The 72,089-nt window shown below is 40.7% G+C and overlaps 7 protein-coding genes across 7 annotated transcripts; 6 read left to right on the forward strand and 1 right to left on the reverse strand.

Moving 5' to 3' along the window:
- Positions 1–3,954: 3,954 nt before the first annotated feature.
- On the forward strand, positions 3,955–4,965 carry LOC307134896 (trace amine-associated receptor 1-like; the record flags this gene model as incomplete). Its single annotated transcript, XM_079830977.1, has 2 exons — positions 3,955–4,282; positions 4,355–4,965. 2 exons carry the CDS (start codon positions 3,955–3,957, stop codon positions 4,963–4,965), a joined length of 939 nt encoding a protein of 312 aa, XP_079687103.1.
- A 3,903-nt stretch (positions 4,966–8,868) lies between these two features.
- Positions 8,869–9,843, reverse strand: taar11 (trace amine-associated receptor 11; the record flags this gene model as incomplete). Its single annotated transcript, XM_079832219.1, has 1 exon — positions 8,869–9,843. One exon carries the CDS (start codon positions 9,841–9,843, stop codon positions 8,869–8,871), a length of 975 nt encoding a protein of 324 aa, XP_079688345.1.
- A 6,185-nt stretch (positions 9,844–16,028) lies between these two features.
- On the forward strand, positions 16,029–17,027 carry taar1b (trace amine associated receptor 1b; the record flags this gene model as incomplete). Its single annotated transcript, XM_079832220.1, has 1 exon — positions 16,029–17,027. One exon carries the CDS (start codon positions 16,029–16,031, stop codon positions 17,025–17,027), a length of 999 nt encoding a protein of 332 aa, XP_079688346.1.
- Positions 17,028–25,011: 7,984 nt separating this feature from the next.
- LOC307134892 (trace amine-associated receptor 4-like) lies at positions 25,012–26,040 on the forward strand (the record flags this gene model as incomplete). Its single annotated transcript, XM_079830973.1, has 1 exon — positions 25,012–26,040. One exon carries the CDS (start codon positions 25,012–25,014, stop codon positions 26,038–26,040), a length of 1,029 nt encoding a protein of 342 aa, XP_079687099.1.
- A 6,707-nt stretch (positions 26,041–32,747) lies between these two features.
- On the forward strand, positions 32,748–33,782 carry LOC307134890 (trace amine-associated receptor 4-like; the record flags this gene model as incomplete). The annotated part of the gene is made up of 1 exon (XM_079830971.1): positions 32,748–33,782. The coding sequence occupies one exon, from the start codon at positions 32,748–32,750 to the stop codon at positions 33,780–33,782; it is 1,035 nt and encodes a 344-aa protein (XP_079687097.1).
- A 6,237-nt stretch (positions 33,783–40,019) lies between these two features.
- LOC307134891 (trace amine-associated receptor 4-like) lies at positions 40,020–41,054 on the forward strand (the record flags this gene model as incomplete). The annotated part of the gene is made up of 1 exon (XM_079830972.1): positions 40,020–41,054. One exon carries the CDS (start codon positions 40,020–40,022, stop codon positions 41,052–41,054), a length of 1,035 nt encoding a protein of 344 aa, XP_079687098.1.
- Positions 41,055–53,362: 12,308 nt separating this feature from the next.
- Positions 53,363–54,397, forward strand: LOC307134953 (trace amine-associated receptor 4-like; the record flags this gene model as incomplete). Its single annotated transcript, XM_079831046.1, has 1 exon — positions 53,363–54,397. The coding sequence occupies one exon, from the start codon at positions 53,363–53,365 to the stop codon at positions 54,395–54,397; it is 1,035 nt and encodes a 344-aa protein (XP_079687172.1).
- Between the last annotated feature and the right edge of the window lie 17,692 nt (positions 54,398–72,089).

The following is a 72,089-nucleotide window of genomic DNA, read 5'->3' on the forward strand; positions in this document are numbered from 1 at the left end:
AATGGAGGAGATTCGACTCAGCATCACACACAGCAAGAAACTTTTGAACTGTAACGTCCTAATCTTCAAGGAAACCTGGCTAAACAGCGGAATAGCGGACACCGCTATTGAGCTAGAGGGATGCCACACGCTTCGGGCGGATAGAACATTAGATGGCTCCGGTAAGACCAGAGGTGGTGGATTGTGCATTTACATTAACAAAGCCTGGTGCACAAACTCTGCTATTGTTGGGAGTCATTGTTCAGCTAACCTCGAGTTTCTCATGGTTAAATGTAGACCGTTTTATCTACCGCGGGAGTTCACTTCCACCATTATAACTGCAGCCTATATTCCCCCGGATGCTGATGCCAAGCTTGCTATGAAAGAACTTCATGCAGCTATCAGTAAACAACAGACCCGGAAGCTGCTTTTATTGTTGCAGGTGACTTTAATCATTCAAACTTAAAGTCAGTGCTACCCAAGTTTCACCAGCATGTTTCCTGCCACACCAGAGGAAATAAAACCTTAGACCATGTTTACACAAACATGGCTGGCGCTTACGTTGCGACACCCCTCCCCCACCTGGGACAGTCAGATCACCTTTCTTTGTTCCTCACCCCCAAATATGCACCCCTCATCAACCGTGTGAAGCCATCAGTGAAGACCATCAAGGTGTGGCCTGCGGGGGTTGATTCCTCACTCCAGGAAAGGTTTCTACACACAGACTTGAGTGTGTTTGCTTCCCAAGTTACCAGTGGCGCTCACACGGACATTGACTCCTACACCTCCTCTGTATTGGATCATATCAATACCACCATTGACAGTGTTACAACCCAGAAACAGATCACCACATAATCGATCGACATAATCAAACGACATAATTTTCTCGTAATAACGAGATATGTTGTTAAAACTACATAATTTTCTCTTTAAATCCAACATATTTTTCTCGTTAAAACAACATATATTTTCTCCTAATAAGGACATGTATTGTATAGTGATGTGTACAAAATATGCCTGTATCCACATTAGAGAATTTATTTAGCCCATTGCCTTTGTCACACTTGTTTGAAAAGCAGAAGCAAGCTCAGCATAAAATAGGCTCATCCGCTGCCTGTATCAGTGGCAGTGCCCATAGCACGAAATTGTTGTAATATATTGATGTAGCAGTTCATAACAGTAACAGGTGCCATGGATCGCTCATGATTAGCCTCAGTGGCGTAACTTTAACCTAGTAATAACGGACCCCGGTGCAGCCACAAATATCATAACTATCTAAAGGCCTACTGTAATTAAGACAAATATTCAAGAAATGTATTAAAAACAGAAATACGCTATAGTTTCAGCCTTACTCAAAGGCAGAGGAAACAGGCCAGTTACACACGTCAATCCATTCCCGACAATCTTGGTTTGCTTCTTATTTATTAAATTAGATGAAATCTTGATCAAAATTAAAATACAATTTATAGAAAACGAAATTCACTTTAAAGAAATACTTTCTACAAAACAAAACTCAATAAAAATCATGTCTGACCCCATTCCATGTCTCCGGACATAGGCTATTGCGCGTCTTATAGCCTATCTTACTCATGCCGACGAAAGCGCCCACGCATTTTTTCCTTTATGACAGCTGAAACAATTTACATGTTTTTTTTTTACAACTTCGTTATTTTGGCTTGGAATTTCGTTTGTTGGAAATATGAACTGAATTTAGAAATGCTTTTGAAATTAAAAACTTTGCGTTTAATAAACAAAATATTTTTTTGAAATGAAGACCAGGTTTGGGGTGGAATGCAATATAATCTGTTCCCTGAATCCACGGCATTTGTTGTTATTGTGAGTTTACACAAATAAAAGTAGACAGTTTATAGTTTATAATTATGTCTTGAACTTATCTGTAGCCTGTGGCTAAAAATGACTGAGTATTGTGATATTATTCCATTGTCATAAAGGAAAAAATGCCGTCGCTTTCGTCAGACAGAGGGTTAGCCTATTATATAATTTTTTTAATTACATATGTTGATTATGGAAAGTGAGCAGCTTGAGTAAGATGCACAATATGTCTGGAGACATGGAGTGGGGTCAGACATGGATTTTATTGAGTTTTGTTTTGTAGAAAGTTTTTCTTTAAAGTGAATTTTGTTTTCTATAAATTATATTTTAATTTTGATCAAGGTTTCATTTAATTGCCTGTATATTTAATAAATAAGAAGCAAACCAAGAACGGCAGGAATGGATTGACATGCATAACGAACCCACTGGCCATGTTTGTGCGGCCTTTGTGTAAGGCTGAAACTATAGTGTCTTTGTTTTTAAAACATTTCTTGAATATATGTGTTAATTAGAGTAGGCCCAGTACCACTGCTGGCCATCTTGATGCCCTACGCACGATCAGATTATGGTGCCCGCGGTGGCGTTGTTCGTGAATTTGATAGGGCAGAGCGGGTGGGGGGGATTTATAGAGAGCGTTTTCTTGTGGTGCCCCCCTGAGCACTTGGTGCCCTATGCGCTGCGTGTGATGCGCATAATGGGAGCGGCGGCACTGAGTAGGCCTATAGATAGTTAAGATATTTGTGGCTGCACCGGGGTCCATCATTACTAGGTTAAAGTTACGCCACTGAGGCTAATCATTAGTGATCCATGGCACCTGCTACCTATGGCTGTTAAGAACTGTAGGCTATAAATCAATAAATTACAACAATTTTGTGCTATGGGCACTGCCACTGATACAGGCAGCGGATGAGCCTATTTTACGCTGAGCTTGCTTCTGCTTTTCAAACAAGTGTGACAAAGGCATGGGCTAAATAAATTCTCTAATGTGGATACAGACATATATACACACACACACACACACATCACTATACAACACGTGTCCTTATAAGGAGAAAATATATGTTGTTTTAACAAGAAAAATATGTTGTTTTGAGAAAATGATTGTCCCCACCCCCATCTGGGCGTGGCCTAAATACGCTCTGTCTCTATTGGGCTTGTTTTGAGTAGCAATTGAGCGGGTTTTGTTGTGAAAACTTGGCAACCCTGTCTGCACGCACGCTGGAAGAAGTAGAAGAAGAAGATGAGTGTAAACTATCTTTGCCGGTGTTGTAAAAGAGAATTTAAGGATACACAGAGTAGCTACTTACCAACACGATCATCATTTATGAGAGAAATAGTAAAGGTGAATGCATATATGAACAAGTTCTCCGTTTAGGATTAGAACAAATTCAATCCAAGCGCTCTTTGGTGACGTGGATGCTTACATTTCTGATTATCATCTGTCCATCATCGTATAAAGCCCGCCCTGACAATTTGATTGGTCCAAACAGCTCCTGTTCGGGCATAGTTGCTCCACAACGGATCAAGTCCAGACCGAACTTCCCAACCTCAAATGTTGTGGGCGGGGCTAAGTTCAGCTGGCATCCAGGCTACCTCATTTGATGAAACCTCATCAAATTCAGTGCACTAACCATTAGCCTTTAAATCATTGGTTTTTAAATCGGTCTATACTTAATTTGTCTCTACAGTCATATGTTATTCCAAATTCAGCCATTGTTGAGAAGGCAGGCCTGTTGCACTTTCTGCTGATTTGTTGTAGACATTTAGGAAGACTGTTACCTTGGAAACTCAAATGTTGTGTGATTCGACAAGAGGGAGGTTGTTCTGAAACTCTTGTGCTGCATAAATGTGCGCTCTCTATAGCTTTGGTTCATAGTAGAATGTAAGGTAAGAACATGGATGAGAGTCTGTGAAACAGAAATTTCCATGTAGATGAACAGGATTAGAGTATTATTAAAAGAAAAAAGACTTCAGTGTAGATTTATTCTCCTATTTGGTTAATTTAAGTATTGGATTTAAAATCCATTGTGCTTTTAGCATGTATTTCATTCATAAAGATGCATAAAAGTAGCTGCATTTTTAAAGGCTTGTATTGACTTCACTCCCTTGTTTCAAACAGGTAACCTCCTGTGAATTGTGTAAATGGATGTGCAAATCAACATCAGCCAAAATGGAATCCTGGGAAAGCCTTTTCTTTGTTATGAGTTCAGTAACACATCTTGTAAGAAGTTTGTCTATCCTTTGGAAACTCGAATATTACTCTACATCCTTTTTAGCGTCTCTTCGATTGTCACGATCATAGGAAACCTGTTGGTGATCATAACTGTCATTCATTTCAAGCAGCTTCACACACCAACTAACTACCTCATCCTGTCGCTGGCCGTGGCCGATCTGCTTGTAGGAGGAGTTGTGATGCCTCCCAGCATGCTGCGCTCCATCGAGACGTGCTGGTATCTGGGAGATTTGTTCTGTAAAATACACAGCAGTCTTGATGTGACTTTGTGCACTACGTCAATTTTAAACCTCTGTATCATTTCTTTAGACAGATATTATGCCATATGTCACCCCTTTCAATATCACAGTAAAATGACGTCACTTACCACACTAGTTATGATTATTATCTGCTGGACTGTTTCAGCTGCTCTGGGGTTTGGCATGGTCTTCATGGAGCTGAATATTCTAGGCATTGAAGATGTTTACTATGAGAACTTTGACTGTGATGGATCATGTATGTTGCTTCACAGCAGAGAGGCAGCTACTGCAATGTCATTGACCTGTTTTTACGTTCCCGCTTTTGTCATGCTCTGCATATATCTGAAAATCTTACATGTGGCTAAAAGGCAGGTGCAGGCCATTCAGAGAGTGAATTCTGAATCAAAAAAAGAAGGAAAAGCCACTAAGACTTTAGCCATCGTCATGGGGGTGTTTCTGACTTTCTGGATTCCTTTTTTTCTTTGTAATCTTATTGATCCCTTCATTGGGTATTCTGTACCTCCACTGCTGTTTGATTTGTTCCTGTGGGTCGGCTACTACAATTCCACATGTAATCCTATAGTGTACGCCTTCTTTTACAGCTGGTTCAGACATGCATTCAGAATCATTCTGTCTGTAAGAATATTTCATAGCAATTCTTCAAGAACAATGTTATTGTAAATGTGATATCACAGAGATCCAAGCCAAATATGTTCATTGGAACTTAAGGAAACAACATGACATTCTGCATTTGTTCATCATGTGTTTTAGCTGTCATATTGCTGTATTTTGCTTCTTGATGGGCCTGGAATTTTGCCTCAGCAATGCAGAAATAAAGGCCATCTGCCATGTTTCCCGATCATCCCCTGATTCATAACTCACCAACACTGCAAAAACTTATATGAGTTTATAATTAGTGTTGTTTGACTTGTTATCGAATAAAAATAGCTCTTTGAAGAAAGTACACTTTGAAGATTTTTTGACTTTTTTTTTTTTTTTAAGATTTGAATCTTGAATAAAAGAGTATTTCACATGGAAATGAAACAATGCCACTGAAACAAGACAAAGCATACTTATTTTGATGATTCATTCTCTATAAACAAGTCTTAATATGTTATACATTGTTTTTTCTCAAATGCCTTTTGTTAAAATAAATTTTAGATACTTTACTTGAAACCTAGCACAAAAATGTTTAAGAATTTGATTTATTGCCGAGCAGAGACCCACCTGTGGAAAAACTGCAAAAACTGCATGATCAGTGCTTGATCCAATCTATCCCAGTCACACAAACTGAAGTGAACCCACATGGAAAGTTATATGAGGATATATGTGCATATATGAAACCTATATGCAGTTTATATGCACATATATGCTGGATATATACGGCATAAATGCACATATATGATATATATATGCTGCATATATGCGAATATATGCCGCATATATGCGTATATATGCCACATATAGGCAAAATTGAGGTGCATATATGTGCATATACAGGCCATAGGTCTCCTGTATTGCTTCTTTATATCCACATATAAGCCCTATACATTCAAGATATGTCTCCTATATAGCTCATGGCAGGATCTGGTCATTTTGTAGCTCATATCTCACTTTGGCAACTGTCATACATGATGCCTAGCTCATATTATCTATTATCAATGCAATAAGAACTAACTAAAAAAAAATTATGCAAGAACTTATGTATGTGCGAACACGTGAAATTGGTATCACATGTAATTGGCATGTTATGGAATTTAACTATGGCAATTAGGTGAGAGGAGATGGAAAGCTATGATGTCTAAATGTTTTCCTGAAACATTTACAAGGTCAATTCTTTCTTGTATGAAGATAGTGGAAAAGAAGGAAATATATAACAAAATGGCTTGTCGTTTTTTTTTTTTTTTTGCCAATCAAGCCTTTTTTCCAATTTCAAGTCACTTCCAGATTCACATTACAGCTCATACACATCCACACATTCACCGTTACATCCACCAAATGCAATGCTAAATGCAATGTTTTCTGTATTGCAGTTTCTAGATGAATATGGCTGAAAGGTCATTACAGTCTAAATGTAGCACAAAAAAAGTACATAGGTGAACATATAGGTGCATATATAAATGGTAAATGGACTGCATTTATATAGCGCTTTTAACAGACCTACAGCCATCCAAAGCGCTTTACATTTTGCCTCACATTCACCCATTCACACACTCATTCATACACCGACGGCGGTGTCAGCCATGCAAGGCGCCATCCAGCTCGTCGGGAGCAGCTGGGGTTAGGTGTCTTGCTCATGGACACCTCGACACTTGGTCAGGTGGAACCAGGGATCGAACCACCAACCTTCCGGTTTGTAGACAACCTACATGAACCACTGCCGCCCCATATAGGTATATGTGTACATATAATATATGAAAATGGCCAATTTTATATATGTCACATATATTAAAAAACCTATATCAAACCAATATTAAAACATATATGTTCATATAGATTATTTGTGGGAATATACATAAGCAACCTCATGCTATAAAAAATGTGTTCGTCTTGAGTCATTTTCAGCCAGTGTGTGTGCATACAGAGTGAATATACCCTAAACTTAACCTACTACACTTACAAGCTCAGTCTTAAAGGCCCTATCATGTCCTATTCACCTTTCTTTAGAGTGTAATGTTGCTGTTTGAAAATGAAAAAGGGTCTGAAAAGTTACATAGCACTAATTCCATTCCAAAGGACTTTGTATATCAGACATTGTTTCTGAACTCCCTGAAATGCCTCGATTGTTGTCTTGATCTTTCTTCCGAGAATGAACACGTCACAATATTCCTCATTTAAATAACTCCCGCCCAAGGCATATGCAATAAAGGGGAGAGGCCTGGTTCAGCTGAGTAAGTAGTGTGTTGAAACCATAGACTGTAAAAAAATATGGACTCCGTGATGTCACCCATAGGATTCTGAAGAGCAGTTTTGAAGCGTAAAGTATGGTCGAGCTGGCCATTGCCATCTTGGCAGCGCGTCACTCCCGGATAGAAAATGGGCAAAGAGGCGAGACGTGGCTGGAGCTGAGGTGACGTGATGGCTAACAGACAGCAGACAAATGACAATCCACCTGTCACTCAAAGTGGCCACACCCTTATTAATACAGAACTTTAAGGCTTTATATAATGTAAACAAATGAGTTATAAAAAAATTCACCCCCCTCACAGTTATCATGAAGGGCAAAATTAACTATATAGACCAAAACCACAAATTGTACCAGGCTGTAAACATGTTTTTTTTTCATATTAACATGGGGCTCAATGAGATTCTGCTCCCTTCTGGAGCCTGTCTCTAGTGGCCAGTCGATGAAATGCAGTTTAAGTCACTTCCGTATTGGCTTCAAGAGAAACCGGGGGAGGTTTATGGCAAGAGGCGTGACATTTCCGAAACACAGTGGAAGCGGTTGAATAATCACAGCACACTGGTCCAATCAGAGCATATTGCGCTTTTTGGAAGGAGGAGCTTCATAGAGACAGGAACTAAACAGGGGTGCATTTCCGTTACGACGACTTAACTCACTGCTAATTAATTGATTTGAGGTCGCAATTAATGTATTAAACTTTATTATAGTTTATTTAAATAAACAATAGTAAGCCGCTCATTTTTTAATTGCGTTGGCATACTGTATTTGGTGTACTTTACTCCCTTATACATGCAGTTCATTCAGTCAGCAGCTTTCTGTTGAAAATTTTTTCTGACTTACTGCTGTAATGAACTGAGGACTATTTTTGTGGTTTTGCTGTTGTTTTGCTTTATTTTATGTTTGATTTTTCGCGGGTTCCCCCTATGTTATACTCTGCGGGGTTCCCTTATACATTAATGCACATGCAAATTCTTCATAGATTCATAGATTCAAATGTATATAAAGATATAGAATGTAATTAATATTAGCTTGCTTATTGTGTCCAAGAGCATGATCTATGTGAGTAACACATCATACTAACAAGAAACTATGCTTCTAACAACAGCTTGAGTGGTTAGAACACATCTGTAGTTCCAACCACATTGTGACGCTGTTTGCCAAAGTTGGGGAGAATGAGGCACGACCTAACACTTTTTGACTTTTTGACTAAAATGATTGTCTACAGAGGTAATTTAAATACTAAACATTTTATTTTTATTGAGATTTAGTGATAACATTCACTGCTGTCAATGAAAATGTAGAGAAAGTGCCAAATACCACAGATGGGTTTATAGCCAACATATGATAAGGAACAATAGGACAGGATTGGGAGGCTATACGAGTCAAAAGGCCACAGTTGATCTTTAGGGAAGGAAAATACCACAATTGTTTTATTTTATGTATTGCAAGATTTAAAAACAAACACAGATTTGATGCTAAAGAAGCATTAAATTCCTTAGATTCAAGAAAAAAAAATTATATAGAAAGGCAGTAGGACATTTGCATCATTAAAGAGAAATGCAATTATCAAAACTAGAAATCGAAACATGGTTTTATGACATGACATGTTTTCTGCTTATTTCATAACATTTAGAATGAAAAAATTAAATAATGTGCTTCTAAATTTCATAATAGCCCCTTTAGCACAATTTATATAGTTTTTTGTATAAAAGTTTGGATTTTTCTCTGAACCAGCTGTAAAAGAAAGCATAAATCAAAGGGTTAAATACTGCGTTCAAATAAGCCACCCAGATCAGGACCTCATATAATAGTGTTGGTATTGTGTGGTTAACAACAGGATCTATGATGTTACACATGAAATAAGGTGTCCAGCAAGACATAAAAACTCCAATGACAATAGCAAGCGTCTTAGTGGCTTTCAGATCCTTTTTACTAACTGATGAGCTTGAAGGGTAGTTATTAATAACACGAACATGTTTCTGTGCTATAACAAAAATCCTGCTGTAAATGCTGACAATTATAAACATGGGGAGGAAGTAAAAGACAAGGGAATATGTCACTCCGATTTCTCTTCCATGCATTGCTAAACACCCACCCTTGCAGGCAACATGCAGCTCCTCTGTTCTTTTTACTTCGATTTTTAGCTCTGAGAATATGATGCCAAAGCCAAAAAAGGCAGAGAAACACCAGCTGACCAGGATCATGGCCACGCTCACACGTGTGGTAATCCTGCTGTGATATTGCAGTGGTTGACAAACTGCATAATAGCGGTCAATTGAAATGAACGTGAGGTGCAAAACAGATGCGTTACACAGCGTAAAATCAGTGCCGGAGTGAAACTTGCAAAAGAAGTCTCCTAAGTACCAGCACGTCTCCAAAGAGCGCACCATACTGGGGGGCATGACAAAGCTGCCCAGGAGCAGGTCGGCTACGGCCATTGAGACGATCAGATAGTTGGTGGGTGTGTGAAGCTCCTGGAAACATGAGATGGTGCAGATGACCCACAGGTTGCCGAACACAATCACAATAATTGTTATAGCAAAGAGGAGGTATAAAGGAACACGAATGACAGGAGAATAGACAATCTTTACACATGAGTCGTTCAGGGATTCGAAACAGAGGCCGAAAGACTCTGCTGTCCACAGTTGAGTCATTGTATAGGCACTTCAATACCTAGAATGAGAAAGCAACTTGATTAGGTCTCTTTTTTGTTGTAAACAGAATTTGTTAAAATCTTATGTTAACATCTTATTTTTTACATTCGATAAGAATTTGATAAGTGTCATGTGTGTGTGTGTGTGTGTGTGTGTGTGTGTGTGTGTTTGTAATCTTACCACAGAAAGACTTCCTGCGTTCTGAGCAGATGATGGAACACCTGTATTTTCTTCCTTTTTGAATACTTTCACACAGAGAGAGAGTGTTTCTCTGAACCAATAAAAACGCTTAATCTTGTCATGTGATTACAAGGAATTCCTTATTGGCTTTTGGGTCTCAAGATGTTGCAAGAGTAAACTGTGTGTGTTTCTAGTGGTCAGTTTGGCTGGTTGTTCAGTTAGCCTCTGCTAGTAGATTATGTAACTGCACCATCTGGAGGAAAAAACATTTTTCTATTGATGGCTATTCAATATTAGCTGTGAATTAGTTTTTATTATTATTTTCGAATATGGAAATATGTCATTATATTAAAGTATGTTTTGCTAATAAAAAAAATAAAAAAAGTATTTTAGGGGCCATTTACACTACACCATTGTTTATGCGTTTTTGCAAAACTAAAGTTTTTGAAAACAATTGCCTTATCATCTTCATATAAGTTCACAAAGTAATTTCGGGAGGAGTGAACCTATCTAATCTTTCAATTAGTGATGTACACAAACGCAAGTTTGGGAGGCGTGAACACATCTAATCTTTCAATTAACCGCCAAAGTATAAGCAGCCTCCTACCCCCTTCAGGCATCAGCTGTTTTGCACCCCTCCACCTCCCCAACTCCACCTACATAATTGAAGCCATCTCATTTACCATTCTCCTCTTCCTAGCACTAGTAGTCCCTGGGGGTAAATCTAAGCTCGAATTGAAGCTGCTTCAACATGAACGTAGGACAGCAAGCCAAATACCCCACTCCTCCGCGGACAGAAAGCCAAATACGCTCAAACCTTATCAGCTAAAGAGTATATGGGTAAACGAACTTGTGAAGCAACAAAAACAGATTTTTTGAAAACGGTGATGGCATGTGTATGCGTATTACATGTTTAGTCTATAGGCACTTCACGAGTTCACACTTACATATGATTTATGGAGAGAAGTTTAACTGCGTATTTGGCGTGCTGTCCGGGGGAGGGCTTCGAGCTCGGAATTTGGCCCGAACCCAGAGTACCCCCGTATATGAAAGTGGTTGATAAAAATAAAAGTGTGGAGAAGGGGTGGTGGAGGGATGCTAGAAACTGTCAATGAATGGAGGTAAGACTGCTGCGTGTATATATATACCTCTTACTGTTGATTAGCTGAGTGCTCTCCACCTGTGTCAATTATCTGACGTGCTCCTCCCGAACTATGTTTATAAAACATTATGTAGTGTTTCTTTGCAAAGGGACATCGCCAACTACTGGCCTGACAGCAAAATACAGCATTTTCAGACCTTTTCGTGGATTTCTGTGAATGAGGATGGTTTTGATAATGTTGTTGTCAGTATGCGAAAAACACAAAGAAATGTGTTTAGTGCATTGTTGTTGTGTGTCATGTATAGTTTTGGTTTTGTTTCATATTCATGTTTGATGTCCTTATTTTGTATTAGTCACAGTCATATGCTGTGTTCATGCCATGTCGTAATTACCATAATTTCGAGACGACAACACGTTACGTTAATAATAATAATTTGTTGCAATTATATAGCGTTTTTCTGGGTACTCAAAGCGCTTTACATGGGGGGGGGGGGGTCTCCTCAATCACCACCAATGTGAAGCATCCACCTAGATGATGTTACGGCAGCCATATTGTGCCAGAACGCCCACCACACATCAGCTGATTGGTGGAGAGACAGAGTTATGAAGCCAATCAGTATACACGGGAGTGCAGAATTATTAGGCACGTTGATTTTCTGATCATATTTTTTTTTCAGGCACATTTGACCAATTCCAAACCACAGTAATCCTAATAACTACTATTGATTTAGTATTTAATAATGTATAAGTGATATATAATTGTTCATGAAGGCTGGAAATGAAAATCACCTTATATTCAGGTGTGCAGAATTATTAGGCATGTTTTCTTTTAGAGATAAATTGAGCCAAAAAAGAGATTTAACTCAGACTGAAAAGTCAAAAAGTATTAAATGCCCATGAGAAGGATGCAATACTAATGCAATACTAGACATTGCAGTTAAGGCATGACCATTGGACAGTGAAATGCTCGTTGGGTCAGCAGGATCTGACAAAAACAGGTGGTGAAGAAAAGACACCTATTAACTGCAAAAGAATTAAGAATTAAGGTGAAGAATTAAGGGTGAAACCATCAGGAACCCTTTAGTCTCCAGCGCCACCATTTTCCAAAGCTGCAACCTACCTGGAGTCTCCAGACGTGCAAGGTGTCAGGATCTCAGAGACTTCAGTTAGGTAAAGAATCCTAAAAAATTACCCCCACTAGATAAGAATCACAAGCTGAAGTGTTGTAAAATACACGAAGAAGGTTTTTTTATAGGCTTTATGGACAGATAGGTTGAGAGTGACTCTTGAAGGACCAGCACCACATCCTCTAGTACCACTGTTTGAAGAATTCATCTTCCAGAATCTGGCAGTACGTTTTGGGAGTTCATTTTTAGTCCATCTCTGCAAAACGGACTTCAGGATGGACTAAAATGAACTCCCAAAATGTACTGCCAGATTCTGGAAGATGAATTCTTCAAAGAGTGGTACTAGAGGATGTGGTGCTGGTCCTTCAAGAGTCATTCTCAACCTATAAAACCTATAAAGCCTATAAAAAAAGCAGGCTTCATGTATTTTACAACACTTCAGCTTATGATTCTTATCTAGTGGGGGTCATTTTTTAGGATTCTTTACCTAACTGAAGTCTCTGAGATCCTGACACCTTGCACTTCTGGAGACTCCAGGTAGGTTGCAGCTTTGGAAAATGGTGGCGCTGGAGACTAAAGGGTTCCTGATGGTTTCACCCTTAATTCTTCACCTTAATTCTTAATTATTTTGCAGTTAATAGGTGTCTTTTCTTCACCACCTGTTTTTGTCAGATCCTGCTGACCCAACAAGCATTTCACTGTCCAGTGGTCACGCCTTAACTGCAATGTCTAGTATTGCATTAGTATTGCATCCTTCTCATGGGCATTTAATAATTTTTGACTTTTCAGTCTGAGTTAAATCTCTTTTTTGGCTCAATTTATCTGTAAAAGAAAACATGCCTAATAATTCTGCACACCTGAATATAAGGTGTTTTTCATTTCCAGCCTTCATGAACAATTATATATCACTTATACATTATTAAATACTAAATTAATAGTAGTTATTAGGATTACTGTGGTTTGGAATTGGTCAAATGTCCCTGGAAAAAAAATATGATCAGAAAATCAACGTGCCTAATAATTCTGCACTCCCTATATGGGGATGATTAGGAGGCCGTGTTGGACAGAGGCCAATGGGCAAATTTGGCCAGGATGCCGGGGTTACACTCCTACTCTTTTTCCGAACACCCCCTGAGTCCCCATTACTATACTGGGGTGTTATGCTGCATTCACACCAAACGCGAATAGAGCGTCAAAATGGTGTCTACCGCGTCTAGTTTGACGCGTGAACATTTTGAATCCATTCGCACGTCTGCGGCGAATTTGACGCGCATAGAAATTGAGCGTTTGAAGCGAAATAGACACAGTGTCAAAGGCGCTCCAGGAGAAATATGTCATAAAACACCACTCTGCCTCTTCATTTTCATAAAAAATATATATTAAGCATTAATAGCCACACAAATGTGGTCTAGGCAACTCCTACATTATCATCACTACATGTATATTTAAATATCCTTAAAAAATTAAGTTAAGAAACTTCTCTTTGCCCTCAGTCAAAACGATTTGGCAGACAACAAATTATAGATTCATGACACCAAAGATCGCCCATTAGATCTACACAAGATGCACCACTACAGGACATCAGAGCCAGCGGCAAACGTCAGAAGGACTAGCCGAGGAAAGGCTGCTCTCACCGGGGTTATGAGGGCTGAGTGCCCAGTGATCGCCTGGATCTCACAACTCCAAAAACACAAGATAATTTTTTTTAAATAGGCGCTCTTTTTATAAATAAACCACATATTTGAGCTTTAAACAACTACATTCTCACCTGAAAAAGTCTTAAAACTAAATTTTGTGACACAATAGTAGTATTTTTAAATTATACAGGGTTTCTCATCACGTCACTTTACCACGTGACCGCAGAGAGAAGGCTCCTGATTGGTTAACGCGGCGTGAATTAACGGCAAAGTTAAAAAAATGTGTCAGGCGCGAGTTCGCTTCAAACGCGTGAATGCACAAAAGAACCACTCATGCATAACGCGCGTATCGCGCAAGACGCTCAATTTGTGTCCAATTAGCGTCCTTCGTGCTGACTCTATGCGCAATTGAGGCGGATTCGTGTCCTTCGCACCATGTCCTTCGCGCCTTCCACACCGCGGGACCTCCAGATGCGCGTCAACGCGCCTTGTCATTGACTTAACATTGAAATAATTCGCGCCAGACGCTCTATTCGCGTTTGGTGTGAACGCAGCATTAGGATCCACACAGACCACAGGGTGAGCACCCCCTACTGGCCTCACTAACACCTCTACATTGTACTCGGAGCTGTTCACATCCTTGGACTGGGAATTATGCGTTTCTCTGACAACGCCATCAATGCATAAATTAATCTACAGCAGTCAGGTGATACAGCAGCCACGAGGTACAAGTACGAGCTTCCCAGCTTACAAGTTGTAATTACGACCTCTATGAGTATGTGAACGCTTTTTACAAGTTGAAATCTCATAATTACGTAATTACGACATGGCGTGAACGTCATGTGATTCCCTTATCTCATAATGTGATCCTGTCATGTGCTTCCCCTGCATGTTCTGGTGGATTTGTTCATGTGTCCTATGTTATTGGTTCCTTGTCTTATGAGTCACGTTTTGATTGGTTCATCATCATTTCATTGTGTTCAGGTGTTTCTTGTTTGGTCATTAGTCTTGTGTGTGTATATATATGTGTCATTGTTCCCTGTACTTCTGTACATGCTTAGTCCAGTTCATGTTTATTTCATGTTTCTATTCAATATCAAGTCTAGTCTTTATTTTGTATTTGTTTGGTTTTTTGTTTAAATAATAAACTGCACTTGGGTTCACATACACTCGCCTCAGTGGAACCGTTATATTGTGTAAACGTCCACTGTCCTACAGAGTTTAGCTCCAACCTTAATCAAACTCACCTGCCTCTAGCTTTCTAGTAATCCTGAAGAGCTGACTTAGCTGTTTCAGGTGTGTTTGATTAGGGTTGGAGCTAAACTTCAGGACAGTGGCCCTCGAGAATCAGGGTTGAGAATGCCTGCTTTAAAGCATGATATAGACTTTATGTTAAATATTAAATATTTGAAATATTACATTTATTTTCCTTGTCTGCTGTCTTCGAGACTTTGTTGATTCTCGTGGTGCCATCAACCTATCAGCGTTGTCATGATGTAATTTTCCTGCAGTTTCAGTGATTTAACTTAGTTCTAGAAACATTTGTTTTGAGTTGTGACTAATTTAACATTAGGAAACACATTTGAATTCCTTATCTGCCCTTTGTTTTCATGAAGACGGGAATGGAGCTTCTGTATTGATTTCTTCATGTGCAGCTGTTTGCTCTTGTAGTATGCAAACAAATTAAAATGCAAAAACTTAGACACAGTTGCTATGCTTTCATGGATAAATATATAGACAGATTGATTGTACTTTGCCCCTATACGTGTATAAAGTAGGTGGAATAATTTAATATGCGTTTTATTTGCTAACAGAAGCTGAACAGACACATTCTATTGATATTTTATGAGAAAAGTTTCTGCTTAGAGAGACTGTAGTAGCTTCTTCTATTGCAATTCCTTAAATGGAAAATTCAGGAAGATTAACTTCTCTCTTGGGAAAATATCTGTTTTTGGAAAGCAGTTAAATTTATACCATGGCGCTTTTTATAGCCATTTTACAATGTAGATATACAAATGTCAACAGAACTATTTTAATTTAACAGACTAAAGCCCTCCCATCATATTCCACAAGACAAGTTTCTGCTTCATGTAAAAGATTCATCATCGGCTCAAGCTCAATAGACTATCAAACACTAAAATGGATCTCTGTTATGAGGCTTTGAATGGATCCTGTGGGAAGTATGTACGACCGTACAGTGTCCACATTCCGATGCTCATCGCCGTGATGTTGATCACCTCTGTGACTGTCATTGGGAATTTACTGGTCATCATCTCCATTGGGCATTTCAAGCAACTCCATACACCAACAAACCAGCTGATTATGTCTCTAGCTCTGTGTGACTTTCTGCTCGGGCTGTTTGTAATGCCGCTGAGTGCCGTTCGTTCCATTCAGGGCTGTTGGTACTTTGGTGATTTCTTGTGTAAGTTACACACATGCATTGACATTACTCTCAGCACTGCTTCGATTTTCCACCTCGTGAGTGTGTCTGCTGAGCGCTGTTGCGCCGTGTGCAGACCATTAACTTATCATTCCCGCATCGGTTTTCCAATGGTGCTGATAATGATCTCTACCAGTTGGCTAATCCCTGCCATATTCGCTTACGTGATAACCTTCTTCGAGCTCAACCTCCAGGGCGGCAAGGAGTTCTACGAAACACATGTACGCTGTGTGGGAGGGTGCCACGTCTTCTTTAGTCACGGTCCGGCGGTGGTCACCTCCCTGGTTTCCTTCTACATCCCCGGCTTCATCATTATTGGGATCTATTCTAGAATCTACATGGTGGCCCAAAACCAGGCGAGATCTATTAATCATCAACTGAACCAGCTAAGGAGAAGTTATCCATCGGGAAGCGTGCAACATCGGGCACAGAAGGCTACGATAACGATTGCTATTGTGGTCGGAGTTTTCTTGGTTTGCTGGACTCCCTTTTTCCTCTGTAACATCCTGAATCCTTTTATTGGCTACACAACACCCCCAATGCTGATTGATGCGCTTGTTTGGTTTGGCTATGTTAATTCCGCCTTAAATCCTTTTATTTATGCGTTTATGTATTCTTGGTTTAGAAAAGCTGTAAGGATTATTGTAACTGGGAAAATATTTCAAAACAATAGCAGCAGAAACCAGTTATACTTGTAACTAATGCTGCCTTCACATGCTCTCGGAATTATCGTAAATACGAGTTTCCTAGGTAAAAATTGCATATGAACGCCCTCACATTTTGAAACTTGAAAGCAATGAGCTCGTAATCACGACTTCAAAAATCGGAATTATCAAATTTCTAATAGCACGTGAAGGTAGCATAAGGCCTAATCCGGAATAGCATACTCTTACTCCGAATCATTTGGGCCAAACAATTTGCTTCGCAAATGGCAACACCTGTTGGTCAATACTGTATAAATACAACCACAATACAACCACAACTCTGCACAAACTTGCATGAAGATACTTTTTGAAAACCATTTGTGTTCTGTTATTAATTTGCAGAGCTTGTTTTGTCAGTTTTATGGAGGGCTTGTCTAATCTTTTTTGATATACAAATGTACCATTAAAATGTCTACATTATAAAACTGATCCTAGATCAAGTAAATGTAGACCCTTGGTTCAGGGGTTCACTAACTGTGTCTCATTTCTCTCCTCCAGTGGTTGCATTTGTCAGCCATCTTAATTTTGGAATTCAATTCATTATGGCCCGAGTACTGATGGTGCGTGGACCCTAATGGAAGTGCTCAATCTATTCTTCTTCTCTGAAATGAATCGCATTTTATGAAACTTTGCACAAGCATCAGAAGTGGTGAAAATGTACATCTGATATGGGTTTCAGAATTAGGTGTGGTAAAATGGCTGAATATAGCGCCACCTACAAAATTTCAATTAAGTGCTGTTCGTGAAATTTGGTAGACACATGTTACAGCCCAATACCTTCAAAAAAGTTGCTCGGAGCAAAATCTGAAAACCCAACAGGAAGTGAGATATTTAAAATTTTTGTTTTTTGCCATTTCCAGACGTACTTCAACTAACTCCTCCTTGATCCGCTATAAAACATCATATTTGGTCAGTCTAATCTAAAGGCCTAGGCAACGTTAATATGCGAAGATCTTTGAGTTTTGAAACAAGGCATTTTCACACCAACAGAAATTCGAAATTGAGATTCCTCCACCTAGCGGTGAACCTTTAAAAAACTTTCCGAAACAGCTGGGATGTAACAAAGCATTGTTTGCTGATTAAATTACGTGATTTTGCAGAGAAAAATTCTAAAAGTGTACATCTGTGCATATCTTCTACCATATGGCAGGAAAAGTAAGAGTTCATGTATGGTATTCCAAAGTCAGCATCAGAGTTCCGGCTAATTTTGTTGGAAGTTCCTTATGCAATGTTGTTGTAAAAAAAAAAAGAAGAGAAAAGAGTATCATATCTAATAACAACCTTTTTCAAAATAAATAGTTTACCAGAAAATGAAGTGAAGTGAATGCCAAGTATGGCAATCCATACTTGTCTTCTGCATTTAACCCATTTAAGTTAGTGCACACACATTTAGTAGCAGTGAGTAGTGCCCCAATGGTATTTCTGTCCAAATTTTGTAGTGACCATGGGTGTCAATCACAAAAGTTGGCAAAAAACCCCCACACCATATAAACATAAGCAGTCTATAGCCTACAGCTTGTGCGCTATACATTTCAAGTCCTCTGAAGTTTTATGTGATGAAAAGATTGCATTTTAAGTTATTATTCATTGAAAATATTCCCTTCAAATGTCTTTTTACAGTTGTTATTTGTTATATGGCTTCAGAAGATTCAATTATTTATATTTTCATTTTTAAATCTTTTTTTATGGTAAGTGTAACGAGGTATGTAGGTTCGGGGAAGAAGGAGGCGGGAACCGGCGAACAACACAACAAACTTTAATTAAATAATACAAACAAAATGAAAGTAAAAGCGGCAGCCCCTCACGGACGACTGCCGCGCACATACATAAACAAAACGTAAACAAAATACAAATGAAAGTCCAGGCCTGGTCCTCTCTCGTCCTTCACTGTCGTCGCTCCTCCTTTAAACTCCCGTCACTCCTCCGTGAGACACGAGGCCAATGCGGCACGCAGCTGGCGCTCATCATCATTATAATGACCGCAGCCTCGTCCCGTTCTCACGGTCCCTCAGCCTCGCTGCTCGCCACAGTAAGCTATTCCAGGAGTCGTCAGTGTCCAAAAGAGAGTCACTGCAGTAATACTCCTGATAATAATGGTCAGAACATGATTAAAATAGTAGCAACAAAAGCAGCTCATTTGTGAACATTTTCTGGGGTGAAACGGTATCATAGCCATGTGTGCTATGATGATAATTCTCACTTAAATGCATTTACTGCATGCTGCTGATAATTTATAATAATGCACTCCTGTAAGATTTAATACTTAATGTTTATATAAAAATGTATACATGCAGTTTAATTTCATGCTGTTTATGTTGTTAATAGAGTCCAAGGCCATTTGATGCAGAATTTGTTTGTGTTTTAGACAATTCTCTGTTGATATTAAACTCTTTCATTCTACTCATTTAATCTGCTGTTGGATTTGAAAGTTTGGATCAAAGCGCTGGTGTGTGCTGTTTGTCTCTTGACAAGTCTCTTGAAATTTGTGTGCATTTCATATTACGCCTGAAGATCACTGGGTGATTTGGGGTAAACGGGCTGATGTCATACTGCTCCTGATGGGTTATTAGTGCTGAGGAGACTGTTGTTGTATTCATCCTAATGACTGACAGTGTTAATCATGGGACTTCACACACACATTTGGATTTTGAGGCATGTTTGAGAGTCATTAAAATGGAGTGGTTGTAGCAAGTCTCATGGGAGCTTTTGCTCTCCAAACAAACAGAAAACATTACATCACTACAGAGGAGTGTGTTTGTGTGTATGGGAAGTTTGTTTAGTCCCTATGCATGTGTGTTTGTGATAATAGACATGAAAGAAACGCAAATCTTATTTAATGTGAATTATTTTAGCTGTCATGAAATTTAAAAAATCTCTTATTAGAAACAAGAATCGTTTAGTGAATCAATTAGTGAATCATGTAGAGCAGCCTCACCATCTTTTGATTCTAAACTGTATTTCTTTTACAGTTTTGAATCATACTTTCATGCTCTTTTGACTAGCTTATTTTTAGCTTCCCAAGTATATGATTATGAACATTTGTGTGCATGGATTGTGTCATCTTCATGCACACCAAAATAATATTTTGGGCCTTGTGCTGTCCCTGCTTCTATTTGAATGACTTTTTCATGGGTTGAATGTTATTTGATTGTGCTTACCAAATCACACAAAAATAGTCAAATCTTTATCATTTCAGTTTATTTATTAGTTAATTTATTATTGAATTATACATACATGCATGCAATGTATACACATGCATACACCAATGATCCAAAACATTATGCCTAATATGCTGCTGGTCCATGCGCTTCTAAAACAGCTCCGTCCCACCAAGGCATGGACTCTACAAGACCCCTAAAGGTGTCCTGTGGTCTCTGGCACCACCCTCAAGTACCAAGATCCTTGATGTCCTGTAGGTTGCAGAGTGGAGCCGCCGTGGATTGAACTTGTTGGTCCAGCACATCCCAGAGATGCTCAATTGGATTGAGATCTGGGGAATTTGGAGGCCAGGGGGCGTATTACAGAAACGTTCTATCTTAGGTCTTAACTTAACTTAAGATATCGTAAATTAATTTAGGATTTTTCACAATTTCGTATTACAGAAGCAAATCTTAACTTGATTTAGGTTTATTATCCTATCTTACAAAATCTCATCTTATCTGTAGTTAGGAAATCTTAAACCGCTCCATCGAGTTTGGTAATCAACTGGTCTTTTACCAAGCAAGCAACAATGCGCAAACTGCTTCTGAGGTATAATCTTAAATCAAAATGCTTTTAATTTCAGTGCGGCAGGGATTTTTGACCGGCTTGTCGTTGTCCTAAAGTGAATCCTGGTACCATCACTTGTCCACTTGTACATGGCCGTCCACGTAATAGAAAAGAAAACGGGACTCATCGGACCAAGCAACCTTCTTCCATTGCTCCGAGGTCCAGTTCCGACACTCACACACCTTTTCCAAAGATGGTTTCTGTCATTTTATGTAATTTTTTTATCACACTGATGTAAGTTCAAGTGTTCTTTATATATATATATATATATATATATATATATATATATATATATATATATATATATATATATATATATATATATATATATATATATATATATATATATATATATATATATATATATATATATAAATAAGTTTGGTTTTAGTTAGTTATTTAATGTTATAAAAATGTGGGGTGTGACATCATGATTGACAGCTTCTCTGAGTGAAGTAGTCACTGAGGCACCAAAATACTTTTTTCAGGATTTCGGGAGGAGATTGGAGCTTTAACTTTAATTTCTACATTTCCATAACTGTTCACTCACAATCACACCGACATAATGAGTTGTTCTGCAGTAAACTGTATTAAATGATTCTGCGGGCGGCTCCATTTCACACTCACTCGGATCCCGCGTTCACTACTGCGCAGACTCAGGTGCCAAATCAGCTCAAGATGTCAGCGCCATATTTGGACATTGGCGGCTTTTCTACAATGGAAGAGAGAGAAGGTGTGTTGTCCATCTTTTTTACACTCTATGGTTGTGACACATAACATTTTATGTGACTTGTGCCACAGTAGACCTTCTGTTGGCTCAGACCAGACGGTAGCCCTCGTTTCTTTTGTGCATTGATGAGCCTTGGCCCCCCAACAGCCTGTCACCGGTTTGTGGTTTGTCCCTCCTTGGACACTGTTGGTAAATTCTCACCACTGCTGTCCGGGAGCAACACACAAGCCTTGCTGTTTCAGAGATACTCTGACCCAGTTGCCTTGCCATAACAATTTGGCCTTTGTCAAAGTCGCTCAGATCGTTATTCCTGCCTATTTCTCCTGCATCCAACATGTTAATTACAAGAATTGATTGTTTGCTTACCATATAATCTACCCAGATGATCAACGATATTCACTTCACCTGTGACTAGTCAGTATGTTGTTAAAAATAATATCTTTCTAGTACATGGCTCATTTGAACGTTTATCCAGTCCACTTATAATTTATACTTGTCCAATTTAAAAAATCTTGCTGTTATTGTTAAAGAGTTAGTTCACCCAAAAATGAAAATTAGCCCATGATTTACTCACCCTCAAGTCATCCTAGGTGTATATGACAAAATATGGATATTTTTCTTACACAAACGCATCGATTCGCTTCAGAAGGCCTTTATTAACCCCCCAGAGCTGTGTGGAGCAGTTATTTGATGGACAGATACATTTTTATGGACTTCAAAAACAGAGCAAAATTACTGCTGTTATAAAGCTTGGATTAGGCAGGACTTTTAATATTACTCTGATTGTATTCGTCTGAAAGAAGAATGTCAACTACACCTAGGATGACTGGAGGGTGAGTAATTCATGGGCTAATTTTCATTTTTGGGTGAACAAACCCTTTAATGTTTTACTTAACGTTTTTTAGAACTCCATTATTTCTCTGATGTTGTATATGATTAGATTGAAGCACAAAGAAGTTAAAAGTTTGTTTGTCCTGTCTGTCTCCCTATTGATAAAACTTCAGCTCTGTAGGGCATTATGGGTAAACAAGTTGGCTGTGATAATATTGTGACAGGATACAGCTAATAAGCTTCATGTGTTAAGCAGGTGAGAGCTGGTGTTAACACCTTTGATTGGTCAGACTCCTTTGAGAGTCACTCCAATGAAATGGAGGACTGATAACAAGTCTCATGGGTCTAAGACACAAAGCATCATTAATGAGGTGTGTGTGACTGGCAGCTGTGGGAAGGCCAAAGGCCAAACAGACATTTACTGTGCAAAAATCTCTGGAATGGATTTACATATAACTAATATAATAAAAGTGTTAAACAAAGCTTAACCTCTTCTAAAGGATAAGAGAGAGTCAGGTCAGTGCAGAAGTTATTCCTTATATAGTTTGTTGTATATAAAAAGGAATTTAAAGACAGATTAAAAGGACCTAATCTTATACTGTGAATGTCACTGCACAGTCAGATGACAACAGACAGATACAGACATTGTTGGGTTTAGTCGGATCAGTGTGTTGCCCTTTTGGCATTGGTCGGTGCTTGTTTTCACTGATGTTGAATCTGCATTTCTCTGGTCGTGGAATGTCTGAGAAGTGGCATACTGTAATCTGGTGACTTTCCTGTTGGTGTTTTTCAAAGTTTTAAATAAAACAAAGATTGTTAGAGTATGTTTTACAAGAAAATACTATTTCAGTCTTTATACTTCAAAATTTCATGTTTAATTCAATGCGTTACTTGCTGTTTCTTTATTTGTGAAAATAGTTTCAAAGTAAATCCTACATAAAGTTTCTTAGTGTAGTTTGAAGATTTAAAAAGCTATGTTGTCACTAAAGTTGAAATTTTGGCAGTATACACTATATTGCCAAAAGCTTTGGGAAGCCTGCCTTTACATGCAGATGAACTTTAATGACATCCCATTCTAAATCCGTAGGGTTTAATATGGATGCTATAACAGCTTCAACTCTTCTAGGAAGGCTTTCCACAAGGTTTAGGAGTGTGTTTATGGGAATTTTAGACCATTCTTCTAAAAGCGCAGCACAAGTCAGGTCAGGCACTGGTGTTGGATAAGAAGGCCTGGCTCGCAGTCTCCGCTCTAATTCATCCCAAAGGTGTTCTATCGGGTTGAGGTCAGGACTCTGTGTAGGCCAGTCAAGTTCCTCCACACCAAACTCACTCATCCATGTCTTTATGGACCTTGCTTTGTGCACTTGTGTGCAGTCATGTTGGAACAGGAAGGGCTCATCCCCAAACTGTTCCCACAAAGTTGGGAGCATGAAATTGTCCAAAATGTCTTGGTATGCTGAAGCATTAGGAGTTCCTTTCACTGGAACTAGAGGGCCAAGCACAACCCCTGAAAAACAACCCCAAACCATAATCCCCCCTTCACCAAACTTTACACTTGACATAATGCAGTCAGGTAAATACCGTTCTCCTGGCAACCGCCAAACCCAGACTCGTCCATCAGATTATCAGACAGAGAAGCGTGATTGGTCACTCCACAGAACACGTCTCCGCTTCTCTAGAGTCCAGTGGCGGTGTGCTTTACACCACTGCATCCGATGCTTTGCATTGCGCTTGGTGATGTAAGGCTTTGATGAGCTGCTCGGCCATGGAAACCCATTCCCTGAAGCTCTCTACACATTGTTCTTGAGCTAATCTAAAGGCCACACAAAGTTTGGAGGTCTGTAGCTATTGACTTTGCAAAAAGTTGGCAACTTCTGCGCACTGTTCCTCAGCATGCGCTGACCCCGCTCTGTGATTTTACGTGGCCTTCCACTTTGTGGCTGAGTTGATGTTGTTCCCAATTGCTTCCACTTTGTTATAATACCACTAACAGTTGACCGTGGAATATTTAATAGTGCCGACATTTCATGAATGGAATTATTGCACAGGTGGCAACCTATCACGGTACCACACTTGAGTTCACTGAGCTCCTGAGAGCGACCCTTTCTTTCACAAATGTTTGTAGAAGCGTCTGCATGTCTAGGTGCTTGATTTTATACACCTGTGGCCATGGAAGTGATTGGAACACCTGAATTCAATGATTTGGAGGGGTAGAAATTCTCCTCTAGCCAGCAATCATAGGATTTATTCATGCTTTTTTTTAATGCCAGGTTAGGGTTACACACATTTCTTTCATCGTCTCTGGCCATCTATAGCTTTGGACACTCCACATATAAAACTATAGTTCCGCCACTGATCCATTGATCTTCAAATAAGGACACACAGTTGAAGAATTCATTTTTTCATTTTAATCTCCTGAGATGTTGTTTTTCTAACTATGGGTTACATGGACTGGTGTACAGGGGTTACCTCATATCTGAGAGTATTTATGAACAAGACTGAACTGCTCTGAGTCCATATAGTGAGTTAAACTAGATGGGCATGTACTATACCTTTCTTTGGATACTGGTCTTCACCAAACTTTAGTTTTTAGTTTGGTTTCTAAATGTCTGCCTTTTTATGGTCTTCTCAGCATCTGGAGCAGACGTGATGACTTCAAACGGAACCGACTCTGTGAATTTGTTTCTCTGCTATCCTCTCCTGCTGGACTCCTGTCCTAAATTGCACCGTCTTACTGTAGTTAAAATGGCAATGTATGTTTTTATGTCGCTGATGATCCTCACAACAGTTTTTGGGAACCTGCTGATCATCATCTCCATCTCTCACTTCAAACATCTACAGTCTCCAACTCATCTGTTCGTTCGCTCTCTGGCTGCCAGTGATTGTGTGCTGGGCTCTTTGGTCATGCCGTACAGCATGGTGCGATCTGTTGAAGGCTGCTGGTATCTGGGAGATGTTGTGTGCAAAGTGCATTTTAGTTTAGACATGACCTTCTGTATCTCTTCCTTACTGCATCTCAGTTTAATATCTGTTGACAGGTACTGGGCCATTTGTGATCCTTTAAGGTACAACACGAGGGTCACAAACAAAACTGTGACTGTATTTACTACCTTCGCATGGCTGTTTTCATTTGTGTACAGCTTTTATGTTGTGTTTTCAGGGATAAATGCAGTTGGACTAGAGATGCTTATATTGCAGGTTTACTGTGTGGGAAGTTGTGTTATGTTTTTTAACAAACGGTGGGGTCTTATATGTCCAATTCTCACATTCGTCCTTCCTGGAATGATCATGAGCTCTCTGTATATGAAAATCTTCCATGTTGCAAGAAAACATGCAAAGGTTATGTCAGAAAGAGTGACTGTGGCGACAAAAGGAGGGTCGAAGAGCCAAAGCTCTGCACACAGAGAGAGAAAGGCAGCAAAAACTCTTGCCATTGTCATGGGTGTTTTTTATATCTGCTGGCTGCCTTTTTTTACTGTTACTGCTCTTGACCCTTTTTACAATTATGTAACCCCAGCTGATGTTTATGAGGTTGTAACGTGGTTTGCATATTTTAACTCCACTTGTAACCCTTTGATTTATGGATTTTTCTACCCTTGTTTTCAGAATGCATTTAAGATTCTTATATCCACTTATATCCGTGGCATCAATGATTTAAATACATTGACTTTTGAATGAATACAGCACTCACACTTATTTCAGGCATTACAATACAGTTAAATTTGTGTGTCTTTCTTTTTAGTTCATATATGCCATTTTGCAAATGTTTGTTTCTTATTTACTTTCTTCAGTTATAATAAAACATTGTATTTAGCCTGCTTTTTTGTGAAATTAACATTTTAAATTGATTAAAGATTTTATTTGCTCAATGAACCTCTCTTGATAACATTTTAATGGGTTTACATTAAAAAGCTCTCCCTTTAAAAAAACATTCACATTTTTGCTTTAATTTAAATTGCCTGATTAAGATTGAGGCAATTAAAACCTAAATAATCAATTCTGCTATACTAAATATCAGTCCTTCCGTATTAAACAGATGATTATTTCCAGGCTATTACCTTGACTTTACCATTACAGGATTGCATGCACAGAGGGGGATTTTTAGCAAATTGCGCTACATTGCTGCTGTTCTCAACAATGTACCTTTAGATTTAGCACTTACTAGCATGTAGAACAAATAGCCTGGCACAGAAAGTCCATAAAGATCAATTTAAGATTCAAACTCTTCGATACAAAACATACCCTTTGTGAGTTCTTGTTTTTAATGTCGATAATAGTGTACGAGCAATAATGCAAATCCAAATATCCGCACGATTGCAAACGTGACATTTCAACAAACAAAAGGGTAATATTAAGTGATGTTAATTTTAAACATAGGCTATTGTCAGTATTTCCTTTATTTTGCAACAAAATAATAGTTCCCCTGTAGAAAAAAACAGCATATGCTGGTTAGGTATGTTTTTCTGAAGCATGGCAGCTGGTTTAAGCTGCAAGTGCTGGTCCAAAGAAACTAGCTCCAGCTCAGGACCAGCTTATAACCAGCTCATGACCAGCTAAGGACCAGCATAAACCAGCTGCCATGCTTCAAAACATACCTAACATATGCTTTTTTTTTCAACAGTGTCCAACAAAAGCCACAGCAGAACTACTAACACACAGTGTTGATTCGGTAAAGTCATTGATTAAATGATTCATTCATAAACACAGCTGCTGCGTCCCAATTTGCTTACTTATACTACGACCTAAAAGTATGTACTAAGAGTTTGTAGCAGAAGAGTGTGCAAGTTTTGGGACATATACTTCATCATCTTTAACGGACAGCTCATTCGCTTAGTTTCGTGCATTCCTGTCACTTGCACTAACCCTGTCAATCTTCTTTTCACAGTTTAAATCCTCCACATTCAATCTTAATTCAAATTTTCTACCGTTTAGGAGAGAAATGTTGTAGCACGTTGATCTGGCAGTCATCTTTCATGCGGAGACTCTCCTAATGTGTTTGCAATTTGAATATAATTATGCATTTAAAAGTTAATGGCCAAAAATGATAAATGGCCACTGATAGAAAATGGAAGAAGTTTAAGATGACGGTCAATCTCCCTCGATCTGGGGCAACATGCAAGATCATGGGGCATCAATGATCGTGAGGAACTACACGGCATGACCTGGTCAATGACCTGAAGAGAGGTTGGCACCACAGTCTCAAAGAAAACCATTAGTAACACACTACGCCGTCATGGATTAAATTCCTGCAGTGCACGCAAGGTCCCCCTGCTCAAGCCAGCGCATGTCCGGGCCCGTCTGAAGTTTGCCAATGACCATTTGGATGATCCACAGGGGGAAAGGGAGAAGGTCATGTGGTCTGATGAGACAAAAATAGAGCTTTTTGGTCTAAACTCCACTCGCCATGTTTGGAGGAAGAAGAAGGATGAGTACAACCCCAAGAACACCATCCCAACCATGAAGCATGGAGGTGGAAACATCATTCCTTGGGCATGCTTTTCTGCAAAAGGGACAGGACGACTGCACCATATTGAGGGGAGGATGGATGAGGCCATGTATCGCGAGATCTTGGCCAACAACCTCCTTCCCTCAGTAAGAGCATTGAAGATAGGTCGTGGCTGGGTCTTCCAGCATGACAGCGACCCGAAACACACAGCCAGGGCAACTAAGGAGTGGCTCCGTAAGAAGCATCTCAAGGTCCTGGAGTGGCCTAGCCAGTCTCCAGACCTGAACCCAATAGAAAATCTTTGGAGGGAGCTGAAAGTCCGTATTAACCAGCGACAGCCCCGAAACCTGAAGGATCTGGAGAAGGTCTGTATGGAGGAGTGGGCCAAAATCCCTGCTTCAGTGTGTGCAAACCTGGTCAAGAACAACAGGAAATGTATGATCTCTGTAATTGCAAACAAAGGTTTCTGAACCAAATATTAAGTTCTGCTTTTCTGATGTATCAAATACTTATGTCATGCAATAAAATGCAAATTAATTATTTAAAAATCGTACAATGTGATTTTCTGGATTTTTGTTTTAGATTCCGTCTCTCACAGTTGAAGAGTACCTATGATAAAAATTACAGACTTCTACATGCTTTGTAAGTGGGCAAACCTGCAAAATCGGCAGTGTATCAAATACTTGTTCTCCCCACTGTATGTTCTGTCTGTTACATTATTATGGACTTTTAGTTTGTTTTAATCAGTCTCATGTGTTGCTTTGTCTTAGTTTCCCGCTATCCATTAGTTTCCATGGATTATTAGTTTCCATGGACTCTATCTTCACAGTTGTTTGTAATTTATTCATAACCATTGTGTATTTTAGTGCTTCATTTTGAATCACTCTTTATCCGGTATTGTTTGTGCTAGAGTACACCCTTAAGGCCTGTGCACACCGGGACGATTATCACGCGTACTTATTGTCAGTTTTTGTGTTCACAGCGAAACGTTTTTCACTGGCGATGTGCCGAGTGAAAGTACAAATTCAGTAGATGGCGCTCCCGTTACAGAAGGTGGTGCTGCACCACTTTACGCTCCTCTGACACTTGCTTGTCACACAGAAGAAGAAGAAGAGAGACAGTATTTACGTGCTTGCCAAAACCATTCACACACTTTTTGCTAACTGGCAAGCAGCATTAGCAGCTCCTCTTCTTCTTTTGCCGTGTCCCAAATGGCACCCTAAACCCTCACTTTCTTCCTCTGAGTCCGCACTTTCACAACGTAATGCCGCTTTGACTGCCGGGAAGAAGTCCGCTGCGTATCTCGCACTAGTGCGGGCTCGGCGGAAGTGTGCATCGAGGACGCATATCGACCTCAAAGGGGGCGCTCGCAAGCACCCTTCTGAGACCTAAAATGACAAATGGGACACATTGCGGTCTCGTGGACTTAACGGACATGCGCACGCAGCGGCCATTGTAAGTACACAAGACCAAAAGTGCACATGAAGTGTGTCATTTGGGACAGGGCCTTTGTCTACTTACTTCCTCTTCGTCGTATCAATGTGTGCTCGGCAAGACCGCTTTGTGCTTGAGCGACACCAAGTCGTGTTTTACTGTAACTTCAGCAGCTCCAGGCACGTGAACAAAAGCGCAGATCTCATTGGACGGACAGTTTTTAACGTGCCGTGTCAAAACAAAAAAACAAACCCAAAGAATTTTTACGCTTTTACTCCTGCCGTTTTGCGTGTTGGTGTGCACACTCACATTGGCGCCCTTTGTTTAGTCATGAGGCATTAAAAAACGTCGGCGAGAAACGTGCGTGAAAATCGCCCGGTGTGAACAGGCCTTTACTGTGGCACTGTAATGTGGAGTCAGCCGAGTGAGAATCCATCTGCAGCTTTATTTTGGTCAGAGTCAAACAAGACAGGGTGAAGAAACAGCAGTGGCAGTGGAGAAGGCAAAACAGAATCGTAAACAGGGACAGGCTTAGGTCGAGGCAAGCAGCAAACATACACAGTCCGAAAACACAGGCAATAGGTCTGGGCAGGCAGCTTACAATCACAATCCAATAATCAGGCAATGGTCAGGGCGGGCAGAGAATCAAACAATGGGAAACAGTCCAAGATCAAACACAAAATAACAACCCACAGTAGAAACGCTCAGAATTGACCAGGTATGAGTGCCTATGGAAATTGTAGTCCGAATAGCAACAGTCAATATTCTGGTGAGAGCTCCCTCTGATGGTCTGGAGGAAGCGGAGAGGGAGCCTCACCTGTAACATCCGCACTCTGTTTCTTATATTGGATTATTCTATTCTGAGTCATTTTTATAATCATCTTCGTCTTCCTTGTGGTTAACGTTACAGAATAAGGGTATATAGAGCTGGGCAGTATCGAGTTTGTACAATACATTGATGTATGTTTCATAAACGATATAAGATGAGGCAATAGTTATATAGATATAAAGTTTGATATTATGAGCACATCTGGAAAATCGCGGAGGACACAGAGAATGCTTTGTATTAAGGGCTTCAAAATAACACGTAAGATATAGTTATACCCGTGTTGTTTAAAGTAGCTTGCCCCGTCAAATGCTCTGACAGATGCCTTTGAGGTGTGCTTGCTTGAGAGTGATTTTAACTCTTTTTTGCACAAGGGCTAGATGCCTACATGGTTACATTCACTATATTTGTTTTCATAGCTTTCATAACTATCGCCATTCAGACAAAAATACAGTCATTAAATATATATATTTTTTTTACCATAATGCCTAGCTCTAGGCATATGGCATTAGAACAACACCAGGGTGAGTAAATTAAAGGTCCCATGGCATGAAATTTTCATTATTCATTTCATATTTTTTTAACATTAATATGAGTTCCCCTAGCCTGTATATGGTCCCCAAGTGGTTAGAAATTTTGATAGGTGTAAATCGAGTTCTCGCTGTCCTGCTCTGCCTTTAAGAAAATGAGAGCTCAGACGAGCTGATCTGGAATCTTCCCTATATGTCGTCATACGGGGAAACGTTACCTCCCCTTCCTCTGCTTTGCCCGCCCAGAGAATTTGGAGAAAATGGATTCCGTTTATCAGTCGCGATGTCAGCACAGGCTTTACAAACAGACTTTTACCCTATGGATTCGACAGCAGTGAGTAATAATGTTCATCAATGCCTGATCTGTGATCAGTGATTTCTGATGTGTAGCTAATCATTCAAGTTCACACAGACTTTCTTTCTAAATCGTTTAATACTGTCAGTCCCGCCGCTGGCCATCTTGATGCCCTAAGCGTAATGCATCAGTGAATCAAGCCAGTGACTAAAACAATAAACTTCACATTGTTTCTGTTAGTAGCATGAAACAAATCCGTTATTTAAATGATTACAGAGAGCGATCAAAGAAAACACTCTCTTTATAACGTTCAAAACTCTCACACGTTACGAGTATATCTGCACACTTGCCCAAACTGCCGTTTTAATGAATGACGCTGTCATGCTGCACAACAAAGCTCTTACTGTATTCATGTCGATGTCGCATTTTGCTGTTAGTTGTGGTCAAAGCATTTTGTGAGAGAAATAGCCCTGCAATGACGAGATAAGATCGATCCTGGGAAAAGATCGAAAAAGAATGCTATAATCAACACTTTCATGATTCGTTCATCTCGACGGCTGTAATGGTAAAAAAACGTATTACAAGTATTCGAGAGGGGTTCCACATGTTATAAAGTTCGTAGAACAAGGAGGAAGAAGACAGGGTCGCGTGACTGGGACTCGTGTTTATTTAGAACTCTCAGATAACAACAAAATAAACTCGTGCTCTCAGCAACTCGGTACAATAAAACTTTCTTAGGTATTTTGTGTGCCCAGTCCATCTCTCTCTGGACTGGCAGAGCTTGCAGAGTCCGACGGTGCCTCACTAGACCACGGCCCCTCCGCCACATAATCAAATACTCATTTCAAATGCAAAGATGTCAGCCAATCACAACAGTGGGCGTTTTCACTGAAGTCTCACATCAGACATGTCCCTTGAAACAGAGCATTCAAGCCAGAGGGCTAATATCAGCATAGAAAAAATGCTTTTTATTTCTAAATTATGACATTTTTGATGTAAAAACCATACTAACAATATAAGTACACCTCAAGAAACATTATAAAATAATTTAAAAAAATCCATGTCATGGGACTTTTAAGACTTAATTTTCATTTTAGAGTAAAATATTCCTTTAAAGTTTCTCATACAGAACAACAGAAATGGCAGAGCTAAATCAAAGAGAGTTGGGCAACTTTTTAGTGAAACCAGTGGAACCATGTAGACTCACTGGTGTAACCCCTCATGTTCGAACCGCCCGCTCCAAGCGGGACTCGAACCCTGGTCCGCCAGCATGAGAGTCGGACGCTCTAACAAGGAGGCTAAAGGATGCAACCCATATTGTCAGTCGCTAGAGTGTCTCTTGAGATCAGAGGAGTGAGGTTTACTCGCACAGCAACAACTAGCTGGCTTCCATTACACTCACCCCCCCAAACCTCACTCCCATCTTGGTCATGGCACCATGTTTAAATATCAACTATTTAAAGTGTAAATGAGTTGAAAAGATCATTTATTATTATTATTATTTTTTTTTTTTTAATCTTTAGTAATATATTTCAGGCACTAAGAGTTAATCCCCTGAGTTCATGTTGTTTTTGTAACTATGGGTTACATTGACAGATGAAGGGGGGTTACCTCAAATCTGAGAGTATATATGAACAAGACTGAGCTGAGACTGTCCATTTAAGAATTTAGCCTATTTGTGTGGGCATGTACCGAATTTATATTCATCTTTCTTTGGATATTTGTCTTTACAGTATCATTATTTATGAAATAAGTCTGGGCTTATTTTGGTCAATATTTTTGTATCTTTTTACATTTACAAAACAAATATTGTGTTTTAATCCTGCATATCAGTCATTATCTGGGGCAGCCGTGATGATTTCAAATGAAACTGACATTTTCTCTGAGAATGTGCTTCTCTGCTATCCACTCCTGCTGGACTCCTGTCCAAGAGCTCATCGTCTTACTGTTCTTAAAGTGGCAATGTATGCTTTCATGGTGCTGATGATTCTCACAACAGTTTTTGGGAACCTGCTAATTATCTTCTCCATCTTTCACTTCAAACATCTACAGTCTCCAACTCACATGATCGTTCAGTCGCTGGCAGCTTGTGATTGTCTGCTGGGCTCTTTGGTCATGCCGTACAGCATGGTGCGATCTGTTGAAGGCTGCTGGTATCTGGGAGATGTTGTGTGTAAAGTGCATTCAAGTTTGGACATGACTTTCAGTATCTCTTCCATATTGCATCTCAGTTTAATAGCTATTGACAGGTACTGGGCCATTTGTGATCCTTTAAGGTACACAATGAGGGTCACAAATAACACTGTGGCTGTATTTATTACCTTCACATGGCTGTTTTCGATTGTGTACAGCTTTTCTGTTGTTTTTACAGGGGTGAACAACGTTGGTTTGGAAGAACTTATAATGCAGATTTCTTGTTTTGGTGGCTGTGTTCTGTTTTTTAACAAAGAATGGGGCTTAATTTGTGCACTTTTTGTGTTCCTAATTCCAGGAACTATCATGACCTCTCTGTACTTGAGCATCTTCAATGTTGTGAAAAAACATGCAAAGGTTATGTCAGAAAGAGTGACTGTGACGGCAAAAGGAGGGTTGAAGAGCCAAAGCTCTGCTCAAAGAGAAGGAAAAGCAGCAAAAACTCTTGCCATTGTCATGGGTGTTTTTTATCTCTGCTGGCTGCCTTTTTTTACCGCCACTGCTGTTGATCCCTTCATCAATTTCACGACTCCTGTTAATGTTTTTGATGCTTTGGTTTGGTTTGGATACTTTAACTCCACTTGTAACCCATTGATCTATGGTTTTTTCTACCCTCGCTTTCAAAAGGCCTTTAAGATTCTCATATCCACTTATATCTGTGGCATCAGTGAGTCACACACATTGACATTTGAATGAATATGACATGATATTATCTTTACCTTTTTAATTATATATATATAATATATATATGAATGAAGGTTGAAAATTTCATTGTAGTTTTATCACCCACTTGTCCAAGTGAAGTTTTTCTTGAACACCCTAATAAAATATATTTTTGGCCAGTCATAAGCCTGTTGAAGGGGCTTTCAGTCTTTAGTAATGATTTAGATGGAAGCAAATGTAAATCGAGGTCAATGACCATTACCAATACTTCAACCATCGTTTCTAAAATGTAACATGTAAAAGTTATTGTTTTTGTGTTTTTGTGGTTTATAAATCATTTAAAAAAAATGAATCTTGATTTGTCATGTAAAGAATACGTTTAATAAGTGAATGACTAGTAATACGTTATCTGTATCTGTAAGTATAATGGGTTGATTTGATGTGAGCTGTGACAGTAAACCACTCTGGAACCTGTTTCATAATAAAACTGGAAGAATGACTTTCAACAACTTTTCACCTCTGAGAGTCGCACTGTCATTAAAAGTGAGAAATGATAACAAGTCTCCTGGGTATTCGTGTGGACGAAACACAAACATTGCATCATAACTAAGGTGTGTGTGTGTGTGTGTGTGTGCATTATGAATGAGTGACATTTATGGAAGATCAAACACTGTGAGCAATATTGCTGCAAATTGTTAATTTACAAATGTCTGAGAATTTGACTGAATTTGGCTTGAGTGGAATTTGAACTTAGGTCTCCTGTGTCAAATTTAAAACCAGCACAGCCTATGTGCCTTGATGAAGTCAGTCTACATTTAAACATAGTTTAAAAATCATATTTAATAGTACAGTAGCCTAGGCCTACTATTTCAGATAAACATCCATCAATGAATTAAATTTTTTAATGGGTTTCAAAGTGTTCTGTGTATACCATTTGGAGGGAGGTTAAAATCAAAGTAAAGGTTCTTTACATAATGCACACAATTATTTATATGTAGACTATACACCGAGCAAGCATAACATTATGACCTAATATTGTGTTGGTCCCCCTTTTGCTGCCAAAACAGCCCTGACCCGTCGAGGCATGGACTCCACTAGACCCCTGAAGGTGTGCTGTGGTATCTGGCACCAAGATATTAGCAGTAGATCCTTTAAGTCCTGTAAGTTGCGAGGTGGGGCCTCCATGGATCAGACTTGTTTGTTCAGCACATCCCACAGATGCTCGATTGGATTGAGATCTGGGGAATTTGGAGGCCAAGTCAACACCTCAAACTCGTTGTTGTGCTCCTCAAACCATTCCTGAACCATTTTCGCTTTGTGGCAGGGCACATTATCTGCTGAAAGAGCCACAGCCACCAGGGAATACCATTTCCATGAAAGAGTGTATATGGTCTGCAACAATTCTTAGGTAAGTGGAACGTGTCAAAGGAACATCCACATGGATGGCTGGACCCAAGGTTTTCCAGCAGAACATTGCCCAAAGCATCACACTGCCTTCGCCAGCTGGCCTTTTTCCAATAGTGCATCCTGGTGCCATGTGTTCCCCAGGTAAGCGACGCACACGGCCATCCACTGGCGTAAAAGATAACGTGATTCACCAAACCAGGCCACCTTCTTCCACCTTTTTCAGTGGTAGACAGGGGTCAGCATTTGACATCCTGACTGGTTTGCAGCTTTGCAGCCCCATACACAACAAACTGTAATGCACGTCCCATGTGCATCAATGAGCCCTGGCCGCCCATGACCCTGTCGCCAGTTCACCACTGTTCCTTCCCTGGACCACTTTTTATAGATACTGACCACTGCAGACCGGGAACACCCCACAACCTGCAGTTTTTTGACCCAGTCGTCTAGCCATCACAATTTGGCCCTCGTCAAATTTGCTCGCTTGACAATATTTCCTGCTTCTAACACATCAACTTTGAGGACAAAATGTTCACTTGCTGCCTAATATATCCCACCCACTAACAGGTGCCGTGATGAAGAGATAATCAGTGTTATTCACTTCACCTGTCATAATGTTATGCCTGATTGGTGTTTCTTTGTTTTGATGAGCACAAAAGAAGATATTTAGAAGAATCTTTGTAAACAAGCAGAGAGAGCAACCATATTAGGGGGGAAAATACTATGGTAGTCAATGGTTGCACTCTCTACTTGGTTACAAACATTCTTCTAAATATCTTCTTTTGTGTTCATCAAAACAAAGAAACTCATACAGGTTTGAAACAACTTGAGGGTGACTAAATTATGACAGAATTTTCATTTTTGAGTGAACTATCCCTTTAATAGTACAGTAGCGTAGGCCTACTTACTCAGATAAACTACACAGACAAAAAAATTATTCTTGATTGAAGCACTTTTTCTAATGTGTCTGTGTCGGTATTATAATCATAAAGTTAAAGAGTTCTCCAGGGATGATGAATTTTTGTAGGCCAAAACCCGGAAACGAGTTAGCATTTTAGCACTTCCGGTTCTTCGTCCTAAAGTCAATGGGTTTTTGGTTACAGTTTTTCTCAGTCGCTTTGGTACATTTCTCAGATCAGAATTGAAATTCTCAAAGCTACCTGTTCAATTCTCACATCATTGAGTCACTTGTGCACATCAAAAAAGCAGTTTCTCATTTATTTGAACAAGTTGCAAATCCTTTGGTATATCCATGCAAATGATTATGTACAATTCTCTGCTGTTTCCTACATTATCAATTGCTTATGTCATGTTGATCAAAAATGTATTATAATAGGTCTCTGTTGAATAATCTCACCCCCCACAACATTTAGCCATTAGTTCATAGCATAAGTCTTTACATGCAAAATGTTTGAACAAGTTGTCATAATATGTCAAGCATATTTCTATACATTTCCATTAGACTTTTGTTCTAAAGATATTTGTTGTGATGTGAATGAGAATTTGTGGCCCAACAGACAGGAACATCAGGAGGTGTAGGAAGACTGCACTGTAATTCCTACAGCACTGCATGTACAGTTTTCCCTAAGGAGATTGTCCTATGTTCACATTTCTCCCTTTTTTTTCGTGTGCTATGCAGTGCTGTCTTTTCCTTTTCTGTATCGCAATGAACAGTACAAACAGTAAGAGCGCAAATGTGAATCTTGTCGAGTCTCTTGCAATCAAACTCCCACATACACTAAGGTGTAACCTTTACAATTTACAATACAGTTTTTCTCAGTCGCTTTGGTACATTTCTCAGATCAGAATTGAAATTCTCAAAGCTACCTGTTCAATTCTCACATCATTGAGTCACTTGTGCACATCAAAAAAGCAGTTTCTCATTTATTTGAACAAGTTGCAAATCCTTTGGTATATCCATGCAAATGATTATGTACAATTCTCTGCTGTTTCCTACATTATCAATTGCTTATGTCATGTTGATCAAAAATGTATTATAATAGGTCTCTGTTGAATAATCTCACCCCCCACAACATTTAGCCATTAGTTCATAGCATAAGTCTTTACATGCAAAATGTTTGAACAAGTTGTCATAATATGTCAAGCATATTTCTATACATTTCCATTAGACTTTTGTTCTAAAGATATTTGTTGTGATGTGAATGAGAATTTGTGGCCCAACAGACAGGAACATCAGGAGGTGTAGGAAGACTGCACTGTAATTCCTACAGCACTGCATGTACAGTTTTCCCTAAGGAGATTGTCCTATGTTCACATTTCTCCCTTTTTTTTCGTGTGCTATGCAGTGCTGTCTTTTCCTTTTCTGTATCGCAATGAACAGTACAAACAGTAAGAGCGCAAATGTGAATCTTGTCGAGTCTCTTGCAATCAAACTCCCACATACACTAAGGTGTAACCTTTACAATTTACAATACAGTTTTTCTCAGTCGCTTTGGTACATTTCTCAGATCAGAATTGAAATTCTCAAAGCTACCTGTTCAATTCTCACATCATTGTGTCACTTGTGCACATCAAAAAAGCAGTTTCTCTTTCTTTGAACAAGTTGCAAATGCTTGTGTACATCCATGCAAATGATTATGTACAATTCTCTGCTGTTTCCTACATTATCAGTTGCTTGTGTCATGTTGATCAAAATGTATTATAATGGGTCTCTGTTGAATAGTCTCACCCCCCACAACATTTAGCCATCAGCTCATAGCATAAGTCTTTACATGCAAAATGGTTGAACAAGTTGTCATAAAATGTCACGCATATTTCTATACATTTCCATTAGACGTTCACATTTCTACTTTTGTTTTTCTGTTTTTTTTCTCTTTGTGCTATGCAGTGCTGTCTTTTCCTTTCTGTATCGCAATGACATGGTCTGTCAACAAATTACAGTACAAACAGTAAAAGCATAAATGTGAATCTTGTCCAGTCTGTTGCATTCAAACTCCCACATACACTAACGTGTAACCTACAATTTACAATAATTGTCATCAAAACTTTAGCCATATTTACATCAGAACATCCCTCCAGTGTACACTGTTATATTGACAACATGACTAAGCAATTTGACTGTCTTATCCGTACACAATGACACAAGGACTTGTCATCCTGATGGCACTGACATGTTCATTGACACAGATATTTACTTTTGAGAGATGAACTAAGGATTTTGAGCAAGATACTGGCTTTTGCAGGTAATCCATGGTGTTTTGCTCTTTGTACGAATTGTTTTGAGAAATGGACTTACTGTTTTGCAAATGTCGAGGATGATTCGAGAAATGTACCAAAGCGACTGAGAAAAACTGTAATTGTCATCAAAACTTTAGCCATAGTTTACATCAGAACATCCCTCCAGAGTACACTGTTATATTGACAACATGACTAAGCAATTTGACTGTCTTATCCATCCACAATGACACAAGGACTTTTCATCCTGATGGCACTGACATGCTCATTGACACAGATATTTACTTTTGAGAGATGAACTAAGGATTTTGAGCAAGAGACTGGCTTTTGCAGGTAATCCATGGTGTTTTGCTCTTTGTACGAATTGTTTTGAGAAATGCACTTGCTGTTTTGCAAATGTCGAGGATGATTCGAAAAATGTACCAAAGCGACTGAGAAAAACTGTAAATGCTTGAAATAAGGTATATGGTAGGGCTGGGTAAAAATATAGATTTCTCGATTTTAATCGATTCTCATTTTTACGAACCGATATTGATTCTTAAATCCCAAAAATCGATTAGTCTATCCTGTTTTAAGTTCATGAATGAACGGAACATTGTAGCGCGCCTCCAGTCCCATCCACTAAATCAATCTTTGTGCTTTGTTACTTTTGATATGAAACAAAGTCTATTTTATAATGAAATTCAAAAAATAAATACCGTTTTGGTGTCTCTATTCTGTGGCGTGAGTAATGTCATCTCATCCGCCTAAATAGCAGTTACAGTGCGAAATAAACATGAATGTACATCTTAAGTTATGTTAAAAGATAGAGTACAACTTACCGAAATCTGTATCACGTCACATGTAATCGCTCAATCAGTTTCAACCGCAGAAAGACACAATAAAACAGCTTGTAAACAAATATAATTATGTGATTGTAAAGTTATTATTATATCTTGAGTGTAATTTAAGTGTTTGTATACAAATAAGTTAATTTTAAGTATTACAGTAATGTAGTACCAACTGTATATAGTTTACAACATTAGTTGAGAGAAAAATGACCATGTACCATATGATATATCCAAAATAATCATATCGAATCGAAAGCTTGTGAATAGATAGATAGATAGATAGATAGACAGACAGACAGACAGACAGATAGACAGATAGATAGATAGATAGATAGATAGATAGATAGATAGATAGATAGATAGATAGATAGATAGATAGATAGATAGATAGATAGATAGATAGATAGATAGATAGATAGATAGATAGATAGATAGATAGATAGATAGATAGATAGATAGATAGATAGATAGATAGATAGATAGATAGATAGATAGATAGATAGATAGATAGATTTTATCGTCACCTGGGTGCGCCTTGTGTACCACGATTACAACAGTTACTGCATCATTTGTTAGCTTATTCAAATATGTTAATGAGGGTCAGGGCGTTACCTGTTTTGGAACCTGAGTGTGTATATATTGCTCAAACTGCGCTGCTGAATCCATAGACTATATGTAGTTTCCTTATGTGCATGTACTGTATATTTTCTTTGTTTTTTGGTCTCTGTCTGACTGTGGTTGATTCCCTTCCGAGTTTCAACGATATCTTTGTGATTTTATTTTTTACATTTACAAAGGAAATATTGTGTTTTGATCCTGCATATCAGTTTATATCTTCGTAATGACCTCAAACGAAACTGACATTTACTCTGAGAATGTGCTTCTCTGCTATCCACTCCTGCTGGACTCCTGTCTAAGAGCTCATCGTCTTACTGTCCTCAAAATGGCAATGTATGCTTTCATGGTGCTGATGATCCTCACAACAGTTTTTGGGAATCTGCTGATCATCATCTCCATCTCTCACTTCAAACATCTACAGTCTCCAACTCATCTGTTCGTTCGCTCTCTGGCTGCCAGTGATTGTCTGCTGGGCTCTTTGGTCATGCCGTACAGCATGGTGCGATCTGTTGAAGGCTGCTGGTATCTGGGAGATGTTGTGTGTAAAGTGCATTCAAGTTTGGACATGACTTTCAGCATTTCTTCGTTAATACATCTCAGTTTAATATCAATTGACAGGTACTGGGCCATTTGTGATCCTTTAAGGTACAAAATGAGGGTCACAAACAACACTGTGACTGTATTTACTACCTTCGCATGGCTGTTTTCCTTTGTGTACAGCTTTTCTATTGTGTTTTCCGGGGTGAACAAAATTGGCTTGGAGTCGTTTATCATGCAGGTTTACTGTGTGGGAAGTTGTGTTCTGTTTTTTAACAAACAGTGGGGTCTTATTTGCTCACTTCTCACATTTTTCCTCCCTGGGACGATCATGAGCTCTCTGTATATGAAAATCTTCCATGTTGCAAGAAAACATGCAAAGGTTATGTCAGAAAGAGTGACTGTGGTGGCAAAAGGAGGGTTGAAAGGCCAAAGCTCTGTTCAAAGAGAAGGAAAAGCAGCAAAAACTCTTGCCATTGTCATGGGTGTTTTTTATCTCTGCTGGCTGCCTTTTTTTACCGCCACTGCTGTTGATCCCTTTCTCAATTTCATGACTCCTGGTGAAGTTTTTGATGCTTTGGTTTGGTTTGGATACTTTAACTCCACTTGTAACCCATTGATCTATGGTTTTTTCTATCCTCGTTTTCAGAAAGCCTTTAAGATTCTCATATCCACTTATATCTGTGGCTTCAGTACCTCAAACAACTTGATACCTGAATGAATATTATCATATTAACTTTTATAAATTTGTTACTGCTACTCCATTCATGAATAAATCATTGTAACTTTGTTTATTAAATGTAAACAAAGGTAACGCTATTGTAAGAAATTATTTGATCAGGCATGCATTATCCTCTCCAGTCTAACCATCCCAAATGTTAGACAGTATTTTCTTAAAATTGAACTAAAGGCACTCACTCCTTGGGCACTCATGACCCTGACACCAGTTCACTGGTTGTCCTTCCCTGCACTAATTTGGATAGATAATAACCACTGCATACCAGGAACTACACAAAAGACATGTCGTTTTGGAGATGCTCTGACCCAGTCACCTAGCCATATCTATTTGGCCCTTGTCAAAGTCATTCTGATCTTTTCACTTGCCAATTTTTTCTTCTTTTAACACGTGAAAATTTTAAGAACTGACTGTTCATTTAGGCTATATGCAGGGGTGCACATAAGTGATGCTGTGCGCGAGCAAAATAAAAAATGCCCTGGGTAAATAAATTCAGACCACTCATTTGCGTATAGACATGGTTGACACCTGTTAATGCACAACCACTGTTTTAGATTGACTAACTGTAGGCTACTGTATAGGATTTCCATTTGAACTTAATGCATAATAACTCTGCCAGTTTCATACCAATACGAAAAGTTGTGACATTCACTGATGCGTTTCACTCAGCAGTGCTAAAACTGGTGTCATCATGGCAAATCGGGTCCTCCCTTGAAATCAGGTCTCGTTTTCTTTTTGCCGTTATTGTCTGAGCAGACACATTTCATTATGCATTTCCTGATTCTTTAATTACAACCTTTATAGTGCTTGTTTTAAACCTTTCTAGTCTTAGAATTTAAGAACCAGCTAACCAGTTGTCCTCACAAATTAAACATGCTTAATTTTTGCGACTGGCGCCAGTGAGATCCTGAGATGCGTTCCCTGTCAAACATAATTTTTAACAAACACATCAATCTTTTTGATGTTTCTTGTTTTAATTCATGTTAACATTGCAAGTTAATTGTTTTAGGCTATTTTTTTTTTCTGCAGATGGAAAAAAAGTTAAACTGCGTTTTGTAAAAATTCAGGATAAGCTGTTCAGGATAAGCTGTCAGGATAAGCTGATTTCGCTTATTTTAAAAATAACACTGAACACAACTGGCTGTGACTTTTTGCGTTTTGGGCATGATCAGTCGTAAGTATCAAATTACATTCATAATCGGCCTTACAGTTAGCCTGACCAAGTCAGACCCACATCAAGATGTTGGGTCTGGGAACTCACCATTGGCAAGGCTCAATCTGTGGGGCGGGATAAACAGTTGTCTTTCAAATTCCCTCTGCACGCAATAGGATATCGCTACAACCAACCAGAGCAACGAAGAAGGTGAAGCGGAGCTAGTTGATAGATTACACTTTCGGTGTATCCGGTCGGCAAAACTCCGAACACATCTTCCTTTCTTAAGAATGACTTCAGTGCGGTTCTTTGCTCTTTTCTCAAAGAAAAGCTTAACTCCAAGTCTTCCAGAGTCGCGGCCAAAGCCGATTCGAAAGACCGCTGTTCGCCAGCTTCTTTGTTTATGAATAGTAGGCGGAACCGTATATAATTTTTTTTTTAGGTTTTATACATTAAAAAAAAAAAAATTATTTAAATTTTTTTTTGTTTTTTTTAGAAAATGACAGATCGTTTCGCTAGATAAGACCCTATTCCTCAGCTGGGATCGCGCAGAGCTCTTTGAAACACTTCAAAGCCCTTTGAAACTGCATTGATTTGGACTTTCAACATTTTGGTTGCCATTGAAATACATTATATGGAGAAAAAACCTGAAATGTTTTCCTCAAAAAACTTAAATTCTTTTCGACTGAAGAAAGAAAGACATGAACATCTTGGATGACATGGGGGTGAGTAAATTATCAGGACATTTTCATTTTGAAGTGAACTCATCCTTTAATGCCACACATAATGCGCATTCTAAATGGATTAGTTTGAGCCTTTTGGCTCAGGCACACATAGGCCACTAGAGTTAAGCCATTCGGTGTGGTAGCCCAGGCACACATAGTCATATCGTTCACAAGTGCTAAGCCATTCGGTGTGGTAGCCCAGGCACACATAGTCAATTAGTTCACTAGTGCTAAGCCATTCGGCGTGGTAGCCCAGGCCCACATAGTCATATTGTTCACTATTGCTAAGCCATTCGGCGTGGTAGCCCAGGCACACATAGTCAATTAGTTCACTAGTGCTAAGCCATTCGGTGTGGTAGCCCAGGCACACATAGTCAATTAGTTCACTAGTGCTAAGCCATTCGGTGTGGTAGCCCAGGCACACATAGTCAATTAGTTCACTAGTGCTAAGCCATTCGGTGTGGTAGCCCAGGCACACATAGTCATATTGTTCACTAGTGCTAAGCCCTTCGGCGTGGTAGCCCAGGCACACATAGTCATATCGTTCACTAGTGCTAAGCCATTCGGCGTGGTAGCCCAGGCACACATAGTCATATCGTTCACTAGTGCTAAGCCATTCGGCGTGGTAGCCCAGGCACACATAGTCATATCGTTCACTAGTGCTAAGCCATTCGGGGTGGTTGCCCAGGCACACATAGTCATATTGTTCACTAGTGCTAAGCCATTCGGCGTAGTAGCCCAGGCACACATAGTCATATCGTTCACTAGTGCTAAGCCATTCGGTGTGGTAGCCCAGGGACACATAGTCATATTGTTCACTAGTGCTAAGCCATTCGGCATGGTAGCCCAGGCACACATAGTCATATTGTTCACTAGTGCTAAGCCATTCGGCGTGGTAGCCCAGGCACACATAGTCATAGGCCACTAGAGTTAAGCCATTCGGCGTGGTAGCCCAGGCACACATAGTCATATTGTTCACTAGTGCTAAGCCATACGGCGTGGTAGCCCAGGCACACATAGTCATAGGCCACTAGAGTTAAGCCATTCGGCGTGGTAGCCCAGGCACACATAGTCATATTGTTCACTAGAGCTAAGCCATTCGACATGGTAGCCCAGGAACACATTGTCATAGGCCACTAGAGTTAAGCCATTCGGTTTGGTAGCCCAGGCACACATAGTCATACACTGCATGAAAAGTGGGATTTTCGACCCCGTAAACGCCTGTAGACTCCCGGAAATCTCCCTAATTTTCTGCAGTTTTTGACAATTTAGAGGCAGCGAACGTCGCGTTCGTCTGTGCCACAAATTGTCGTAAACGAACCATGACGTAGGTGGAGAGCCCCCCGCGGAGAGACCGCGGAGGTGCGACACCTCTAATTAGCAGCGAAACCAGAGAGTCAACGGCCTGACTTGAATTTACTCACTCAGTATTGGCTGAAGCCACTACTTTTAAAAAAGAAAAATCCCTCGTGATTGGTTGGCAGATCACTGCAAACAAATCATTATTGGTCACCCTGGCTCATTATAAATGTAAACCCCAATAATAATAATAATAAATATATAATTTATGTTGTAATAATTTATGTTTCATATTAATGTTATTGTGCTATGAACTACACTATTCATACCATCAAGGAATATATGGGAAAATTTGCCCGGGCCGTGCCGTTTATTCAAAGAAAGAGCTTCATTTATAAACACACAGCTGTTTATTCAAAGAAAGAGCTTTATTGTTAAACACACAACTATGTACAGTGCAGCAGTAATGTCTCTTATGTTGTCCTCCAAAAATGTCAAAAAGAAGTGCCCAACACATTCGGGGAACACAGGCGTATATGGTGAGTTGCCCTGTATTTCGGTATCGCCTCTAATCTGGATTGCAAAGTGGCACAGAGTTCAGAGAGCTCCAGGCTGCGAGAGGGCGGTGGTCGCACAATTCATCCAGACACCCCGTCAACAATGCTGTCTTCCTCATCAGACATGAGGTCAATGGTCGCGCACTTTCAAATGTCCATCTCATCCTCAGCCAGCACACTTCGTCTCGCTTCCAGCAACTGTAATACAATCCATAAAGACAATAAGCAACCTGAAAAATACTCACATTGACAAAAAACGGATCTAATATAATAAATCTTACCCTTTTTCTTCTTGATCGACTCCGAGCTAAACTCTTCGCAGTTTCCGCATGCGATACAAGTTCAGGTTGTTTGTATCTGAAGCTCCGGTTTATCGATTCATAATACGTCTTACAGGCAGCTGGAAAACAATTACATGAGACTGGTATTAATAAAAACAGTCACGGTAAAATTAAACAAGGAATGAGAAAAACATTAGAAGTTATATTTACAAACAATGTCATCATGATCAGCGGTTAAATTTGGACTCGCGGAAATCGCTCCAAGCAGATAAGAGGTCACGGCTTCGTTATGAGGTGAGGATAGTCTGTGAAAACAAAATGTGCAGTTTTAAGCTTGGATCTATTAACACATCCATTTCCTTATACAGCTGAATAAATGCATATTCTTTAAATCGTAACGTTACATTACCCATGTTCTGATTCATAGCGCCTGCAGTTTGCCTCAGTTGTGAAGACGCCAGACAGCCTCCTGAAAATTAGTCGAAAAAGTTGGTCGCGTCCATGCCGAGGAGTTGAAGGGGAGACGGCGTCCTGTCATTGTTGATCACAAAAAAGCACAGCAGCAAAAACACAGGAATGTAAAAAGAAAAAAAAAACACGTCTGTTTAAAGCTCGTCTTCACGTCTTGTACGCGTCATGGCCAAGACCTCGCACGTGATTGGACGAGGGCGAGAAGCTCGTCGGGCTCCTCCAATCACATGCAAGGTCATTGTTATAAGGAAGATCTCGCGAGACGTGTTGGCATACCTCGGAGCAAGCGGTGTGAAAGATGGAAGTCCCAAGACTGAAGAAACGACCTTGGCGCTTCTGTAAACATTGCAACACTGAACTGTGTCATACACAGTATTTTGACCAGGGAAAGCGCTATTTAAAAAATGGAGTTTGGGAGAAAAAATTATTGGATTTATCCACCACACTATGCACCAATTATCCATACTATGCACAGTATTTGAGCTCTAGGAACCTGTGATGTAATTGCACAATTATGGAAAGCCATAAAATGTTGTTTGATGTTATTTGCATAGAATGCACATTTTGAGCCTGATTAAAACTCTGTTAAAACAATTAAAATTTTTGAAATAAATTATTTTGTGTGTATTTTTTTTTACATAACATTGGTTATTGCTAATTACATACAGAGTAATTAATCTACTCTGTTAGCCCGGACAAGTTGAATCTACTTAAAAAAGCCCTCATGGGGGGACAACTGCCAAGCAAGGCCCACGTCAATTTCTGACAATTTAGTTTTCGGTGTTGCCTGCAAATTGCCGTGCACAGTCGTAAACCTGAAGTTCCACGGCAATCCACAGTGCCACATACTGATGAAAATCCCACTTTTCAGACAAATTTCCCCATTGGGGACAAAAAAGTTCTGTGGCGGAGGGGGCGTGGTTTCACGAGGTCTGCAGCGGGAGAGAGAGGGCGGAGCCGAGTGGTGAGTAAGTAGGTCAAGTGCAGATGACGAACACCTGTGTCTGATTGCAGTTATTGGCATGGAGAGACCGCATATAAGCCACTGTGGGGAGAGAGACGGGAGTGAGAGTTTGGACTGGGACTGCATGCACGCCTGCTGACTGAAGGAAACGAAGTGGAAACCGAGTGATCGATCTGAAAGAAGTGCTGAGTTTATGTTTTGTGTTTATGCGCCCACGTGCGCTTGTTGTGTTTGTTTCTGAAACTTTAAAGTATTAAAGTCCCGAGTCCCAGTCACGCCGACCCTGTCTTCTTCCTTCCACACCCCCACAACATTCGAACCTTCATTACACTGGTGCCGAAACCCGGGAAGGAAGAAGATCGCCGCCGCCATGCAGTCTCCGCCGGGAACGCCACTTGCGGACATCGTACAATCGCTCGCCGGTCTTCACCAAGAACACCATCGAGACCTGCTGGCCGTGAGGGAGGAGCAAGAAAAGCGATTCGAGGCCCTCCTCCACGCCCAGCATGAGGACCGCGAGCTGTTCCGGAGCTGGATGGACCGGGAGATTCGGGCCGTCCCCACCCCCGCCAAAGACTCGGCCGCCGCCTTGCCTCTCAACAAAATGGGTCCACAAGATGACCCAGAGGCCTTCATCAACCTGTTTGAGAGGTCCGCCGAGGCTCGGGGATGGCCCAAGACGGACTGGCCAATGCGGCTCCTGCCACTGCTGTTTGGAGAGGCGCAGGTAGCCGCTCACCAACTGCCAGTCCAGAACCTCCTGGTCTACGACGACCTGAAGCGCGCCATCCTTCAGCGGGTCGGCCGGACCCCGGAACAACACCGCCAGCGGTTCCGGACCCTGGCTCTCGACGAGTCCGGCCGGCCTTTCGCGTTCGCGCAACAGCTCCGGGACTCATGCCGCAAGTGGCTGATGGCCGACGGGAGTGACGTCGAGGGACTCATCGATCGTGTGGTACTGGAGCAGTTCGTGGCTCGGCTTCCAAGGAAGACCGCGCAGTGGATCCAGTGCCGCCGCCCGACGTCGCTGAACCAGGCCATCCAGCTGGCGGAGGACCAAATGGTGGTGTGCCACGGGGTCGGCGAACCCCTTCCATCAGCTTCTCTCTCTCTCTCTCTCTCTCCCCCGTCCCCTTCTCTCTCCAAACCTGTCCCCTTTCCCAGGTCTCGCCCGGGGGTGCTGCCCAGACCGGCTCCGAGGTGGAGGATAGGTGTTCCGGAGGAGACATCAGCGGGTCCCAGACCGGTACCTAGGAGACGGGGAGTAACCAGTGTCCCTTCCCCATCCACATCTGCTTCAACGCTCTCTCCACGCCAATTCGTTGACCCACTTCCAGCCACTAGGGCCGCGGGGAAGTCTGGGCTGGCTTGTTGGCGATGCGGGGACCCAGGACATTTTATTGATCGGTGTCCGGTGATGAAGGTGGGGACACTGATCCGGGTCCCTGACGCGCCACAAGCTGCCCCCGATCAATCTGGCCTGTACCAGATACCCGTGAGTATCAAGGGGGGTACCTATCAGGCCTTGGTGGATTCAGGTTGTAACCAGACCTCCATTCATCAAAGCCTGATTCAGCCTAAGGCATTGGATAATGGCCGCATGGTTAAGGTACGGTGTGTGCACAGGGAAGTGGTGAACTATCCGTTGTTGCCCGTGGATATTCAATTTCGGGGACAAAAGCATAGTGTTGAGGTTGCAGTTAACCCGCACCTCCGGCATCCGATAATTCTGGGAACCAATTGGCCAGCATTTAATAAATTATTGGGATACTTGTGTGCGGATGCCTCTTGGGGAAAACGAGTAAAAAGGAAGGTGACGGTTGCTCAGTTGGGGGAGGTGGATTCGGGACCTCTGGGAGCTGTTCCCGGGGAACAGAGCGCTCTGGAGACTCCCATTCTCACAGACCGCGATGACTTTCCCCTGGAACAGTCCCAGGATGAGACGCTCAAACACGCGTTTAGTCAGGTCCGTTCCATCGACGGCCACCTCCTCCACCCTGACCAGTCGCTCTCCTATCCGTATTTTTCAATTATAAAAGATAAGTTGTATCGGGTGACCCAAGACGCCCAGTCAAAACAAGATACAACACAGTTGTTGGTCCCTAAAAGCCGTCGGGAAATGCTTTTCCAGCCGGCTCATTCTAATCAGATGGCCGGGCATTTAGGACAAACGGCTACACTAAACCGTCTCATGGCCCGGTTTTTCTGGCCGGGCATTCACGAGAATGTACGCAAGTGGTGTGCGTCTTGTCGTGAATGTCAGTTGGTGAATCCACCGGCCAACCCAAAAGCACCATTGTGCCCTCTTCCATTGATGCAGGTCCCCTTCGAACGAATTGGCATGGACCTCATCGGGCCATTAGAAAGGTCGGCACGAGGGCATCGCTTTGCTTTAGTCCTGGTGGACTACGCAACGCGATATCCTGAAGCAGTTCCACTCCGCACTATTTCGGCGAAAAGTGTTGCGAGTGCACTGTTTTCATTCATCTCCCGGGTGGGAATCCCGAAAGAGATTCTCACCGATCAAGGCACGGCGTTTATGTCACGGACGATCCGCGAACTCTACGAATTATTGGGCATTAAATCGATTCGCACCAGCGTCTATCACCCACAAACAGACGGACTGGTGGAACGTTTTAATCGCACGTTAAAGACCATGATTCGTAAGTTCGTTCACGAGGACGCCAAAAATTGGGATAAGTGGCTAGAACCTCTTTTGTTCGCTGTCCATGAGGTCCCCCAAGCCTCCACGGGGTTTTCCCCCTTCGAGCTTCTCTATGGACGCCAGCCTCGGGGGGTGCTGGATGTCCTTAGAGAGGCTTGGGAGGACGGACCTTCCGCTAGTAAGAATGAAATTCAGTATGTCTTGGACCTGAGAACAAAACTCCACACTTTGGGGCGGCTGTCTATGGAGAATTTGTTACAGGCTCAAGACAAACAGAGGCAGCTGTACAACAGAGGCGCTAGGCTTCGTCAATTTACACCGGGAGATAAAGTGCTTGTATTACTCCCTACTTCTAGTTCTAAATTACTCGCGAAGTGGCAAGGACCCTTTGAGGTGACACGGCGAGTTGGAGATCTCAACTATGAGGTGATACGATCAGATAGGGACGGGGCACGTCAAATGTACCACCTCAACCTGTTAAAAAAATGGTCTGAGGCAGAGTCAGTGATGCTAGCGACGGTAATGAGTGGAGAGGAGGATCTCGGGCCAGAGGGGGTCCAAAAGCCTCAATCTCTCGCTCTGGCCCCTGGGGGAGACCACCTCTCACCCTCGCAGCTCACTGACGTAAAACGTTTACAAGCAGAGTTTGCTGACGTGTTCTCGCCCCTACCTGGCCGCACCGACCTCATTCAGCACCACGTTGAGACGGAGCCGGGAGTTGTTATTCGCAGCCGGCCTTATCGCTTGCCTGAACACAAGAAAAAAGTGGTTCAGGCTGAATTAGAGGCTATGCTAGATATGGGGGTAATAGAAGAATCCAGCAGTGACTGGGCGAGCCCGATCGTTTTAGTACCTAAACCTGACGGCTCGGTCCGGTTCTGTGTGGACTATCGTAAAGTAAACGCGGTGTCGAAGTTTGATGCTTATCCAATGCCGAGGGTTGACGAATTGCTTGATCGGCTAGGTACCGCTCGTTTTTATTCGACACTGGACTTAACAAAGGGATATTGGCAGATCCCCTTGTCTCCCATGTCCAAAGAAAAAACAGCTTTCACCACGCCGTTTGGATTACACCAATTTGTCATCCTTCCTTTCGGCTTGTTCGGGGCTCCTGCGACCTTCCAGCGTCTGATGGACAGAATTCTCCGGCCCCATGCTGCATATGCCGCTGCAAACCTAGATGATATCATCATCTACAGTGCGGACTGGCAACGTCATATGCAGCATTTGCGAGCTGTCCTGAAGTCGCTGAGAGGGGCGGGGCACACGGCCAACCAGAAGAAGTGTGCAATTGGGCGGGTGGAAGTAAGATATCTGGGCTTCCACTTGGGTCATGGGCAGGTGCGTCCCCAAATTGATAAGACGGCAGCTGTTGCGACCTGTCCGAGACCCAAGACCAAAAAGGAGGTTAGACAGTTCCTGGGGCTAGCGGGATACTACAGAAGGTTTGTGCCTAATTATTCGGACCTCGCTAGCCCGCTGACTGATCTGACTAAAAAGGAGGTACCAGATACAGTTCAGTGGACGGAGCGGTGCCAGCAGGCTTTTACTCAGATAAAGGCTGCTCTGTGTGGTGGACCACTCCTACAGGCTCCTAACTTTTCTCTCCCTTTTCTTCTGCAGACTGACGCCTCGGACAGGGGGTTGGGCGCTGTCCTGTCCCAGGAGGTGGAGGGTGATGAGCGGCCGGTGCTGTACATCAGTCGAAAGCTCTAGAGAGACACTGTACAGCACCATAGAGAAGGAGTGTTTGGCCATCAGGTGGGCCGTTCTCACTCTTCGCTATTACCTCCTGGGACGGGAGTTCACCCTCTGTTCGGACCACGCCCCCTTGCAGTGGCTCCACCGCATGAAGGATACCAACGCGCGGATCACCCGTTGGTATCTAGCTTTACAGCCTTTTAAGTTCAAGGTGGTCCACAGGCCGGGTGCTCAGATGGCTGTGGCTGACTTCCTCTCCAGGAGGGTGGGGGTGGGGGGGGATGGCTCCCCGGCCTGAGTCGGGCGGTGGGGGTATGTGGCGGAGGGGGCGTGGTTTCACGAGGTCTGCAGCGGGAGAGAGAGGGCGGAGCCGAGTGGTGAGTAAGTAGGTCAAGTGCAGATGACGAACACCTGTGTCTGATTGCAGTAATTGGCATGGAGAGACCGCATATAAGCCACTGTGGGGAGAGAGACGGGAGAGAGAGTTTGTACTGGGACTGCATGCACGCCTGCTGACTGAAGGAAACGAAGTGGAAACCGAGTGATCGATCTGAAAGAAGTGCTGAGTTTATGTTTTGTGTTTGTGCGCCCACGTGCGCTTGTTGTGTTTGTTTCTGAAACTTTAAAGTATTAAAGTCCCGAGTCCCAGTCACGCCGACCCTGTCTTCTTCCTTCCACACCCCCACAACATACGAACCTTCATTACAAGTTCATTGAATTGAATTTAATTGAATTCAATTGTTCTCTAGAGCTAAGCCATTCGACATGGTAGCCCAGGCACACATAGTCATAGGCCACTAGAGTGAAGCCATTCGGTGTGGTAGCCCAGGCACACATAGTCTTATTGTTCACTAAAGCTAAGCCATTCGGTGTGGTATCCCAGACACACATAGTCATAAGTCAATAGAGTTAAGCCATTTGGCAAAGCAGGCCAAGGTACACATCTAATAGACCACTAGAGCCAAGACTTATGGCCCAAACTACTTAGTTTAGTGGCACTGGTATGTAGGAACATATGTAGCTAACACCACATTGGTAAATTACTAGGGACACTCCTTAAAAAAGGGGATACACTAGTACACATAGGGCTACACTGCGAGATGTGTCACTCGCCTAATATGCACCTCATGGCAGCCCACATGTCTAACAGCTAGATCTGCTTGGGGGAATAATGCGTAGGCAGATCTAGTCTGCCAAGAACAATCATATGCCCCTTTTCTCATACTCAAGACTAAAGGGCCAGGCACACAGCTAGCATACATACAGTTCCTATGGCTCTTCAGCGCACAGCAGTACATATGTTTTGGAGGTAGATCTACTGGGGGGTGGGGGCTGAATTGTCATCTTGCCTCTGATGGGGGATTTTCTGATGTACAATACACTTGGTTTGTATTGTTCAAAAATGATGTAATCTTCTCTGTTGGGGGGGGGGGGGGGGGGATCCATGTACGCTATATTGTACTACAGCAGTAGCATGTCTTACCTGGTCACAGCAGCGTGTTGTTTATGTATTGGTAGTAGAAAGTCCCATACTTGCTCTGCAGCAGCAGCATAGCAGATCTATTCCGCCAAGACCAAACATATCAACATTGTCATACCCATTACCATGCCAAACACTGTGGTTCCTGCAGCGACTTTCATCATGTTTCCTATAACAATGTATGACATTCTACATTTTACATGCAGTGAGAGAGTCACATAAACCACGTGAAATCCGATCTGAGCAGTCCAGAAATGAAATTTCCAGAAATAAGATTTGAATGGGATTTCAAACCACATAATGTAGCATTTCATGTTATCGATCGATCATATTGTCTCCACCTATTTTTATAAACTTAAAAAAAAAAGGATTTTTTTCCACCTCCATTTAAAAAAAAGAAGCACTTACACATGAAAACGCAAAACACGCTAATAAGCGCTGTCAAGAGCATGCCAAACCAACAGGTGACAATATAACCCTAACCGTAATTTCATGTTGGCCAATCAGAAGCCTGGAAAAAAGGTTATTGCCGGTTCCGGTTCTGACGCAACAAGCCAAAATCTCCGGTTTCAATGTCCATACGACAACACTGAAACCGGAGTTTCTAAAAATGTTTTCAAAAAAGTTTGGTTTCAGTGTCCGGATACTGCGTTTGCATGAGGATGAATGGCCAAACCGCATAGAAAAAGATGCAGTTTTGAAAATACCCGTGTTCGTGTGGACAGGGCCTTAGCATATTTAAATATGTTAATGAGGGTCAGGGTGTTATCTGTTTTGGAACCTGAGTGTGTATATATAGCTCAAACTGAGCTGCTGAATCCATAGACTATATGTAGTTCCTTATGTGCATGTACTGTATATTTTCTTAGTTTTTTGGTCTCTGTCTGACTGTGGTTGATTCCCTTCCGAGTTTCAATGATATCTTTGTGATTCTATTTTTTTCATTTACAAAGAAAATATTGTGTTTTGATCCTGCATATCAGTTTATATCTTCGTAATGACCTCAAATGAAACTGACATTTACTCTGAGAATGTGCTTCTCTGCTATCCACTCCTGCTGGACTCCTGTCTAAGAGCTCATCGTCTTACTGTCCTTAAAGTGGCAATTTATTTTGTAATGCTACTGATGATCTTCATAACAGTTTTTGGGAATCTGCTGATCGTCATCGCCATTTCTCACTTCAAACATCTACAGTCTCCAACAAATCTGATTGTTCGCTGTTTGGCAGCTTGTGATTGTCTGCTGGGCTCTTTGGTCATGCCGTACAGCATGGTGCGATCTGTTGAAGGCTGCTGGTATCTGGGAGATGTTGTGTGTAAAGTGCATTCAAGTTTGGACATGACTTTCAGCATTTCTTCTAAAATACATCTATGTTTAATATCTGTTGACAGGTACTGGGCCATTTGTGATCCTTTAAGGTACAAAATGAGGGTCACAAACAACACCGTGACTGTATTTACTACCTTCGCATGGCTGTTTTCCTTTGTGTACAGCTTTTCTATTGTGTTTTCAGGGGTGAACACAATTGGCTTGGAGTCGTTTATCATGCAGATTTACTGTGTGGGAAGTTGTGTTCTGTTTTTTAACAAACAGTGGGGTCTTATTTGCTCACTTCTCACATTTTTCCTCCCTGTGACAACCATGAGCTCTCTGTATGTGAAAATCTTCCATGTTGCAAGAAAACACGCAAAGGTCATGTCAGAAAGAGTGACTGTGGTGGCAAAAGGAGGGTTGAAGAGTCAAAGCTCTGTTCAAAGAGAAGGAAAAGCAGCAAAAACTCTTGCCATTGTCATGGGTGTTTTTTATATCTGCTGGCTGCCTTTTTTTACCGCCACTGCTGTTGATCCCTTCATCAATTTCACGACTCCTGTTGATGTTTTTGATGCTTTGGTTTGGTTTGGATACTTTAACTCCACTTGTAACCCATTGATCTATGGTTTTTTCTATCCTCGCTTTCAGAAAGCCTTTAAGATTCTCATATCCACTTTTTTCTGTGGCTTCAGTAACTCAAACAACTTGATACCTGAATGAATATTATCATATTAACTTTTATGCATCTTTCATGGATGATATTCCAACTTTTTGTTCATTAAATGTAAACAAAGGTAATGCTATTGTAAGAAATTATTTGATCTGCCATGCATTTTCCTCTCCAGTCAAACCATCCCAGATGTTAGACAGTATTGTCTTAAAATTGAATCAGGACAAGACTGAAACAGAGATTTTTCGGTGAGAAAAAAAAAGGGAAGTGTGTTATTTGGATAAAGTTACTAGAACTAAAGTATGACTGGATGGGCTAGTCTTTGCTCCCCACATGCATCAATGAGCCTTGGGCACTCATGACCCTGACGCCAGTTCACTGGTTGTCCTTCCTTGCATCAATTTTACTAACCGCTGCATACCAGGAACTCCCCACAAGACAGGCCGTTTTGGAGATGCTCTGACCCAGTCATGATAGCCATATCTATTTGGCCCTTGTCAAAGTCAAAGTGATCTTTTTCACTTGCTAATTTTTCCTGCTTCTCACACGTGAAATTCAAGAACTGACTGTTCACTTATATCTGCCTAATATTTCTTGCCCCTCGACAGGTGCCATTGTAATAATAGGCCTAATCAAAGATATTCACTTCAACTGTCAGTGGATTTAACGTTGTGGCTGATCAGAGTACATTTTTACAAATTATAAATGTAAAACAGCCTTTGTCTCCATCTGGTGGATCGGAAAATACATGATTCTTTGAATGAATGTTTCTGTTAAAACCAAGCCCTAACCTCCCGCGGTCTCTCTTGAAGCCAACACTGAAGTAACTTAAACTGCAATTCATCGTCTGGCCGCTAGAGACAGGCTCCAAAAAGGAGTCATATCTGTATCTCCCCCATGATAAAATGCCCAACTGAAAGTGGTTTTGGTCTATACATCTAATTTTGCCCTTCATGACAACTGTGAGGGGGTAATTTTTTTTTAAAACTCATCCATTTAAATTATATTAAGCCTTAAAGTTCTGCATAATTAAGGGTGTGGCCACTTGAGTGACAGGTGGATTGCCACTATGGTCGAGCTAGGCGGACATGGTTTCAGCAACCAGACACCTCAACTCCACCCACGTCCCACCTCTTTGCCCATTTTCAGTTATCCGGAAGTCAGCTTTAGGTTTCAAAAATGCCCTTCAGAAACCTACGGGTGACGTCACGGACACTATGCACATATTATTTTACAACCTATGGTTAAAACAACAAAACGCTATGACAGACTTAAAAAAAAGTTGTTTCCCCCAAGATTTACACATTTAAATTAATAGTAAAATTCCATGAAATTGAATTGAATAATCTTTACTTAAAATATGTAAGGATTTTTTCGATTAGAAGAAATATTCAATTCAATTTAATGGAATTTTACTATCAATTTAAATGGGTAAATCTTGAAAAAAAAGAGGCTTTTTGAGTGCAGTATCTAGTGGTAGATGTCAATCTTTCTCTGTCCACTGATTACAACAATATGATTGGGATCTCCTCCTGGGCCAAAAAGGGTTAGAAAGTGACAAAGAAAAATCTATGGTTAAAGGGATAGTTCACCCAAAAAAAAAAAAAAAAAAATTCTGTCACCCTCATGTTTACTAAACATGCATAATCTTCTTTCCTCTGTTGAACATAAAATAATATATTTTGAAGAATTTGGGAAACCAAAACAGATTCTGGTCCCCATTGACTTCCATAGTAAAGAAAAAAAAACTTCTTAAAGGGGTGGTAAACAACGATTTCACTATTCTAACTTTAGCTAGCGTGTAATGTTGCTGCTTGAGCATAAACAACATCTGCATAGTTACAACGTTCAAAGTTTAAAGCAAAGGGAGATATTTGCTTTTAAAGAAATCAGTTTCTAAGAACTACAGCAAACGGCCAGTAGGTGACTACACACATTCCTCCAGGGTTGATGACATCAACAGGCTCAATATTTACATAAACCCCTCCGCCGAGAATATTAAATAAGGGGGGGGGGGCATTTTGTATCGCGGCGCTGTTGTGGTTAGTAGGCTGGAGTGTTGTTGCCGCGATGCCGAGGAAACGCTGTTATTTTCATCCGGATTGCAGGTCTGGGGTACTTGCTCTGTTCAGCCTTCCTTGGGACGGGGGTGCGTTGCAGAGCGTTTAACATACAGCATGTTATATGCACGTGTGTTTGAGTCAGCGGGGAATCCGGCGCACACAGGGCTCCCTGCAGCACATCTAACAGAGGAAAACATCCACCGTCTTCGCGATTTCAATGCCAGATTTGCACAACGTCAGCTGCGTGAAAAAAACACTGCCGGTGCGTGGATGCACGACGCGCACGCTGCACATTTCACGGAGGACAACACAAACTTCCACAAACTTCGCGAGTTCAATACAGGATATGCACAACGGCTTGTCCTGAAAGCTGGATTTACAAACAGAAGCTGTTTACGGGCCACAACCTGTAAGTCTGATTTATTTTTCATCGATGTGTTTTCCTGTAATAGGTTAATTGTACGTTGTAGCAAGGAAGTAAACAGATGACAACGCTGTTCTGCAAACCAGTCTGTTAAATGCTCATTCATACTTAACGTTATCCGACGAACACCTAACGTTACAAACATTAACGTTAAAATCTCAACAGCGAACCTGGCATTAGTGTAAATGATTCTTTGATTAGAGCTTTTATGTATTGTTTATCTACAGGCATGCTAAACATGCTTCTGTGTGTGATTTGGCTAACTTACTAGTTGAAGCCAGTGCTTAGTGTTTGTTTTGGGTTAACGTTAGTTCTTGCGACAGATATTTGGCTATAATCGTTCTAAAAATACAAAAGTTAAAGTGCCATTCAGTAGCGATCATTATAGATCCGCAGTCTTTACTCTCGAGGACTGAGCAGGTTCTGCTCGATCATCTTCACTCAAATGTTCTGGGTCTGATTCGAGCTCATATGGTTTTATTGACGCCGTTGTTTCTAATACTGAACAGCCTCCGGTAAGGGGCGTGACGTTTCCGACGTGCACTGCGGTTAGCGAATCACAACACACTGGGCCAGCTAACCAATCTGAGCCCATCGCGTATTTTTGAGGGACTGGATTCATACAACCCGGAAAGCATCAGACCGTTTTACAAGGAGGGACAGAGCAGTGTAGAATAAAGGTCAAATATATGAAAAATAAGGCAATTTTTTTTTAAACGAAGCATGAACACATGTTACAGTGCACCCCACAAACACAGCCAAGCCTTCAAAAGAATGTGTTTTACCACCCCTTTAATGTTTGGGTGAACTATAACCCTTTAAGGTTAAAGTATGTATGGTTAATATGGTTGGTTTGGGTAAATTACGTAATATAAAAGCAACACCTTAAAGTTATATATATTAACCTGTTTAATTAAATCATTCCTATCTCAAGCCTTATCCATTTCGAGAATACTAATGAGTTAACAATTTCTTTTCAGAAGGTTACCATGTGTTTTCACATATAGAAACTACAAAATAAACTGCATGCTGACAGACCAGAAAGACATTTTATTGGAAGTGATTTATGACCAAACAAAGTTCACAGAGCACTCAATGATTGCACAAAGCTAGCCTTTCTTTCTGTAAATATAGAGTGAGAGAGATACTCCTTAAATTCCTGCTCCCTCACTTCTCCCCACAGTCACCTTTCCAGTTTTGCTGGATACAATATTACCTGAATAACCATTTTAATTAATGACAAACGGGAGCATAGGAACAAATGGAAACAGGAAACAAAGTTGAGCAAACAAGTCCTTGAGCACGAAACCAAAGCATAATTGTGACGCATCAATAAGCATCAATAAAGTTGATGGTTGTAGTTGGTTGTATTTTTCAACATGGCTCTGGGAGACAGAGTGAGGTGAAGGCCGTGTCATTTCCCTAGACAGAGAGAGAGATACATTTTTTATATCATTAATCTTTGCAAAGTTTCTGATGATTGTGTGCCAACACTGATACTCATAAACTCAACACAAGTAATGTAATTACAACAAAGTTACTTATTGAAAAAGCTTTCATGCAGGTTTTATGCAATTAGTAGAATAAATAAGTTTTTTTTAAAAAAATGTATCTGCAAAATTTTATCGAAATACTTACTTTTGTGCGTTAAGGCTATCTCTGTCCTGGTAGCTGGCATTGCTAGCAAGTAAAAATGTTCTTTTGCTTTGCTTGTTTACAGCCGGTATGAGATTCAGTTTAACGAAGAAAGATCATGTGATTAGATGTGACGTATGCAGTGTGGCGATGTATGATATCTTGAAGATATATCTTGAAACAGATCTTTTCACTTCAGTTTTCTGTCAAAATAAATCAAACAAACACTCCCAGTAAAAAGTCTGTATCTGGATTTAATGAATTTTGACAAGGTTTAGGGTATGTTTACATGACAACGATGTACTAAAAACGATTCCCATTCACACGGATCTGTGAAAATGATTAAAAAGGCTGTATAATGCATGCCTGTAGTTGGCGGTCAATTTGTAAAGAAACACCCCACGAACATGTAATACGAATGCACATCGCGTCATCGTTTTCACAAATTCCCCTTTTTAAAAGGGACTTTAAGCAACAGCTTCTGATGGAATGGTGTCATGACAAATCGGGTCCTCCTTGAAATCGGGTCTCCCCAAACTGTCAGTTAATGATTATCTTAAATATGAATGATATTAATTTAAAATACGCATAGTTACTATATAATGCATAAGAAAGCACATTAGTGTATAATAAAATCAATTGAACGTAATTTCTTACACTTTATTAACTGTTAATTAATAAATAATAATAATAGCCTATTAAGTGGACAATTGAACATCAGTAATCAGTTTTATTTATAACTGAAATATTTGGACATTTTAACACTTAATTTAACACATAATAACATTATTAAAGGAACACTCCACTATCTTTGAAAATAGGCTCGTTTTCCAACTCCCCTTGAGTTAAACAGGTGAGTTTTAACGTTTTCGAATCCATTCAGCCGATCTCCGGGTCTGGCGGTAGCACTTTTAGCTTAGCTTAGCATAGATCATTGAATCTGATTAGACCGTTAGCATCTCGCTCAAAAATGACCGAAGAGTTTCGATATTTTTCCTATTTAAAACTTGACTCTTCTGTAGTTACATCGTGTACTAAGACCGACGGAAAATGAAAAGATGCGCAGTTGGTCAGCTCCTGCGTCGTCCCACGCATGCATTGTGGTGCTCACTTGAACAGCATCGGCTACCGTAGAACTCAAAAGTGCAATGTAAACAGTGTAGGAGACTGACACAGGCTAAAAGAAATAGTTGAAAAAAGTTATTTTTGTTTGTTTTTGCTCACAAAAAGTATTCTTGCTGCTTCATAAAATTAAGGTTGAACCACTGGAGTCACATGGACTATTTTAACTACGTTTTTTCTGGACCTTGAAAGTGGTAATTAAATTGCTGTCTATGGAGGGGTCAGAGAGCTTTTGGATTTCATTAAAAAAAATCTTATTTTGTGTTCCGTAGATGAACGAAGGACTTGAGGGTGGGGAACAGCATGAGGGTGACTAATTAATGACAGAATTTTATTTTATTTTATGGGAGAACATTTTTAAGGTAATTGAGAATATACAGCTCTGAAAAAAATGAAGAGACCACTTAACATTGATTTCCAGAGCTGTATGTAGGGTAAGTGCAAATATGTGTATAAACTAAGCTATCAGGCTAATCACTTATCTGTATGCTATGCTATATAAGCTAACTTAAAAAGACTAATAAGAAATAAATGGTCATTATTACGTAGTTGAAACAGCATTTATCATAACATGATTTTGTAGGGATTGTAATTAGGCACTAAAGAGAGTACCTATTAAAAGCAATTTGAACCAATGAGATCCCTTGGGGTCCTAAAGGAGACCCGACCCAATTAGGGCTGCATTGCAGTTCGATTTTATTATGCTCTTCACTCGCTAACTTCCCTTTGTCTCGTTCACTCAGATGTGCGTCATTGCTTACGTTGCATGAGTGTCCACTACTGGAGGAACATTTGCAGTGGATGGAACCGGAACCGTCCTAAGCCCTTGATCACTTGGAATCCACTATGGAGTTGATTTATTATCATATTTTTGCCTTACAGAATTGTTTAATGCAGCATTCTAGGTGTGTTTGGTTTTTTTTTTTTTTTTTTTTTAAATAATAAAAATTTCATAGAGTTGTTTGTGGTGGGGCAAATTAAACGAAATATGTGGTGATGTCACAATAGTGTTGCATTGTGGTATATGGAGATGCCTGAAGTGTACATATGAAGTAGACGGTCAAAATCGAGGGAGCGAGGGTCTGCCCATTTAAACTTCCCTCGTCCACTTCACTAAGTGGAACGCACTTCAAAATGGCGGTAGGGATTCCCCCGAGGGGAAGTGCTTAGGGAGGTTTGCACGTGCGTGTCTAAAAGTGGAACACAGCCTAGTAAAACGGCAACGGCAACCAGAAGAAGTAAACTATTAACTGCTGTAGCCAATGAACGCAAAAATCACTAAGCAACAATAAAGAGGACGACGCAATGGATCATTTAACAAAATACAAATAAATGTTATTAAAAAAATGGTTGCATTATATACAGTTACAAGTAAAATGTCACATAACATTTACTTATCTAATCTGTCACGTATTAACGACAACGGCAAATCAGCTATTCTCCCGTAGTAGACGATATAGCAATAGAACGCCGTTGCCGTTCCATCAGCATCTGTTGCTTAAAGGTCCCATGGCATGAAATTTTCATTTTATGAGGTTTTTTAACATTAATTTGAGTTCCCCTAGTCTGTATATGGTCTCCAAATGGCTATACATTTTGATAGGTGTAAAACGAGTTCTAGCTGTCCTGCTCTGCCTTTGAGAAAATGAGAGCTCAGACGAGCCGATCTTGAATCTTCCCATACGGGGAACGGTTACCTCCCCTTCCTCTGCTCTGCCCGCCCAGAGAATTTGGAGAAAATGGATTCAGTTTATCAGTCGCGATGTCAGCACAGGCTTTGCAACCAGACTCTTACCATATGGATTCGACAGCACCGCCACAAACAGTGAGTAACAGTGTTCATTAATGCCTGATCTGGGATCAGTGATTTCTGATGTGTTGCTATTCATTCAAGTTCACACAGACTTTCTTTCTAAATCACTTAATACTGTCAGTCCCGCCACTGGCCGTCTTGATGCCCTAAGCGTAATGCATCAGTGAATCAAGCCAGTGACTAAAACGATAAACTTCACATGGTTTCTGTTAGTAGCATGAAACAAATCTGTTATTTCAATTTTGATAAGACGCTAGATTAGCGATCAAAGAACACTCTCTTTATAATGTTCGGATCTGTCAATCACACGTCGCGAGTGTATCTGCACACTTGCCCAAACTGCTGTAATAATGAATGACGCTGTTATGCTGCACAAAGCTCTTACTGTATTCATGTCGATGTCGTGTTTGCTGTTAGTTGTGGTGAAAGCATTTTGTGATAGAAAACGTGCTGCAATGACGAGATCACTGCATTCACGCGATCAACACACTGTCTTTCTACTCAATGTCATCACTGCAGCCTTTCATGTGATGGGAAAAAAATCGAAAAATAATGCTATAATCGACACTTTGACGATTCGTTCATCTCAAAGACTGTGATGGTAAAAAAACGTAGTAAAAGTATTCGAGAGGGGTTCCACATGTCACAAAGTTCATAGAATAAGGAGGAAGACGACAGGATCGCGTGATTGGGACTCGTGTTTATTCAGAACTCTCAGATAACAACAAAATAAACTCGCACTCTCAACAACTCGGTACAATAAAACTTTCTCAGCTATCTTTCTCCAGCTCTAAGGTCTCTCTGGTCCACATGCAGTCCGTCTCTCTCTCTCTGGCAGCACTTGCAGACTTCACTAAACCACGCCCCCTCCGCCACATAATCTAATACTCATTTCAAATGCAAAGATGTCAGCAAATCACAACACTGGGCGTTTTCACTTAAGTCTCACATCAGACACGTCCCTTGAAACAGAGCATTCAAGCCAGAGGGCTAATATCAGTATAGAAAAAATGCTTCTTATTTCTAAATTATGATATTTTTGGATGTAAAAACCATACTAACAATATAAGTACACCTCAGGAAACATTGTAAAATATTTTTTAAAAAATTCTGTGCCATGGGACCTTTAAAGTCCCTTTGTTATTTACATGACATTGTTTTTAAAAGCGTGCACGTTGAAACCAGTTTTCAAAAGCTTGCATTTTTTAGGCCCCAAAAACACAGTTGTCATGTAAATGAATAGCAAAAATGCATAAAAGGTTATCAGTTTGAGTTTAAAACAATGTTGTGTAAACATACCCTAATCTTGGTTCTAGATCGCAACATTTAAATAATTTCTGCAGTTTACTGCCATATTAAGTGAGTGTTTCTGATGTAAGTTTCCTTACCAAAGCTTCAAGACACCTTAATGAAGATTCCACCTGCTCCATACGACACCTGTAAACATTTAGATCATTTAATACACTTTGATCATTGTATTGTGATAGTAAATTAGTAGTAAATTATTCTACAAAATTTATTTTAAACAAAAGTTATAACTATAAAAAAAACGTACACAGATTTATTGTGGGAAGACACAAGATCCCTCTCCGGATAGTTGCCAAACAATGGACAATATTACTTGCTACAAGAACTGTAAACATGCCAATTATGTTACGTCCCTCGCTGGCAAATGTCTGTATGGTTTAAGTTAAATTCCGGGAGGGGTGAACCTCAATTAATTTCAATAAATTTTCATTTAATTATGATGGAGTTGGGGAGGTGGCGGGATGCCAGGTGCTTTGGCATCTCTCCACCTCCCCAACTCCACCATCATAGTTTAGGCATCTTGCTATACCAGTTAGTCCAATTAGTTGCTTCCACAAGCCGCTCTACTGCCAACAGCAAGCCAAATACTTTAACATAATAGCTTAAAGATTATATGGGCAAAGGAACTTGTTAAAGTGTTTCCCAGTCCTGCTCCATCCCAACACCTGCCACTCCCATCCCACCCAAACACTTCACATTCTAGATGTCTCCTTTATTTTCCACTGCACATTTAACCCATTAGCTTTAGGGGTGCTGTGGGATGCGTAATGAGCAAGACTGAGAAACACTGTAAAAATATATCCATTTCTAACAAAATTTTAATAGAAGGGCTTTATAACATAGAAATTGATATAATTTTTGTTCTTGCTTTATTAAAAAAAATAATGAATCAAACTTTTATTTTAAAGAAATGAAAAAATAGTTGAAAAATAGAATTAAAATAATTTGCGATGGTTTGGAACAGAAAACATGAAGCTGTGAGATTTTTTTCAATAACATTTCTATCAAATTGTAAAGCTATGCCATATTCCGAAGGGTTTAATGAGTTGTTTTCTGTGAAAGCACCAATATATATTGCAACACATCGGCCAAAGCTTGAAAAAATAGGAGTGCCACTGTCTCCTGCTTGGCCTGCTTTAGAAATAACAAATTCATATTTAGATGACATTTTCTTTTTCATGTTTAAATTAATTTTTGTAATGATTTCGCATTTTTTTCTTACATAACAACCTGACTCAAGAGTGTAAAAATATAACTTGTCATTTTCACATAACTCGCCTATTTCTAGTTTTATGTTTTGTAGTGGATCTAAGCATCCTTGTAATTGTAATAAAGCAATATCATGATTTTCAAAAAGGGTATTAGGAAAGTAAGGTAAGGTATTATAGCATTTAAATATTAATACATTAACACAAATATTATTTACATAAGTTGGGAAAAGGACAAAAATGTTACATTTTTGGAGATCCTTTAAAAGATGTTTGGCTGTCATGATAAGTTTGTGTCCGTAATAAAACCCCTGACCTGTCCTGACCTCACTTTTCCCATCTACTGGCCAAAGTAAAATAAAGCAGGGAAACTCTTGTTTTATTTTTACATTGTTATTTGGCACAATTTTACCATTTTGGATAACTAAAGGACCAGATGTAGATTCTAATGTTTTTAAACTGTCATCTAAAGTTTTATTGTAATAAAAAGTTGAAGCAAAAAATGGTATTTTTAATTTATCCCCATAAGAGTATAGATGTGCATTAGAAAATGAAAAAGTATTAGCAGTTTGACAATTATTTTTTTCAATATTATTTATATTGTCCATTGTTTGAGTTCTCAATCTAAGAAAACAACAGATATAATGTTATTAGACAATATACTCCAGTGCTGCAACTTATAGACTTCATTTACAATAAATATTTGTTCTCTAATGGTGTGTTTTCCCTGGAACAATAATATGCAAGAACTGTGTTTACTATTACACACATGAACAGCTCATTGTAAATTAGACATCCATTTTTGTTCAATCTTATGAAATATAGCATTAAGTGAGTCTAAATCACAAGATAAATGAATATTTTCCAAGTGTAATAGGTTTAAAACATACCTTTCAAAAGAGAACCGATGTCAACTGCAACTATGAAGATTACCTGGGCGTGTCTGTGATTTTATAGAGGATCTGAACTAATTATTCATGGGTTGTACATGGGAGTTTCTTTCAGAGTAAGGTGAAACTTATACTTTATTGAGGGAGCTGTGTTTGGGAAGACAAAGAGTAAAAGTGAAACTTACTTGGATAATCCTATAATGACATGATTCATGATTCTGATTACTTATTAACCAACACATTTCTTTAATATATAGTGAAATTAATGTCATTAGAACCATTTTGAGTTTCTAAATCACTCACCTTATATTGCTGTTTCTTGGATTTATTGCATTTCAAACAAAGAAAGAGCTGCCAAGCATATTGTACAAACTTCTCATAGATCAGTGTGCTGATCTAGTCGATTGTTCAACACTATGCTTACTGTAGGTAGAGAAAGAGGCTTTCTCAGCCAGATGGTGTATGACAGGCAGCTGACTGGACCATGCTAACCAGCCAAACTTCACATTAGTACACATGCTCTGACTCATTAAACTGGGGTTTTAAATCAGGTGAACATGCACTTGAAAGGTGTAAAGTTTTCATGTTGTCAATGTTCAAGTTCTCTGTTGTTAGCCTGCCCTGGAGCTATGAAACAACATACCATCAAGCCCTTCCCTATAAGTGATCTTCCGGGATCAGATGAGATCAGGTGTGCTCAGGGTGGTATGGATATAAGCAACATGTAGACTATCAATGCACTAATAAGTGTACTATTCCAATACTTGGGACTAAATTGGCCCATTTGTATTGTATAAATATACTATAAGTGTAAACTTTGAGTACACATATAGTTTTCTTTAAAGGGTTAGTTCACCCAAAAATGAAAATTCTGTCATTAATTACTTACCCTCATGTCGTTCGACACCCGTCAGACCTCCGTTCATCTTCGGAACAGAAATTAAGATATTTTAGTTGAAATCTGATGCCTCTGAAAGTCCTCCATTGGCTCAATGGTACTCTACACTCTCAAGACCCTTAAAAGGTACTAAAGACGTTGTTACAAAGTCCATCTCACTACAGTGGTTCTAAAATAACTTTATGAATCGGCGACAATAGTTTTTGTGCGCAAAAAAACCCTAAATAACGACTTACATAGTGATGACGATTTCAAAACAAAGCATCATGAAGCTTCGAAGCGTTATGAATCACTGAGCCGAATGATGATTCGGATCGCGTGTCAAACCGCCAAACTGCTGAAATTTGGCGATTCAAACCGCTGAATCGACTCAGTGATTCATAACGCTTCGAAGCTTCATGATGCTTTGTTTTTAAATCGTCATCACTATGTAAGTCGTTATTTAGGGTTTTTTTGCGCACAAAAACTATTGTCGCCGATTCATAAAGTTATTTTAGAACCACTGTAGTGAGATGGACTTTGTAACGACGTCTTTAGTACATTTTAAGGGTCTTGAGATTGTAGAGTACCATTGAGCCAATGGAGGACTTTCAGAGGCATCAGATTTCAACTAAAATATCTTCATTTGTGTTCCGAAGATGAACGGAGGTCTGACGGGTGTCGAACGACGTGAGGGTAAGTAATTAATGACAGAATTTTCATTCTTGGGTGAACTAACCCTTTAAGTGAACTTGACATTAGTATACATAGTTTACTATTTAGGGCCCGAGCACCGATGGTGTGAGGACCCTATTGGAATTGCTCAGCCTATTATTCTTCTTCTCCCAAATTAATCACTTTTTTGAGGGCCTAAACATGCTCGAAAACTCATGAAACTTTACACACGCGTCAAAAGTAGTGAAAATGTACGTCTGATATGGGTTTCAGAATTAGGCGTGGTAAAATGGCTCAATGGCGCCACCTACAAAATTTCAATTAAGCGCCGTTCGATTTCCAGACGTTGTACTTTAACAAACATCTCCTAGAGATTTAATCAGAACAACATCATGTTTGGTCAGTCTAATCTAAAGGCCTTGGTGATGTTTAAATTGTGAAGATCTTGAGTTTTCGCTGAAGGGCATGTCTGTAGCGGCCTGACAAACTCTGATGTTTCCCCGTGAAACAGAAAGCTGTTGTGAGTCAGGCATACAATGTCCGATACGCCCCAAACTTCACATATTTGATAAGAGTCCTGTCCTGAACACATCTACATGCCAATAGTAGTTAGTCATAGCGCCACCTGCTGGCAACATGAAATGGCATGATTTACACTGTGATTAACTCCTCATTGAGATTTAATCAGATCATCATCATATTTGTCTGAGGTTTCTGACACCGGAGGACACACACACTCTGTGCGTTTTTTGCCTGGGAGAAGAGCACGCACAGGCAGTTCTTGAGGGAGCTGCCTGTGCAAACTGTGAGCGTTTTCCACTGAGAACGATCCGCTCTCGTCATGCTGAGGCAGAGCGGCGACGCACATCGTGGGGTTCCCAGATGGAGTTCACCGATCGTCTTGAAGGAGGTGTTGTTCTCTCAGATAATCTGGCGGCTGACGAGGGTGAGCTGCAGGTTGACATGGAGAATGAGAGTTCTCCACCGAGCTCTGCAGCGAGTGCTCTTCTGGATGGGCAGGAGATGGCTGATGCTATGGAGGGGAGAGGGGAGAGATCGCTCGCGGCAGACTCGATAATCGATTTCTCCCCGGCCATAGACCAACACCTCAGACGTGCCTTCCATTCCTCCCGGACCTTCATGCTGAGGTCCAGGCAGCATGGAACAACCCGTATTCTGCCCACATCCACTGACATCAGCGAGCTAGCTTCGCTGATGTTGAGGGGATGGGTGAACATGGATCTGTGTCGATGCCCCCATGGACGAGACGATCTCATCTCCGGGCGGACATCGACACTGAGAGCTCCAACTCTGCCATCCAGACTGCAGAAAGCGAGCTCGCGGTTGAATGGTAGGGCATACGCGGCAGCAGGTCATGCTGGTGCGACCCTGCACACGATGGCGGTACTGCAGGCGTACCAGGCAGATCTGCTGGGGGATCTCGACCAGGGGGCGGGGCTGTCCCCCGAGGCGGTTGCTGAGCTGCGCCGCACACACAGATCGGGCTCTCCGGGCCACCAAGCAGTCTGCTGCCGCGATCGGTCGTAGGCCTCTCTAGGCCTCTCTGGAGGAGTGCTCTGAGTCTCAGTCACTTGATGGTTAGCAGTTGATGTTAGCAGGTAGTAGGCCTCACCAGGCCTCCGGAGGAGGCTTGCTATCAGATAGAGGGCCTCGCTAGGCCTCTTTTTTGAAGGTGAGCTCACCAGGCCTCCCTGAAGGCAAGTACCGATGTGTGGCATCTGATAACTAGCCTTGCAGGCTATCAGGTGGAAGGCCTTACTAGGCCTCCCTGAGGGTGAGCTCCCAGGTTTGTTGGTCACTGTAACAGTTAGCATAAATTGCTATCCGATAGCAGGCCTCACCGGGCTTCCCTGGAGGTGAACTTGGATGCTTAATAAGCCGGCATAAATTGCTATCAGGTGGTAGGCCTCTCTAGGCCTCCCTGAGAAACTTGCTATCAGGTAGTAGGCCCCATTGGGCCTCCTTGAGGGCAAAGTTCCCAAGTGTAGGCACTTCTTTGTTACCAGTTCTTGTGAGTAGAACCTTTGGTAGTGTGGCCTACAGATGGTAGTTACCAGCCAGGCAGGTTCAGGTGCTCCCCTCACTGAGGGTCGTCTATGAGCACACAGCCGCCTGAGTCTGATCAGACGGATGCAGGCCTCTCGTGAGGCCTCCCTGTTAGATCAATCCGTAGGCCTGTCCGGCCTCCTTATTACTTGAAACACAAGTGCTTGATAGATCCTTGATTTGAGCAGTTAGACTCCCCTCGCTAGCAAGAGTTGTAAAGCGCTATACTGAGTATTGCTCTCTGGGTTACCCGTCTCTGAGATCCGGGCTAAGAAGGACTGCCAGTGTTTCAGTCCCTTAGTCTGGTTGCCTCACTGAGGCACCGTCCGGAGGCTCTGTTTCTGAACAGACAGGGTTGGCCAAACCGAAGTGTCCAAACACTTAGGGCACCAGGTCAGGCCTCCCTGGTGGTACTCGGGCGAATATGTTCCCCGGGTAGTGATTTGTCTGGGGTTCCTTCGGGTCCCCTAGCCACGTTCCCTTAAAGGGACCGCTTCTGTCGAAGTAGTTGGTCCCGGGCCTTTGAGCAGTCTGGATAGGACCTCATGCAGTTGCATTAAGGTTCCTCTTTAGGCGTATAGCTTGGGCTATGACCGTAGGGGATGCTGTCACTGACAGCCCAGTGTGACCTGAGGGGGAGTGGCTCAGGTTTTTCAGCTAAAAGTGCTTGTGCTGACAGTTGTCACTGCCAATGGGCAGACACGCCCTTAGCATGGTGGCGTTGGTATATCGTTCCCCGTAGCGTCTTTCTGACGCAGCGCAAGTTCCCTTTCGAAAGGGAACGTCTTGGGTTACGTGTGTAACCTCTGTTCCCTGAGAACAAGGAACGAGACGCTGCGTCGCCTGCCATGCCTCGGGGTCTGTCTGCCATACAGTCCCTTCAGACGAGAAGATGTGTATGTGTTGGCAAGGCGCCTGTGGCGGAGGGGACGTGGTTCTGCGAAGTCTGTAGCGGGAGAGAGGGACCGCGGAGACGAGCGGTGAGTAAGTAGGTCAAGTGCAGATCGCTAACACCTGTGTCTCATTCCAGTAATTGGCGTGGAGAGACCGTAAAAGCCGCTGTCGGGAGGGAGAGAAGAGAGAGAGAGACCATGACTGGGACTGCAAACGCCTGTTGTCACACACGGCTGTCTAGAGAGAGAGAGATTGAGTTTGAAGAGCAACGTTACATGTTATTGAGTGAATGTTTTGAGTTTTGAACGAGCCTGAGTGTCTTACAGTTTTGAGGATCGTGAGATCAAATAAAGTGCAGTCCCAGTTACGCCGACCCTGTCTTCTTCCTTCCCACACCTACACGAACGTACACTACAGCGCCCTTATATACTTCCGGGTCGCACGTTGATGACGTCATGGGCTGTCGTCGGTCAATGAGTTTGCCGTGATTCGATAAGTAGCTTCAGACACCTGTCGCGCTGATGCGTTCCCTGTAGCGTCTTTCCTACGCAGCGTCTCGTTCCCTGTTCTCAGGGAACAGAGGTTACATACGTAACCCAAGAAGTTTTCCCTGAAGGGCATGTCTGTGGTGGCCTGACAAAGTCTGATGTTTCACCATGAAACAGGAAGCTGTTGTAAGTCAGGCATACAATGTCCGATCTGCCCAAAACTTCACATGTTTGATAACAGTTCTGACCTGAAGACATCTACATGCCAATATTCAGTTATAGTCAACGCGCCATCTGCTGGCAACAGGAAGTGTGGCACATCGAAGTGACTATTTCTCCTATATTTACCCGCTTAAATGCATGTCGCCCACTATTCGTTTTCCTGAGGCCACCAGGTTCATCGCTGCTTGCAGCTTTAATTTCATATTGTTTTGTTCTCATCCTTGGTGTCACCCTCAACTTCATCGTCATTGTCATTGTCATCATCAGCTGCTGGAAATACAAGAGTTTTCATGAGGTTGCCATTTGGATTATGGCGTTGGCTGTAACACATTTAGTCTCCTGTACATCAGTCATGTTTCAGCTTCTGTTTGCTTACAATGACTGAATGGAATTACGGAAGTGCAAGCTGCAAGCTGTCATCCTATATCACCTACGGCAGTATGTTTTTCACGACAACCATGCTCTGGAGTCTCTGGAGCATTTAACCTATTCTTTTAAAGAGCATGTGCACATAAAAGAGCAATAATTGTAACATCATTCTGATTTCATTCTCTTGGACCATTGCAGCAGTCTTGGCATGTCCTTCGCTGTTTTCCAGAAAGGTCCGATATCTTCAGTGCATTGATGACTTTGACGATTCCAAAACAACTCAAGACGGTGTTACAAGGCTGAAGGCTGTCATTGTCATGCGATTTCTCCTCGAGCTAATGGTGCTAGCTTCTCTGCTGCTGTGTGGCATCATCTCGCCCAAAAAATAAATCTTGCAGGAAGCAGGCACAGATCATCTGTGCTCTAAAGATTGCCTACTTTGGCACTCAAACTGTCTTATCTATGCTTCAAGCCACTGTAAGCCACAGCCTGGGTACACTGTAAAAAATTTCAAGTGCTTTCAACGAATTATTATTTAGTAACTAGTTCCACAGATTTTTTACGTTCACTCAATTTCTTGCTACAAATTGTTACCTGAATTAATAATTTTTAATTGGCTCAAAGTTGACTTTAACATTAAAATGTATGTTTACTCAATTATTTTTAAAGTTACTTGAATTAATATTTTTTAGTTGGCTTAAACTTGACTTCAACATTAAAATGTACGTTTATTCAAATTGTTTCATAATTAATTCAACTAAAACGTTTTAATTAGGGGTTTCGTCATTTTTAAATTGTTTTAATCATTACTAGAAATTGCTGTGGAACTAGTTACAAAATGTTATAGCGAGGGCAACAAAAACAATTGAAAACACATTGTATCATCTGCATTTATAACATTTATCATACAAACAATTCATTTTCATTACAACAACAAAATTCATCTCTAAACATTTACCAATATTTCATAAACTGAGAACAATAAATAAAATAGTAAAATGGTAGAAAGTTAGTTTGATATTGCAATACATATTAAAAAAATGTTATAGCGAGGGCAACAAAAACAAATGAAAACACATTGTATCATCTGCATTTATAACATTTATCATACAAACAATTCATTTTCATTACAACAATTAAATTCATCTCTAAACATTTACTAATATTTCATGAACTGAGAACAATAAATAAAATATTAAATAATAAGCTCTAGTAAAATGGTAGAAAGTTAGTTTGATATTGCAATACATTAAAAAACATGAAATAAAAAAAAAACATGTCGACTATTTTATCAAAAGTAATCAAAAACAACATTAAACAAACAACTGAATATTATTTGGCATTATAACAATCCATAAACTTCCTATGCCTTCTAAACTTCTACACTATATATCTTTTTATTTTTATTTCACTTATGACTATTTTAACTTAATTTCTATGTAAAGCACTTTGAATTGCCACTGTGTATGAAATGTGCTATACAAATAAACTTGCCTTGCCTTGCCTTGCCTTGCCTAAACATGTTATAATTATAAATATTCTAATTATTTTTTTTTTTACATCTGGAGCAATCTGGTTCTCAGTGACTGCACCCGAGCAGAACACTTCACAATCAAGGCCCAGAAAGACTTTCTGCACAGCTTCAAACAGGTACTTCCACTGTTTGGGATAGTCAATGTACAGGGCA

The sequence above is a fragment of the Gobio gobio genome, assembly GCF_949357685.1.
Source record: "Gobio gobio genome assembly, chromosome: 12".
NCBI lineage: Eukaryota > Metazoa > Chordata > Actinopteri > Cypriniformes > Gobionidae > Gobio > Gobio gobio.